The sequence below is a fragment of the Macaca nemestrina genome, chromosome 9 (genome assembly GCF_043159975.1).
Source record: "Macaca nemestrina isolate mMacNem1 chromosome 9, mMacNem.hap1, whole genome shotgun sequence".
NCBI classification, from domain to species: Eukaryota; Metazoa; Chordata; class Mammalia; order Primates; family Cercopithecidae; genus Macaca; species Macaca nemestrina.
Window position 1 is genome coordinate 93,636,315 of NC_092133.1, and position 72,089 is coordinate 93,708,403.

The 72,089-nt window shown below is 42.5% G+C and overlaps 1 long non-coding RNA gene across 1 annotated transcript; it reads right to left on the minus strand.

Moving 5' to 3' along the window:
- Positions 1–22,188: 22,188 nt before the first annotated feature.
- On the minus strand, positions 22,189–38,196 carry LOC139356340 (uncharacterized). The gene is made up of 4 exons (XR_011608041.1): positions 37,994–38,196; positions 36,211–36,395; positions 34,201–34,342; positions 22,189–22,323 (listed from the first exon to the last, which is right to left on the minus strand). It is a non-coding gene; the product is annotated as an uncharacterized lncRNA (long non-coding RNA).
- Between the last annotated feature and the right edge of the window lie 33,893 nt (positions 38,197–72,089).

The following is a 72,089-nucleotide window of genomic DNA, read 5'->3' on the forward strand; positions in this document are numbered from 1 at the left end:
AGAAAAGACATTATAGGATCAAATGTTATAGAAAGATTATAGTTTATTATTATACTCCTATAAAATTTTCATTATGGCCATGATAAAGTCCCAGTAGTTACAATAAAAGAATAAAATACAACTTACGGAATTAATGTTCTTGATATATGGAATTAATATTCTTGGAACTATTTAGAGTTTAACACCACTGGGAATAAAAATTGCTAGAGATGGGGCTAGGGTTATCCCATAGTATGTAATTATCATATGCTATCTAGAATCTTAAGCAAGGTTAATAGGTTAATATTTTTGTAGGATACCATGTCATTCAATACACAACAGTGTTAAAAAAAGTTTAGTTTTAATTGTTAAAACAAATTAAGTATACACATAGATTAAATAAGACATTTCAAAACCTGCTGTATCCTCAAAGGCTAAAATGTAGATTACAAACCCTCACAAAGCATTCTTGTCTTTCTGATACCATGCTCTATGTAAAAAATGGGCATCCTTTTTAAAAAAATCTGAGGTTAAGTATTTAGAAAATTGAGTTCACAATAAATCTACATCCTAACTGATAGGAGTTACATCTGAACATTTCTCTAACGTGTGAAAATTTCTTTACTGCTACTACACCAACTAACGTTCAGGACTTCTAACTATTGCTACTATAAAGGTGTATCCAAAAAGCTCAGCCTTTTCTCCCGAATAACTTGTTGGTAAAACTATTTATTTCTAAATCTCAGAGTGCCCCTGTCTCATAATTTAATGCAGAAGAATTGTATCCTGAATACCTGACTCATGCATGACTTACAACACTGTTATATGTCAAATCTAAGAGCACCCACATTCATTTAGATTTTTGTACCCTTAATCTTCCATGTGAATGATCTTCACATAATATATAAGATCCTGTAGTAGCTAACGGGTAGCACAAATCCACTTCACACTTTTACTTAAATGTTACAAATGAAGAAAAAGCGTCAGATAACTCAAGAGTTTAATTATATTAATAAGATTTGCTCAAATAATTTCAAATACTGTCATTACCAAAAAAGTATACACTGAATATATCTATCGCTCCATCAATCTCTGGTTTTTGAAACATACAATTAAATTATTTTATGGTTTGGACTTTGGATTATTCTTCATAATAAACACTCTGATTTAGAGTAATGTATGCCACTGTGAGTTTCCTAGTTGTTTCTAGGGTGATTAATCCAATTTTTATTTTTATTTATCAAATTTTCAGAGTTGATTTTTTTTAAATTAATTTCCCACATTTATTGTACCTGTAGTGTTTCTTTCCAGTAGAAGCTCTCTGGTGTTTTTTAAGGTATACATTTTGAACAAAGGCTATTCTACAATTATTTCATTTGTAGAGGTTCTCACTCATAGGAATTATCTGTTGAGTAAGATTAAAGTATCAGTTAAAGGTTTTGCTAACTGCTTTATGTTTATAATTTTTTCCAGTGTAATTACTCTGGTGTCCTCTGTGGTGTACAGCATGTACAAAGGTCTTTTCAAAATAATTATGTGTATAAGATTTTTATCCAGTATTTATTTTCTAATGTTGAGGGAGGTGTGAGCATGAGTTGAGGGTTTTGCCACATTTTTTCAATTTGCGGTTTTTTCTCTGCTGTGAATTCTTTTGTGTTGAGTAAGGTTTTAGCACCTTTTAAAGGGTTTGCCATATTCTTTATAGTTTTAGTTTTTCTCTGCTATGGATTCTGCAATGTTGTGTAAGGGTTGAGTACTGGTTGAAGGCTTTGCCACATTCATTAAATTTGAGTGGTTTCTCTCCAGTATGAATTATCTGACGTTTAGTAAGGAATGAGCCCTAGTTAAAAGCTTTGCTACATTCTTTACATTTGTAGGGTTCCTCACCAGTATGGTCCAGGTGAAAGCTGATGGTGGCCTGACTTGGGGAGGCAGAAGGTGGGATTGGCTGACTTGCTGACAGATTGGATGGGATGGGAATGAGGATGAAAATGGGGATGGGGATGGGGATGGGGATGGGGATGGGGATTGGGTGGGGGCAAAAGACTCCTAGGTTCTGGAAGGATCATGAAATGTTTATTGAATGAAGGATAAATGGATGCTGTTGCTGTTGCCCGGGTACTGATATGTGTCTGAGGCTTTACACACTCTATTTCAGTTACTCCTCACCAGAAGTCTAAGGACTAAGCATGATCTCCACATTGGAGATGAGGATGCTGAGGCTCAGAGAGGTTCCGTGACTTGCCCAGGATAAAAGGAAAAAGGTAAAAGGAAGAGCAGGATTGAAACTCAGGCCTGTTTGACCCCAGGTGCAGGCTCTTCGGAACTCTATCCCACCCAGCCCAGCAGGCATGCACCTAGTGGGGGAGACAAAGCCACTGTAGGGTCACGGCCCAGGAGTATAAAAGGCATATATTTGTTTTTGGTTGAAACCCCACTGGTCTATAGCCCTGGTTTGGGCAAGATGGGAAAGTGGGAACCAGGAGGCAGACACTAGCTCTTAAGGCCTAGTTAAGCTATCAACTGGCCACGTGTGCGCGGAAACATCTCATCACGTTTTAGGGCTTCCATTTCTTTCTTTGGACTGGTTAATTGGCAATGGCATCTCTGAGAAGCTGAAACTCACCTAAAAAATATAAAAATATTTTAATCTCACCTTAAAATCTATTAAATATTTTAAATCCTACCTAACATTGTTTTGTAACCAAGCGAGTTAGAGAGAAATGCCACACTTTGAGACAAATTAAGGAGTCCTTTATTAGCCGACGACTGAGAGACGGCTAACGCTCAAAATTCTCTCGGCCCCTAAGAAGGGGATAGATTTTCTTTTATACTTTGTTTTAGCGAGGGGAGGGGGATTCTAGCTGTAGCAATCTTACAGAAGTAAAACAGGCAAAAAAGTTAAAAAGGCAAATGGTTACAGGAAAACAAACAGTTCCAGGTGCAGGGGCTTAAAATCATCACAAGGTGATAGGTGTGGGGCTCTGCGTGTTATCTGCCGGACACAAACGCAGGGGCTTTGTGGTACTATCTCCCGAGCCAATTCCTGGGAACTGCGGACATTGCTTGCCTCAGTACCTTATCAGTTAATTGGGCTCTTTGATATGCTGAGAGTCAGCTTACACGAGTGAAGTCCTTGAGGAAGGGGATGGGTAAGGAGCCCTTGATGTCTTGCAAATGAAGGAGCCAAAAGGAGTCCCTCTAGTTTCCTCAGCTAAGGGAGAGTGTATTTATGTTAAAACAAGGTGAGGTATTATAACATGGCATTTTAATTCAGACACTTCAAGATCCCTCTTGGAAAAACCATCCATAATTTCAGCATGTTTTTGGAGCTGGGGCCTTTGGTCAGAAAGGATGGGAGAATGGAAATTGAGTTGTGATTCAGGATAGGGGTGCCAGGGTGCACCTCAGTGAGCTGAATGAGGCTGGGTCTCAGAACTCCTGAGCCCAGGCCAGGTCTCCAAGGTTGGTGAGGGGAACTTCTTCCAGAACCCCTCCATCCAGCCCTGACTCCTGAGAAGGAGATAGTGTGCTTCAGGTGGCAGAACCCAAGTGCCCAGGTCATAGGCAGGTTTTCTCATGCCTCACTCACCAGAGATTACCCTTATCCTATATCCTGCTAAATCACAGAGGTTTGGGGAGTTTCTTTATGCCCCCAATATAACTTGTTTGTGGAGGTCGGGGGAGTTTCTTCAGACCCCCAATAAAACTTGTTCAATTCTAACCAGGTACTGTTAAGAATTTCTTTGTTATCTTATTATGCTTCAAGGCCAAGGAAAGCTCTAGGCACAACTCTTGGTGGGCTTTTGTTACATTCCAGGCTTTGTGTAAGGACACTGGCTCTATCAGCTTTTAGTATTTAACTTAACCACTCAGTCAGTGCTGGAACAGTTGTCATGGAACCCTGTCTGTTCAGTTGTTAGTGAGACCTGGGCTGCCACAATGAGGTTGTACAACTCCCCAAGAGGAACCAATATAGTGGCGGGTGTGGTGGGTCAGCTGGGGAGACAGACAGCAGGATGTAGGAGTGACAGGTGGTGCAGCTATGCTGAGCCTCCTGTAAAGGCAGCAAAGAAGGCCCTGGCAGGGCAGCATGGCCCAAAGCCTCCCAACTCCTCCCATAGGCCTCGACCCTTCCAGACTCACCAGCCCCCAGTTGAGACTGGGCAAGGCAGAGAAACCAGGGCTAGTCGGGAGAAGTGGATTTCCTGGGTTCTGGGTCTGAGGATGGGGCATCCAGGAGAAAGCCTTCTGCTCCCTAGAGAGCTTCCTCTTTGGTATCCCTGCTCCTTCTAGGAAAAATGTCCTCTCTTATTCCAACCCCAGGAGACCATAGATTTGGGGTCTGGAGAGATCTTAAAGAGCCCTCCTTCAACAGAAAGGGCAGCAGAGGGGCTGAGAGGGAAATGGCTTGCCAAAGATCATAGGGCAAATCTGAAGCAGAACCAAGAGGGGAGTCCCAGGGGGCTCTTTCCAGGATCCCATGGATGACAGGTCAAGTGGTGAGGGAAGGAGGGAGCCTCTGCAAATGGGAATGGATGCTAGGGCTCACAAAGGTCTAACAGTTGGGAGCGGGGTTGGAACTATGGCTGCAGCAGTACCTTTGGAGAGCCCAAATCGGCCAGGATTCGGCGGGGCCCAGCCCTGTTCCATGTTTAGAGAGGGATCTTTGAGCATCCCATCTTCATAAATTTGAGAACAGGGTCACTGAGAGGCAGCCTCTGAGGTGGCAGAGTGTATTAGTTTTCACACTGCTCTGAAGAAATACCTAAGTCTGGGTAATTTGTAAAGAAAAGAGGTTTAATTGATTGACAGTTCTGCATGGCTGAAGAGGCCTCAGGAAACTTATACTCATGGTGGAAGGGGAAGCAAACACGTCCTTCTTCACATAGCAACAGGAGAGATAAGTGCAGAACAAAGAGGAAAAGGCCCCTTATAAAACCATCAGATATTGTGAGAACTCACTCACTATCATGAGAACGGCATGGGGGAACCACTCCTATGATCTAATCACCTCCCAGGAGGTCCCTCCCCCAACACATGTGGATTAAAACCAAGATGAGATCTGGGTGGGGACACAGAGCCAGATCATATCACAGAGCCAGAAGAGCTGAGCAGTGGGATCTTAGTAAATGTTCATTAAATCAAACCCTTGCACAAGGCTGGCTTCAGAGGTGCCACCTGTACAGTGGCAGAGGTGCCACCTGTGCAGTGGCAAAGGTCCCACACTCAGAAGGGACCTGAACGTGGTTTAATGTTCTGCTATCACTGTCTTGAAATTCTTAACAATTTTTGAACAACGTACTCCACATTTTCAGTTCACACTGGGTCCCATAAATTATGTACCCAGTTTTGCCCCTGAAGCAAAGACATGGTTTGTTCATGAAGGGCCCTCCCTACTCCTCCCTGTCCATCCCACTCCAAGGTACCCTAAGTGAAGGGGAACACACAGCTAGGAGAAGGTGGTGTTTGATGATGATCTTGGAAGTCTCACCTGAGCATGGCTGGTGATGCACGTGTGTGGGTGGGAGAATTTGGCTGCTCTCTATTCTGGCAGCCTCCATCCCATGCACAAGGCCTGCACTTTGCCTCTCTGTCCCCCTGTGTCCCCCTACCTGACTCAGACCAGAAGTGTAGATGGGGGTTGGACACTGAGCCCCAGTGCTCCTGGGCCCAGCTGGAGTTCCCTGTTGATTGGGGAGATTTGGCCCCTCTGACTACTCCTACCCCATCCCCATTATGACAGGAGTTGGTGAAGGGACAGGGTGGGAGGCTTAATTAACAGCCAGGCCAGACAGCAGGCAGTGAGGCAAAGCTCGGGCTAACTTTTCCTGCTACAGATCTGCTCTTCAGAGGAGGTATTCATGGACTGGCTTAGGCTGTGGCTTGTCTACTTTAGGAATATTCTTAACCCTTCCTGGGTCACTTGCCATCATCAGACTTCTCTCTTAGAGCACAGAGCACCAGACTGTTGCCCCTCCCTGTCCTCTCCTCCCCAGTCCCTGCTTTCCTCCCTGCAGCTGAGAAGGTTAGAGTTTTCTCAGGGATGGGGCAAGTTGACTTCTGCCAAGGAAAACTCCCAGGCCCGTGGGCCCCATTCTTTGTCCTGCCCTGTGCTTTCTCCCTCTTCACTTCATCACAGCTCTGGACTCAGCAAAGTGGCAGAAGGGGCCTCACCTCAGCCCTTCATCTTAAAAAACTGGAACATTAGACTCCCTCATCTGAGAGAAAACAACTAACCTGCATCCTGAGAATAAGATGGGAAGCTGTGGTCCTGGCTTCCAAACTCTGGTAGAGAAGGAGCCCCTGCTTGCCTGGCTTTGAGGCCCCATTAGGGGCAAGTTTCCAGCAGGGTGTCCCATACAGCACCCAGAGCCCCTCAGTATCATAGGGTTCAGTCTGCCTGGTTTTTCCTCCACTCCACGTCCTTCCCAGAGGCTGGATTCTTGCAAAAGCCTAGGCCAGGATATAGGCATTACCTGTGTAAGGCCAAGGGGAGTCCCACTGTGGGCCAGGAGGGCTCAACATTAATAAATCTGAAATTCAAGCCAGACAAGGGGATAGATCTTGGCTCGGTGTCAGGGGTTTTCTGTGTCATGTTGGGCTTGCCTAAGGTGGGAGGCCCAGGACATCTGGGCCTTGTGGTGCCTTCTGACACAAGGAATTCGAGTTTGCCACCAAGAACTAATAGGAAAGTTTGACTTGGTGATCCAGGCATAAGGCTGATGATGCCACACAAATGCCCAAGGGCCTGTGGTGCACCTGACACTGTCCTGGGCAATGAACGGGTAAAGAGGACCAATAATCAATAATCATTCTCTTCCTGAGAAAGGAAGCTCTATTGGGCTGGTTAACCAGGCATCTGGCCACAAGCCTGGGCCAGTGTTGATGGGCTCCAGCAAGTGAGTCATCCCAACTAATTCCCCCTCCTCCAGGTTATCACAATCAGCCCAGCTCCAGAAGTGAAAGAGCTGGCTGCAGATGGGGGTGAGGCCAGATGAAAATGCTTTCGCTCCCCTCAAGAGCTGCAGAGCAGACCCTTGCAAAGGGGTTCGCCGAGCTGCAGTGTCTTCAGCCTCCAATCTAGTAAGAGCCTGATGGATTGATCAAGGTGTCCTGGGAAAGATTCTGAGTTCAAAGAGACAATCCCCTCCAGAAACTCCAGGAGAATTGTGTGTGTCATTTAAAGAGTAAGAAGCTGCTGGGTGTCTTGGCTCACACCTGTAATTGCTATGCTTTGGGAGCTCGAGACAGGAGGAGCACGTGAAGCCAGGAATTAGAGACCAGTCTGGGCAACATAGTGAGATGGCCCCTCTACAAAAAAAGGCAAGAAGACCTCTCTCTTTACCCGTTTACTTGAAAGATGTGACTAGAAGACGGGAAGCTGGCTGTTGAGGGGGAGTCTCTCTCTTCATCATGCAGAGGTAGGGGAGCTTCCTGAGGCAGAGGCGTGGACGGTATTTCTGGCTCTGCAGTTCCTGAAGAAATACTGGGGCACCCAGGCTAACCTTTGGCAAAACTACAAGCTGAACTCAGGAGTCCCTGATGCCAGCCTCTCCGATGGGGTCCCCTGCTTCCCTCCCCCATGTGTCTTGCTCTCTAGCTCCCTCCCCACCAACTTCCAGGCCAGGGGCCCCAGCTGGCTGGTGGAGGATGTCTTGCTCCTCAGCAGCTGGGATTTGTAAGTATTTACAGTAACATGTAACAGATTAGGAGCTAACAGGCCCAGTGAGTGGGCAGGCCGCTTCCCAGAGGTCAGCAGCTTCATTCCCCTTTCCCGCTACCATCCTGATTTGAGGGTGTACAGGATGACAAAGAGGGAGTAGTTCAACAAGGTATGGGGTGGCAGCCTCCACAGAACTCAAAGGATGCATTTGTCCATCTGTCCCCGGCTCAGTTTCCACACTCAGAGTCACTCACATTGCTCCACCCTTGCCACAGCTCACCTGTATGTCCACATGATCAAGGTCACATTGACCCCAAACACACACTCTCTCAACTCTCAACACTTCACCATCACACTCACATGTGTACACACATGCTTTTGAAATTCCACAGCCACGTGGATGCACACAGGCTCACATCTTTGCACACACAGAGGCTCACACTCACAGACCCATTGGGGACCCAGATCCTGGTCATTCCACAGGTCTTAATAAAGGTTCTGGGAGAGAAACTTGTTTCCTGTCGAAGGCAGAGTGGGAGTGTGTTTGTGGGTGGGGCGGGGTGGGGAGGGAGTGTCAGAGTGCATGTATGTTAGAGTGTGTGTGTGTGTGTGTGTGTGTGTAAGAGAGTATGTGTGTAAGGAGCAGGAGTGACTATGTCCTGAGTTTAGGGAGGGGGGAAGAGAAGGGAGAGATGGAGACAGGTGTGGACCAAGAGCCACTTAGAGCTGAAATCCTGGAAGGAAGCGAAGCTGAGATAATGGCAAGGCAAAGAAATAGACGCCAACAAGGATCAAGCTAGAGGAGGGCATGGACTGGGGACAGAGCCCACCCTCATGAGAAGCTGTCACATTGCTGCTCTGAAGGCCTCTGACACCAGCGCCACCTCCAGCTGGAGCTTCCTCTCTCTGGATCTTGTCACTGTGACTTTGCTTTGCTACTTGGGCAGCTAGGAGCGGTGACAGGCAGGGAAGACGGTGCCCACAGCAGCTGGCCATGCCACTCCAGCCCGGCTACCAACCCACCTGTCATTGCCAATCTTATCACCTGCGGAGTCCCAGATGAAACCAGCAATTGGTCTGGCTGCCTTTGCCTCCTAGTGTCACAGTGAAGGCCAGGGGAGCAACCGGCCTTCCTCCACAAAAGATGGGCAGGTTTAACCAGACCTTGCCCAGGTCCCTGAAGACTACAGCTGAGTCTGGGGAGAACGGGCCGAGTCTCTGCTCCCAGGCACACAGGACCTATTTATCATAAGAAAGAAATAGGAACCAGCATGAGACAGGGGCTTGAGGAGGAGGTTGGAGAAGACACGTTTTTGGCATAAACTTTGGGTCCCTGTCTATGCTCACTGCGCCGGGCTGAGCCTGCCCCTGGCCGCTTCCACCGGCAGCATCTGGTGCTGCGCCTGGGACAGCCCCTGAATGGTGGCCGATCCTGCCTGGACGTCCCGGGCCGGTTCCTAACCCACGTCCGCCGTCCCCCGCCCCGGTGGGGAGAGGCTTGCGCTGCTCCTCGCCATGCTTGGCAGCGACTGCTGCGGATCTCTGGGTCCAGGGTCGCACACGCCCCGCCAACCCTGGCCACTGCTTAGGAGGGGACGCCCGGGGCTGCAGTTCTAGGCCCCGCAGGCTGTGGCTAGGGAGACGGCTGAGGGCCTGGAGCCAAGAGAAGCAGCAGGTCCCAGGGCCGACTCCGAAGTCGTTATCTCCAGCTTTGTTCCCGGGTCCGGGAACCAGCCGCCGCCGTCGGCCACTGTCGTGGGCGAGAACGCGGGCGCGGGGCGGTCGGGGATTCTGCTGGGCACCTCATGTGCGCGCAGGGCCCAGCTTCACCACCGCAGCTGCAGCCGGGCCGCCTGGGGCCTGCGAGTTTCCCGGGCTGCGGCGCGGTACCGCTGCGAGGAATGAGGGCGCGGCCCCGGTGGGGAAGGGGCAGGTCTGCGGCTCCGGCCACTGGGGGCAGAGAAAAGACCCCGGCGCAGTCTGGGCGCCCAGCTCCGTTCCCGCCGCGGCTAGGAGACTCCCGGGAGCGCCAGCGGCTCGGGGCCCACAGAGTCCTGGAACTCAAGGGCGGCCTTGCGGCGCAGAAGCAGGGGCAGCCTGAGACCGCACTCGGCTAGGCAGCCACGCTCCACCCACCACGCGGCCGCAGGACTCGGATTTCGCCGCTAGTTTTAAAATTGTACCCGCGTAGCCCGGAACGCTGGGAGGGGGAGTATTCTGCGCCCCTCCGGTTGCGGTCTCCGCCTTAAACTGACTTCCAGAGCTGCCTCTGCTCCCAGTAGGGGCGGGCACCGGCGTCCCACGAGGTCGCCGGTCCTCAGCCTCCGGCCCGCCTGCCTCGCTCCGGATGCGCGGGGGACCCCCGCTTCGCTGCGCTCCCCACTGGCGGCTGAGGCGCGCTGCAGGCGGGAGCTGCGGCTCCGAGATTCCGGGCGTCCCCGCCGTGCCAGCGATGGAGAAGCGCCCAGAGCTTCCAGGTCGCGGCTTCCGAAAATTCGGTTATTGAGCGGAGTTGGGGGTCAGGTTGCAAAAGGAGAGCCCCCCTCCCCCAAGTTGTAATCACCACCCGGCCCGCCGCTTCCGCAGCCGCGAGTCTAGGGCGGAGCTGATCGGTTGACAGAGCACAGAGCGGGTGGGGCACGGGCGAGCAGTTGCACAGCCTGGGAATCCGCCTCCAACCGGAGCCCAGGGGCCGGCCCCACCTTTCCCTGGGTCAACCCTCAGCCCCATTCCCTCGACCCTCAGCATCCTTCCAGGCCCAGTTCGCTTCAGAGGCGCGAGACCTGTAAGAAGGAAGAAGCGAGCTCAGCCTCAATCACCGTCCCCACCCCACTTTTGGGGCCGCTGAGCTGGAGAATTGAAGGGGGCCGGCGCCGAATTACAGCCGCTCCCTTCCCAGCCTCGCCCCGCTTTCCTTCTGTCCATGATGATTTTCTTATTGTCAGGCGACAGCCAGGCTTCCCGCGCTCCTGGGACGGGGCGGTTGGGAGGGGGCTCTGGAGCCCACGCCTACGGTCGGGCCTGGCAGGGATGACCCCAGCCCCCTGGCTGGTGCAGCGGGAACAGCTGGTTCCTGCCGGGGCGGGGAAGCGTGGACAGCTTGGGCCCGGGCGCCTGAGAGGCACTCGGGGCCTCTAAGACTTGGCCACTGTCATGGGTCGTGTGGTTGTCGCTTCCGCCCCCGCCACGCCCTCCTCCTTGGACGCGGATTCACTGGCAGATGTCAGGGACCTGGCGCCCTTGCAGGGGAGGCCCCCAGGAGCCTGAGGCGGGGACTTGAGACGCTTGGGGGCCAGGATAGGAATAACTAGCGGAAAATGTAACTGAACTCTCAATGCCAATCTGTTGTAGAAGCTCCTGGGACAAGCAGTGGAAAGTCCCCGCAGGAGGCTTCCCACGATGTCCTAGGCGGTTGCGGCGCCTCTTCGTGGGGAGCGTAGCCCGGAGCTGCGGGCAGGGCAGCGCTGGGGGTGGCCCGTCAGAGGCTGGGTCTGGGGACCCGAGACCAGGCCGGGACAGGAGGCGGGCTCAGGATTCTCGGGAGCATCCCCCTGAGCTGTCCTGGCGGGAGCAGCCACTGCAAACGCCGCGCTGGCCTCAAACACCGCGTCCTTTGAATGTTTTAATTAAGAATAATGAATAGAGAAGGGCTTGGAGGCTCACGACTGGATCCCAGTACTTGGCGAGGAGGGAGGATTGCTTGAGGCCAGAGGTTGGAGACCAGCCTGGGCAACACAGTCAGACTCCATGCCTACAAAACAAACGAAGGAAAACAAACAGAAAAGAACCAAATTAGCCAGGCATGGTGGTGCAGGCCTGTGGTCCCAGCTCTTCAGGAGACTGAGGCAGGAAGACTGCTTGTGACCGAACCACTGCACTCCAGCCTGGGCGACAGAGCAAGACCATGTCCCAAAAAATGTGTATGTCTGGGTGAATGTATAGATTTTACAACTATTTTGAAAGTGGCCTTTTTAACTTTAAACAGAGCATTCTGGAGGAGACGCCTGACCCAGAGCGCTTTCCCTGAAGTTCGGTGCCCGAAGTGCACCCTTTTAGCCTTAAGAAAATTACTTAAATAAACACCTGAAATTCACAGCTATAAAAATAGTTGACAGGGAATTTACCTTAAATAATGACTATCACAGTTTTCATAAATAATCTAGGTAAAATATTAAATAATTTTGTAAATGTAATGGAATAAATACTTGTAAACAGACATGTCATATGATTGGGAATCTAAGGTTATTAATAGATATTAAGTAGCTGAGTAATTTCCAACTTAAAAAATATAGGAAAACATTTTTAAATGTTATTAAAAGGTAAATATTTTTGTCTAATTCAAAGCTTCTATAAAAATTATGTATAAAATGAGGTAAAAGGAACCAAGAAATAAGAGATGTAAAGAAAGTTTAAGATATAAACAGGTATTTTTGATAAGGTAAAAAAAGCAATTTTATGTAAGAAGGAATTTTGTGTGGTAAATTTTTTGCCCTAAAATAAAATGACTAGGTTGTCCAAGAAAGAGAAATATTTAGGTGAAACACAAAGTCTAAGCATAGTTTGAATCAACTATGCAAACTGTAATCAGATTAGTTAATAGGAACTTTTTTTTTTTTCTTTTTTTAGAAAACAGAGTTGTATAATTTAGTTGGGTATGATTAAGAAGAAAATTACAAAACTTTCTAGAGTTGGGTCTTTGATATTAACAAAATTACAAATAATTGATTAAAATAAGATTTTAAAATATGTAAAATGTTTTATTTAATATATTTATTTCTTTTTGAGACAGAGTCTCACTCTGTCACCCTGGAGTGCAATGGCGCGATCTTGGCTCACTGCAACCTTTGCTTCCTGGGTTCCAGCGATTCCATCTATATTTCTGAGCTACTGTCCATAAATCATAGGCTTCCATAACCCCCTTGGCTCAAAGTTAATAATCTGATAAAACTACTCACAGAACTTAGCAGAGAAATTTTACCTGTGTTTACCAGGTTATTATATAGGATACAACTCAGAAAAACCAAATGGAAAAAAACTGTACAGGAAAAAAAAATGATAGGACATCACTTTACTTTGTGAAAAGGAAAGATGTGGTGGGTAGTAAATATTGGTAAATGGCCACGATTAAGAACTCTCCATCCTTTGTGTTTTGCAGGAACAGCTTACTGCAAATAAATACCCTTTTTATTATGACTTTAGATGATGCTTCCTCTTTTAGATATCACAGATGCACAAACTCTAAATTCTCATTTTTCTCTCATAAACAAATAATTTTATCTTTGCTGTTCAGAACAAAATACTTGTTAAACAAACAAAAAAGAATGCTTGTGGTTTTTGCACATTAATTTTGTATCCTGAGACTTTGCTGAAGTTGCTTATCAGCTTAAGGAGATTTTGGGCTGAGATGATGGGGTTTTCTAAATATACCATCATGTCATCTGCAAACAGGGACAATTTGACTTCTTCTTTTCCTAAGTGAATACCCTTGATTTCTTTCTCTTGCCTGATTGCCCTAGCCAGAACTTCCAACACTATGTTGAATAGGAGTGGTGAGAGAGGGCATCCCTGTCTTGTGCCAGTTTTCAAAGGGAATTTTTCCAGTTTTTGCCCATTCAGTATGATATTGGCTGTGGGTTTGTCATAAATAGCTCTTATTATTTTGAGGTACGTTCCATCAATACCGAGTTTATTGAGCGTTTTTAGCATGAAGGGCTGTTGAATTTTGTCAAAAGCCTTTTCTGCATCTATTGAGATAATCATGTGGTTCTTGTCTTTGGTTCTGTTTATATGCTGGATTATGTTTATTGATTTGCGAATGTTGAACCAGCCTTGCATCCCAGGGATGAAGCCCACTTGATCATGGTGGATAAGCTTTTCGATGTGCTGCTGAATCCGGTTTGCCAGTATTTTATTGAGGATTTTTGCATCGATGTTCATCAGGGATATTGGTCTAAAATTCTCTTTTTTGTGTGTGTCTCTGCCAGGCTTTGGTATCAGGATGATGTTGGCCTCATAAAATGAGTTAGGAAGGATTCCCTCTTTTTCTATTGATTGGAATAGTTTCAGAAGGAATGGTACCAGCTCCTCCTTGTACCTCTGGTAGAATTCAGCTGTGAATCCATCTGGTCCTGGACTTTTTTGGTTGGTAGGCTATTAATTATTGCCTCAATTTCAGAGCCTGCTATTGGTCTATTCAGGGATTCAACTTCTTCCTGGTTTAGTCTTGGAAGAGTGTAAGTGTCCAGGAAATTATCCATTTCTTCTAGATTTTCTAGTTTATTTGCGTAGAGGTGTTTATAGTATTCTCTGATGGTAGTTTGTATTTCTGTGGGGTCGGTGGTGATATCCCCTTTATCATTTTTTATTGTGTCAATTTGATTCTTCTCTCTTTTCTTCTTTATTAGTCTTGCTAGCGGTCTGTCAATTTTGTTGATCTTTTCAAAAAACCAACTCCTGGATTCATTGATTATTTGGAGGGTTTTTTGTGTCTCTATCTCCTTCAGTTCTGCTCTGATCTTAGTTATTTCTTGCCTTCTGCTAGCTTTCGAATGTGTTTGCTCTTGCTTCTCTAGTTCTTTTAATTGTGATGTTAGGGTGTCAATTTTAGATCTTTCCAGCTTTCTCTTGTGGGCATTTAGTGCTCTAAATTTCCCCCTACACACTGCTTTAAATGTGTCCCAGAGATTCTGGTATGTTGTATCTTTGTTCTCATTGGTTTCAAAGAACATCTTTATTTCTGCCTTCGTTTCGTTATGTACCCAGTAGTCATTCAGGAGCAGGTTTTTCAGTTTCCATGTAGTTGAGCGGTTTTGATTGAGTTTCTTAGTCCTGAGTTCTAGTTTGATTGCACTGTGGTCTGAGAGACAGTTTGTTATAATTTCTGTTCTTGTACATTTGCTGAGGAGTGCTTTACTTCCAATTATGTGGTCAATTTTGGAATAAGTGCGATGTGGTGCTGAGAAGAATGTATATTCTGTTGATTTGGGGTGGAGAGTTCTATAGATGTCTATTAGGTCTGCTTGCTGCAGAGATGAGTTCAATTCCTGGATATCCTTGTTAACTTTCTGTTTCGTTGATCTGTCTAATGTTGACAGTGCAGTGTTGAAGTCTCCCATTATTATTGTATGGGAGTCCAAGTCTCTTTGTAAGTCTCTAAGGACTTGCTTTATGAATCTGGGTGCTCCTCTATTGGGTGCATATATATTTAGGATAGTTAGCTCTTCCTGTTGAATTGATCCCTTTACCATTATGTAATGGCCTTCTTTGTCTCTTTTGATCTTTGATGGTTTAAAGTCTATTTTATCAGAGATTAGTATTGCAACCCCTGCTTTTTTTTGTTCTCCATTTGCTTGGTAAATCTTCCTCCATCCCTTTATTTTGAGCCTATATATGTCTCTGCATGTGAGATGGATCTCCTGAATACAGCAGACTGAGGGGTCTTGACTCTTTATCCAGTTTGCCAGTCTGTGTCTTTTAATTGGAGCATTTAGTCCAATTATATTTAAGGTTAATATTGTTATGTGTGAACTTGATCCTGCCATTATGATATTAACTGGTTATTTTGCTCGTTAGTTGATGCAGTTTCTTCCTAGCCTCGATGGTCTTTACATTTTGGCATGTTTTTGCAATGGCTGGTACCAATTGTTCCTTTCCATGTTTAGTGCTTCCTTCAGGGTCTCTTGTAAGGCAGGCCTGGTGGTGACAAAATCTCTAAGCATTTGCTTATCTGTAAAGGATTTTATTTCTCCTTCACTTATGAAACTTAGTTTGGCCAGATATGAAATTCTGGGTTGAAAATTCTTTTCTTTAAGAATGTTGAATATTGGCCCCCCACTCTCTTCTGGCTTGTAGAGTTTCTGCCGAGAGATCTGCTGTTAGTCTGATGGGCTTCCCTTTGTGTGTAACCTGACCTTTCTCTCTGGCTGCCCTTAAGATTTTTTTCCTTCATTTCAACTTTGGTGAATCTGGCAATTATGTGTCTTGGAGTTGCTCTTCTTGAGGAGTATCTTTGTGGCGTTCTCTGTATTTCCTGGATTTGAATGTTGGCCTGCCCTACTAGGTTGGGGAAGTTCTCCTGGATGATATCCTGCAGAGTGTTTTCCAACTTGGTTCCATTTTCCCCCGCACTTTCAGGCACCCCAATCAGATGTGGATTTGGTCTTTTTACATAATCCCATACTTCTTGCAGGCTTTGTTCATTTCTTTTTCTTCATTTTTCTTTTGGTTTCTCTTCTCGCTTCATTTCGTTCATTTGATCCACAATCGCTGATACTCTTTCTTCCAGTTGATCGAGTCAGTTACTGAAGCTTGTGCATTTGTCACGTATTTCTCGTGTCATGGTTTTCATCCCTTTCATTTCGTTTATGACCTTCTCTGCATTAATTACTCTAGCCATCAATTCTTCCACTTTTTTTTCAAGATTTTTAGTTTCTTTGCGCTGGGTACATAATTCCTCCTTTAGCTCTGAGAAGTTTGATGGACTGAAGCCTTCTTCTCTCATCTCGTCAAAGTCATTCTCTGTCAAGCTTTGATCCATTGCTGGCGATGAGCTGCGCTCCTTTGCCAGGGGAGATGCGCTCTTATTTTTCGAATTTCCAGCTTTTCTGCCCTACTTTTTCCCCATCTTTGTGGTTTTATCTGCCTCTGGTCTTTGATGATTATGGTGACGTACTGATGGGGTTTTGGTGTAGGTGTCCTTCCTGTTTGATAGTTTTCCTTCTAACAGTCAGGACCCTCAGCTGTAGGTCTGTTGGAGATTGCTTGAGGTCCACTCCAGACCCTGTTTGCCTGGGTGTCAGCAGCCGAGGCTGCAGAAGACAGAATATTGCTGAACAGGGAGTGTACCTGTCTGATTCTTGCTTTGGAGGCTTTCTCTCAGGGGTGTACTCCACCCTGTGAGGTGTGGGGTGTCAGACTGCCCCTAGTGGGGGATGTCACCCAGTTAGGCTACTCAGGGGTCAGGGACCCACTTGAGCAGGCAGTCTGTCCCTTCTCAGATCTCAACCTCCGTGTTGGGAGATCCACTGCTCTCTTCAAAGCTGTCAGATAGAGTCGTTTGCGTCTGCAGAGGTTTCTGCTGTTTTTGTTGTTGTTTACTGTGCCCTATCCCCAGAGGTGGAGTCTACAGAGACAGGCAGGTTTCCTTGAGCTTCTGTGAGCTCCACCCAGTTCGAGCTTCCCAGTGGCTTAATGTACCTACTTAAGCCTCAGCAATGGCGGGCGCCCCTCCCCCAGCCTCGCTGCTGCCTTGCTGCGAGATCGCAGACTGCTGTGCTAGCAATGAGGGAGGCTCCTTGAGCGTGGGACCCTCCCGGCCAGGTGTGGGATATAATCTCCTGGTGTGCCTGTTTGCTTAAACCACAGTATTGGGGTGGGAGTTACCCGATTTTCCAGGTGTTGTGTGTCTCAGTTCCCCTGGCTAGGAAAAGGGATTCCCTTTCCCCTTGCGCTTCCCAAGTGAGGCGATGCCTCGCCCTGCTTCAGCTCTCGCTGGTCGGGCTGCAGCAGCTGACCAGCACCTATTGTCCGGCACTCCCTAGTGAGATGAACCCAGTACCTCAGTTGAAAATGCAGAAATCACTGGTCTTCTGTGTCACTCGCGCTGGAGGTTGGAGACTGGAGCTGTTCCTATTCGGCCATCTTGCTCTGCCCCCCCGCAAAAATACTTTTTAAACTCTCAAGTTGTTTCTCTGTGTTTTACTGATATTCTTGGTGTTTTCTTAAAACACATGTTTCAAGGTCTTTGACTATGAGACCACACATCTTCATCACTTTAGTGTCAATCTCTGGTGCTTTAGCTTTCAAGTCATGGTTTTATGAATGTATTTGATGCTTGTGGGCATCAAATGAGCACATTACATGATTAGGTATTTATTACAGCCTCAGCGGTCTGGCTTTGTGCTTATTCTTTCACAGATTCTAAGCAGGTTGGTTATTGTGTTCTCCTATGGTCACTGCTTCTTTTCAGCATTAGAGGGTGCTCTAAGCCTAGGTTTGCACATGTTCAAAGTTGCTGTGTTGTTCTGGCCGGAAAGGACTAGAAGAGGGCTTGAAGTGGCTACTCCAATCCACTGGCTTTGCAAGTTTCCTGATGGGACTGGGACAGGTCCAGAGATTCTGTTTATGGTCCTCTGGTTGGGGTCAGGCACTTTAGTGCTCTGCCCAGTGTGAGGCCCAGCACTGGGCTTCATGGCAACATGTGCCTGCTTCCCTCTCCTTCCTTTAAGCAGACACTGCCTCTGTCTGTGCTGTGCTTCCTGGGGTAGGGGAATGATGAGACTGGCAGTCTCATGGCTACCACAGCTGCTGTAATGCTGAGTCACACCCAAAGCCCACAGCCAGAGACCAGCACAGCACAGAGTGATGCCCAAGGCCCACACTGCTACAACTGCCTGCCACTGAGGTTTATGTGTGTCTCAAGGCTGCTGCAGAGCGTCAGTGGTGATGTGGGCTGGGAAACAAGACTGTCTCACCAAGGCTGTGGGTCTCTATCTGGCACTGTGGCGGGCCCAGCAGCTCTGTCCACAGGCACCAGCTTGGAGTCAAGGCCACTGGGTTTTGCCTAGTGTTGGATTTCACCATGGCCAGCCTGGCACTGGGTTGCCAGGCAAAGCCTTGAGCTCATGTTCCTCTCCTTTTCCCTAGTAGATAGTCACTTCCAGTATTGTGCTGCTGAGGAATGGTGGGGGCAGTCCCTTGGTCACCAAGGCTTAGCTGGGCAATGCCCAAAGCTCATGGAAATTGGAACCAGAAAAAAACCTGGAGCATGTCCCAGACCAGTGCTGATATGCTCCGCCTGCTGCTCAAGTTTACTCATCGCCCAATGCCACTGGAGAAGGCCAGCAGTGATACAAACCAGAACCTGCGACTGTCCTGTTGGGGCTGCAGTTTTCCACCAGGTGCTGGGGGGAGTCTAGGGACTTTGTCCATGGGTCCTGGTCTGGGGTCAGGACTGTAGGGTTCTCCCTGGCATTGCATTTTACTGTGATGGGCCCAGCACTGGCCTTCAAGTCAAAACCCTTCACCCTCATCACTTTCCTTCCTCAAGTGAGCCATGTCCCTGAGCTGCACTGCTTGGAGTTGGGGAAAGGGGGAGATTAGCAATGGAATATTGTCTTTCCTCCATATTCAAAGCCTCTTTTCTTATTGCTGTGCTAAAATCAGGTACTCTGATCTCTCACCTGGTTGCCTTAGCGCTTGTGAAGGTATTTCTGTGCTTAGTTGTTCAATTTTATTTTTCTGTGGAGGAGATGCTTTCTGGAGGGTCCTATTTCACCATCTTGCTTCACTCTTCCCTCAATTAAAGATTATTTCCCAAAGCCTCCTTCTGATTTTCCTGGAGCTGACTCTCCTGTCTCCATCTTTAAGGGTTTTTCATATGAAATATTTAGCCTTAAATGGCTTTAAGTTTTGGAAGATAAATTTCTCTTGGGGAAGGGAGCAGAAACAACCCTTGTATTCATACACAAAAGAGAGGGAGAGGAAAGCCCTGTCCACTTCTCTCCAGGTCTCCAGGGCTGAATTCTCTTGCCATGAGCTTTGCTCACTCCACTTAGACCTGCTGGGAAGTGGGCACAGATGACGGAGCCGGGACTGTTTACCATTTAGGCCTCAAGGTTTGCTGATATCTCATCTCCATAGTTTTCCTTCTGCCCGTTCTCTCCTTTCATAGGATTTGAGTGATGTAGCTCTGCCTGTGGAAACTATCTACCTCCTACCACCTTCTCCATCAAATCTTCCGCGCTCATATTTATTTGTAGTGTGTGCTCCTGGAGTCTCCAAATTGACTGAGGTGGTTCCTCTTGTGCCTATCTGGGATACAGACTGGCTGGAAGTTTCCAAACGCCCTGTGAGAAGCTGCGTCTGTAAGATAGATGTCTTGGTACACCATGGTCTTTCCACAGTCTCTCTTGGTCTCTGTTTTCTTGGCTGGGCACTAAATTCGATAACTAATGATGAGTGAAAAAAGAGTGACAAGGAATTGAAGAATACTTTCTTCACTTTATGTTTTCATGGATCCAAGGCATGCCCCAGCCAACACAGCAGATAAAGCAGGACATTGAGAATTTCAGTGCTCCAGTGGGGGTTCCAGCAGGAGGCACCCAATAATCACTACAGAGTGAGCTCTAACCATCCTGCTCTGGCGGGCAGGAGACTAGGAATCTGCCTTTTCTGCTCTGAATGGCACAGATGCATCTCTGGTGCATCTAGGGGGACAGTTCGAGGAAGGTAAATTTTAGAAAACTGTGGCCATGTTTGAAAGACTGGAGAGAGCTGAACTCACTGAAAGGCTTCTATTACTCTATGAGCAGAGAGACAGGAGGCTATAGAAGAGATAATCATAGTGAAAGTTGTGAGGATCCAGAGTAAACAGGAGGGAAAGGGAGACTTCATCCTATAGGAAGGGCCAGGCCAGGACCATCCTTCAGCACAGCAGTCCCAGGTACCACAGGCTTGTGAAGCTAAACCTGTCTGACCTCACATTTGGTAATGACACCTGATCTCTGGTCAGATGAGAGAGGCAGCAAGTGCTGACTCCAGGTTCTGTATAAAGTCTGATCAGTCATGCAGAACGACGGACATTGCACCAAAGGTCAATAATATTTTAATGAATAATATACCTGTAGCATTTATGTATTGCATTTTGTTATATAAGAATCAATTTCAGGCCAGGTGCAGTGGCTCACGCCTGTAATCCCAATACTTTGGGAGGCCGAGGTGGGTGGATCACGAGGTCACGAGTTCAAGACCAGCCTGGCCAAGATACTGAAACCCCATCTCTACTAAAAATACAAAAAATTAGCTGGGTGTCGTGGCAGGAACCTGTAATCCCAGCTACTCAGGAAACTGAGGCAGGAGGATTGCTTGAACCCAGGAAGTGGAGGTTGCAGTGAGCTGAGATCATGCCACTGCACTTTAGCCTGGGCAACAGAATGAGACTCCGTCTCAAAAACAAAACAAAACAAACAAAACAAAACAAAAGCACTTTCTCTATTGGTTCATTTAAAACATTTAATCACACTAAAATGATTCTTAAATAATTTCGCAGATGAGAATTGTGAGTTTCAGATTGGGGAATCATTTGTCCATAGTCACAATTAATAAGATTCATGACATAATTGCTTGCATGTGGTTAGTTCACAGATTTAATTAAAATACCTGGGATCAGAGTTTACTTATAGATTTTCAAGTATTTTAGAATCAGCAGTCAGTAGTCACCTTTAGCATCTCATTGTAGAATGGTCAGGATAGTTACACCACACCTTATGTCATGTCCTCATGGTAAAATTTATCATGTATTTAGAGTGTATTCATCTCTGTGAATGTATCTGAAAGGCATATGCCAAGTCAGCCTGGAGAATATTTGACTGGGCCCCAAGCAGATTTTGACCTTTTAATATACACAGCTACCTTTTCCCAGTGGAAAGGGAGATAGTCCTTGACCATTTCCTGTGGACATTGCCAGAGATGGTGCAGCCTGAATAAGAATGCCCACCATCTGTCCAGGAACCAGTGTCCTTCAAGGATGTTGCTGTGGACTTCACCAGGGAGAGTGTGTCCTGCAGAGAAAGCAGCACAGAGGTGCTTTGCTAGAGAGGCATAGCCATCTGTGCATGGGATGTCTGTGGCTGACACTTCCAAACTCGTGTATTTAATACAAAGTCATCCAGAACACTTTCTCCGTATTCCACCCTGCCTGTATCCTGATTCCTAGACTTCCTTACATGTGCACGAAGGAAATTTGTTTATTCACATATTTACTTACTCATTCACTGACTGTGCAATGATGAGGGGGCACTGGCTCTGGGAAGGGAGGTTGGAGAAGGAGGCAGAATGCAGTTTGGGGTTAAGGCTCGGTAATGGAAGAGAGACTGGGAAGCTGAGGACCAGGAGCAAGGAAAAGCTCTACTCAGCCTCCCCTGGTGATGCTATGCTCACCAGGGGCTGGCAGGACCTGCAGGTTTGTGACCTGAAGTGGAGGGTCAGTGCAGCCACATACCCAAGGCAGGCACCTAATGTATGGGCTTCACTAGGAAGGAGGGTGTCCTGAGGACAGCAATAGAAACAGTGCTCCTGTTGTCTCACATTGGAGTTTCTTGTTCCCACATTCTCCTGTCCCAGTGAACAGCATAGGACCATCCTTCCCACATGCTGAGTTCCTTCCCTTTTGGCACAGGAAGGGGTGTGTTGATTTGAAGCCCTAAAATAAATATTCTCAGCACTCAGGACCGATTTGTCAATACTGATTGTACCTAAGAAAGTACCCTGGAGGAAGAGAAAAGGAGGAAGAGTCAGAAATGGCACCTTTCCTTATAGAATCACGGGTCTGTCTCCATCCTGCAGTGCTGTGTTTAGGACTTGCTCATCTTCTCCGACTCTGCAGTGTCCTGCCTCACACATTTGCTCACATTTACCGAGGGCCTGGCTTCAGCCCTCTCCCATCTCCTTGTCACAGCCTCCCAGTGAAATGAAAGCTGTGAAGAGCTTCTGTTTGGGGCATCATCCTTGGCAGGGCTCCACCCCAGACCTACGGTGGCAACGAAGAGCAGATCCTGTGTGGTCAGTGGGGTTGGGCTGCAGCAATTGTTCAGAGTCCACATCTGGATACACTGTCTGCTCTTTGTGGTCCAGGATTAAAGAAACAGCACACCTCAGTGCTGTATTAATGGCAGGAAGAGCTGGAAAATTCAGGACAAGGAAGATTTTTGAAAAGGAAACTGCTCTGCCTAATGCTGCAATGAACTTGAAGCTAAACCGAGTGAATCAGTATACTTTTGACTTTAAACTAGTAATTACAATTTTAGAAATACAATGGAAAAGAATATTCAAAACCTGATACTAGTGAAAAATAAAGGTTCCACTACATTTAGGTAATAAAGGGTGTTTTTTTCTATCATTGCTTTAAAAAAGTTGAATCAACCTAAATATCTAATGCTAGCAAGTTGTTTAAATCATTGACAGCACATCCATCTCCAATGAAATCTTGTTCATGGAGGTACTCTCATTCATCTTTTGTTATAGGTTAAAGAAATTTAAAATTCTGCTGAGACATTGAAGCAGACAACTTTCTTAACCATCCAGAGGTTGAAGCAAAATTCTGGTTATTAAATATTATTTTTCTTGTAAATAATATATATATTTATTTTGTGGTAAAATTATTAACAATGACACAGCTTTGATACTAAGGAGTAAAACACCCTTCCTTGTCACATCCTCCACTACCAATCATTGTGTCAACCGGGAGCCACTGTCATCATGGTACTACATATTAAAATATTTGCTTTTAAGCTCTGTCTTGGAGTATTTTCTTAGTTAGGACATATGGGTACTATACAATTTTTACTATTATAAATAATGTGACTGTGGATTCTGTGGGCCGTGATGATGTCATGGCAAACGTCAGGTTTTTTCTGGGTTGGGCAACTTGAAGTGTGAGTGTGGGGCCAAATTTTTGATACATTCTGGAAAGATCCCTTTCACAAAGCTGCAAAGATAGTCTCTCCCACCAAAGATGTGTGCTTTACCTCCTGCTTTAACCGATACCTAGTAAGACACTCTTTTATTTTTATTTTCTTTGTTTTTTGATCTAAGGTCTCACTCTGTTACCCAGGCTGGAGTACAGTGGTATCAACATAGTTCACTGTAGCCTCAACCTCTTGGGCTCAAGTGATTCTCCCACCTCAGCATCCTGAGTAGCTGGAACCACAGGCATGTGCCACCATACCAGGATAATTACACACTCTTTTACATACAGGATAATTACATTTAAGTTGTGAAAATAACATGTTTTCTTTTGGATTCCTACTTATTTGACTATATGTAAGCCTGGCATTCTATGTGTGAAGTTTATTTTCATTTTTGGGTCATTTTTTGAGTCATTGTTTATTTTGTTTTAAGTAGTATTAAGGTCATTTTATTTCAGTATTGTTTGGTATGTGTTTTGTATTTGATTCATTTAGAAGTTTAAGATAATACATCGTATTAGTCTGTTCTCACACTGCTAATAAAGACATATCCGAGAGTGGGTAATTTATCAGGGAAAGAGGTTTAATTGACTCACAGTTTCCCATGACTGGGTGGCCCTGGCAATCATGGCTGAAGGCAAATGAGGAGCAAAGTCATGTCTTATATGATGACAAGCAAGAGAGCTTTTGCAAAGGGAATCCCATTTATAAAAGTGTCAGATCTCATGAGACTTATTCACTCCCAGGAGAACAGTATAGGGGAACCACTCCCATGATTTAATTATCTCTACCTAGCCTCGCCCATGACACATGGGGATTATTACAATGCAAGGTGAGATTTGCGTGGGGGCATAGCGAAACTATATTATACATATAAGTTTCTATCAAACTTGACAAGCCCTCCATTTTTGTTTCCTTTTACTATAATTTTGTCTCTTGATTAATACATAAGAGACTTTTTTTGAAATATGTTGACTTCAGGTTTAAAGTACACTAAATTTGTTTCGTAAAGATCTTTATTTTACTACCTTTTCCGATCCAAGGATTTGATTTGTCTTAAAACATGTTTTTGTGTGTGTGTGTCATTTAGTAAAGTTTTATGAGTTTTTGCAGGCCTAGACATGTCTTGTAAATGTGTACTTTGGTACATTTGATAATCAAGATAGACGTTGATTGTCTGTGTTATGCTGTTGTTATTCCTGTTGTTCATCCATTATTACTACTGAAGAGTAGTATGTTGACCATGCATTTACCCAATTTTCTGGATGTTGTGTTTCTAACAGTTCATGTTCTGAATGTTAAAATAGATTTTCTTCCTTTTCTAGTTTACATCCATGTCATCTGTGAACAGCTACAATTCAGATTCTTTGAATCAGCTTCTTTCCTGTTTTTCTTCTCTTCCTTGTTTTGGTTCCTACTCAGCCATCTCACACAGTGGTGAATTGTGAGAGCTCAGTCCCCTCCATCTTTTAACTTTACCTTTATTGAAATACTTCTAATGTTTTTTCTTGATTAGTATATTTGCAGAATTTTCCTTTTTTACTAAGAACTTTTAAATTATGCTATTTTGCATGTGTAATCATCAAATACTTTATTCTAGGATCTAATGTTGTAATTTTTCCTTCTTTAATTTTTTGACTTAATGCATAAAGTTTGAATTGTAAATTATTGTTTTATTAGCAGGATAAAATTCAATTTATATTAATGGCTAAATTTAAATGGATTACATTGTTTATGTTTTTGTTTGTCTCTGATGGGGATTAAAGCTAAAATATTCTATATGTTTTATTTTCATTTAATATGGTTTTAAAATGATCAAATTAACAAAATGAACAATCTTACAATATTCACATTGCACAGAAACTCTATCTGATGTTAAATTTATGCACACTCATGCTGAAAAAGATCTTATCAGGTTCCCAATAAAGGCCAGGGTAATCTTTAAATTTAAATATAAATATTGGTTAATTATATTTCCTTCTTTTTCTTAATATACTCTGTATTAGAAAACTTTAACATTGACAGCAAAATTAAACAAAAGGTATGTTGCTCTCGTGTACACCTTACCCCTCTGGAAGTTATCAGAATCAAAATGGTCTCACTAAGACTGAGAAAACCTGGGCAGGCCGGGCGCGGTGGCTCAAGCCTGTAATCCCAGCACTTTGAGCGGCCGAGACGGGTGGATCAGGAGGTCAGAAGATTGAGACCATCCTGGCTAACACAGCGAAACCCCGTCTCTACTAAAAAAATACAAGAAACTAGCTAGGCGAGGTGGCGGGCGCCTGCAGTCCCAGCTACTCCAGAGGCTGAGGCAGGAGAATGGCGTAAACCCGGGAGGCGGAGCTTGCAGTGAGCGGAGATCCGGCCACTGCACTCCAGCCTGGGCGACAGAGCGAGACTCCATCTCAAAAAAAAAAAAAAAAGAAAACCTGGGCAAATAGACCCAAGAAGGCCATCACTAGAGGACTGTCATGTTTCTATGTCTGATAACAAAAACTATCAGAAAAGACTTAAAAAACCGCAACCTTGAACAAAGGCCATTGCAGCCTTACACAGAAAAGACACCTGCAGTGACACAGGCCCAGAAACTGCTGGTCTAACCTCAGACTCATCACCCTTGTTACTGATCTTTGCAGCCAAGAATAAGTAATTCAAAAACAACTATGCAATCCTCCACATTAAAAATTTTGTTCTTCTTTACCTCTATTAATATGCACATGGTTTACTATGACATTTACATTCTCATTACAATAATTTATTCCAAGTAAATATTTTTTACTTTAGAGACTCTTTGTTTGCTGTTTAGGTTTACACATATGGTGTCATAAATGGGACCTGCAAAGTTTACAATTGGAAGGAAATGGTGATTCTTGGAGCATGCATGCAGTCTTCACTTTATACCCTTTAGCGCTCTGCTTCTATAAGTCACCCTTTCTGCCCTGGTGAGTCTTCTTTCAGTTTAAACCTCAGTTATTTGATACATGATTTTTGGTATGTTGAGGTCTGGTTTGAATAAGGCTCCTTTAATAAAAGACCATATATCCCTCCTAGAACAATGAAAGCTTTTTTGTCATTTCTGGTAAGTCCTTTCTGCTATAAAGACAAACATCTTTCTGGATTGTGTACTCTTGGTTTCTACAGAACTTACCTTCTGTTTGTGAAGCATTTATTTTCTAGTTTGCACACATAGTTTTATATTTTGTTTGATTTACACAGCAAGGTTATATTTTATATGAACGTTTTTATCTTGGGCTCCTTTGAATTTGTTTGACGTTTCCCCCTTACTTGTTTCTAAAAAGTGACACTAGCTTAGTTGCCACTATCTAAAACACTGGGCTAACCTCCTGGCATTTTCTTACAAGATTTATAGAATTTCCTTTGCTCTCTAGATATTAATAAGAAACAGAATAGGATTCTGAAACATTCAGATATGCTAGGTTTCTTGGACTCCTCATGGCTACATAGTATGATGCTTCTTTTGGACATTTTAAAATAAAAAGGCAAAATTACATCAGGAAAATTTAGGGCTTAAATGGTTATTATTTTAAAAACTCACAACTATAGAGTTAACATATGGAGTCCTCTAAGTTCTCTATTTTTTTCCTGCTTACTCTGTATCTGCTTGCTTTTCTACTGTTGTTGAGATAAATCTCACTGCTTATGGTATTCCAGCCAAGATGTGTGTGTGTTTTTTTTAATTATACTTTATGTTCTAGGATACATGTGCACAACATGTAGGTTTGTTACATATGTATACATGTGCCATGTTGGGGTGCTGCACCCATTAAATAATCATTTACATTAGGTATGTTTCCTAATGCTATCCCTCTCCCCTCCCCCTACCCCACAATAGGCCCTGGTGTGTGATATTTTCCTTTCTGTGTCCAAGTGATCTCATTGTTCAAGTCCCACCTATGAGTGAGAACATGCAGTGTTTGGTTTTCTGTTCTCGCTATAGTTTGCTGAGAATGATGCTTTCCAGCTGCATCCATGTCCCTACAAAGGACACAAACTCATCCTTTTTTATGGCTGCATAGTATTCCATGGTGTATATGTGCCACATTTTCTTAATCCAGTCTGTCGTTGATGGACATTTGGGTTGGTTCCAAGTCTTTGCTATTGTGAATAGTGCCGTAATAAACATACATGTGCATGTGTCTTTATGGCAGCATGATTTATAATCCTTTGAGTATATACCCAGTAATGGGATGGCTGGGTCAAATGGTATTTCTAGTTCTAGATCCTTGAGGAATCGCCACACTGTCTTCTACAATGGTTGAACCAGTTTACAGTCCCACCAACAGTGTAAAAGTGTTCCTATTTCTACACACTCTCTCCAACACCTGTTGTTTCCTGACTTTTTAATGATTGCCATTCTAACTGGTGTGAGATGATATCTCATTGTGGTTTTGATTTGCATTTCTCTGATTCAAGTGATGATGAGCATTTTTTCATGTGTCTGTTGGCTGCATAAATGTCTTCCTTTGAGAAGTGTCTGTTCATATCCTTTCTCCACTTTTTGATGGAGTTATTTGGTTTTTCCTGTGCCTCACTCTTCTCAGTATTCTGAGAGTAGGAGCGCCATCCCAACTTGAGCTCGGGCCACAGTTATGAGCTCAATACCCCTTAACTGTGCTCAAACTCTGGGAAGCTGGGACAGGTCTTGTAGCTGTATCCTCTTGTACCTCAGGGATAAGCTGTGCTGGAGCAGGAAAACTGCTTTTGGTCTGCCAGAAAAACACTCAGGTGGTACAGTGGAGGCTGTGCTATGTGTACACCCTTGAGGGAGCAACCAGGCATCAACTGGGGAAGGACCCGGCAGAAAAGGGGCTGTACAGATCAGATGCACTTCAGACCCTCAGGAAAGGCAGCCCTGCTCTCTCCTGGTCCAGCTGTCAGCAGGGACTAGAGTCATGCAGAGAAAGGTGGAGAGCCTTGAGGAATGGGTGCCTATTCCTGTATTTTGCTACAGCTGCCTCATGCATGAAACCTTTTGGGCTCCATGCATGTTTGAGCTCCGCCTCTCCCTACTCTCCTGGCAGTGCCCTCTGCCAGTTCAAATGTCTGTGTGGATCATGGGATCTCTTGTAGCTAGGATCTTAGAGGTCCATGGCAAGCGTGTGTGACCCATAGTTCCTTCACTCTCTCCTTCCTTAGGTCCCGTTCTGGACCAAGAGCTGGTCCTGGTGTCTGGTGACTCCGTCTGGCTTCCTAGCTTCCTCCCTCTTCAAACTCAGTGTCTGTATTGCCGCTCTATTGACTTCATGTGTTTCTTTTTTTCCCAAAGATCTGTTCAAAGTGTGACGATTTACTTAATATTTTGTTTTCTCTCTGTGGAAGAGGTGTTTCCTGACTGCATCTGGTTGACCATCTTGTCCCCCAGCTAAAAGTGTAATTTACATTTTGATATGGTTTGGCTCTGTGTCTGAACTTTATTACAACTAAAAATTACTACTTTTATGTTAGACTATTCTCAGTCTTCCTTCTTCATTACCAAACCTTATTGTTTGATCCTATAGAGGCAGTGGAAATTGCATCTTCAGAAGATCGACATGTGGATGGAGAGATTGAAGTTCTTCAACAGGCATTATATATGAAAATGATGCAAAATAAATGTGAAACACTACAGATGGATCAGGAGCGGTTGGAAGAAGAACTAGTGAACCTCAAAAGTCACATGGAAATGAATATGTTAGAACGTGGTCTATTGGAACACCATAAACAGGAGGTTGAAGAAGAGCAAGGCAGGAGATAATAGAAAATTAGAAAAAGTCAATCTATTTTTACAGGTTAGTTTATTATCCATAATGTGCCTTCATTCATTTCACTGCAAATTATAGTTTGGATATAAACATTGTATGTGTTTCCTCTACTTCTCTTATAGCAATTTGTTTGGTAGATTTCTAGAAGGAAGGTGATATCTGTTTCTCTCTCTAAATATTTCACTTGCCACCATTACTGTAACTAAATTGATCTTCCATAATAATGATTCTCATTAGTGAATCATTTGATTACTAAAATCAGTTGGCATAAAACAAGACTAATAGAGAAAGAAAAATGTGATTTAAAAATTATACTACACTCTTAAAATATTCTTAAGTTATATTGTTCAACTTTTTAGAATTTAAACTGATTCTGTTATTCTTTGGAGTGTTACATTTCATGAGTACTACCATAAGTATGATTTCATTTGTTTATAATTCAGATTAAATTATTAACTTAGCTGATACTGACAATAAATATATTAAACTTGAGATTCTTTTTTCATATAGTTAAAAATGCTCTCTAGATCACTGACCCAAAACAAAAAGAAACAAATATACAATAGTTATTCAGGCTATAATTTTTTATGTACCCTTTTAATTTGTTTTAGACACAAGAAACATCTCAAGAAGAGCTACAGTGGTTAACAGAAGAAAACATTGCTTCCATGTAAAGTCAGATGGAACTTATAATTGAAAATCTGGAATTCCAACTCTACAAAGCAAACACTTCAGAAGCAAACTATAATACAGCAGAATTGGAACCATATAAGGAACTGCTTCTAGAAGAATTAAAAGCTAGAGAATCTCTGTCAGATAAATTAAGCAAGTACGTCAAAGACAGAATCACAGAAAATAAATGAAGATCATTAATTTGTCTCAAAAGCATAATTTTTAGTGAGACAGATTCATAAGATTGGGGGAAGCAAAAGCTAACTAGATTAGACAATTTTGGAAAATGATGTTAGTAAATGAACTTACTTTTAAAATGTTAGTCTAGGACAATTCATACCACTCCCCTGTTTTTTTTGGTAGTGGTTTTTGTTTGTTTGTTTTTCTTTTGTTTTCTGTTTCTTTGAGATGGATTCTCACTCTGTTGCCCAAACTAGAGTGCAGTTAGTGGCATGATCTGGACTCACTGCAACTGTGCCTCCGGAGTTCTAGCAATTCTCCGGCCTCAGACTCCCAACTATGACCTTTCATGATCTCGCCATGCCCAGCTAAGTTTTGTATTTGTAGTAGAGACGGGGTATCATCATGTTGGCCAGGCTGGTCTCAAACTCTTGACCTCAGGTGATCTCCCCACCTTCGCCTCCCACAGTGCTGGGACTACAAGCATGAGCCATCATGCCTGGCCTGATTTTTGGTTTTATATGGTTCCTTTTCCCCTTAATATTCTTATGTAGTTAACCTGATCTATTAATTTTTCTGCCAAGTATCTTGAAGCTTCATAATTTAGACAGTCATACTGTTATACAATTGTTTGTCAGCATTCCTCTATATAGAAATATTAATTAGTTTATTTATTTTTGATAAGATTGCAACTTAAACTGAAAAAAGGGTCAGGTACTTCTCCTCCTTTGCACATTCTGGCACTCAGTAAATTAACTTTCCTTGATTGCAATCTTTGGTATTATCCTTAGAGGTCACCTTGGAACAAAGTATATTGTACAGTTTTTCCACTCCACATAAAGGCATAGTTGTGAAATAGGGAATGGTAAACACAGGCTTGAAAGGAAATATAATTCATAAAGTGGTGAAAAATAACACCTTGGTCAGCCTGAAGCGGTGGGTGGAAGACCAAAAGGGCAGGCCCTACTTCTGATGCCTTGGCCACGATTTTAGGAGCAAAATGCCTTCGGAGATGATTAAGTTCTCTTTGATCTCAGCCGTCTCCTTCTCCCCTGAGAGTTGTTGTTCTGAATGATTCCTTGGTGCCAAATGCTTAATTTTTCTCAGATAATGGGTGAAATGTACAAGAGTGTTCAATAGAAATGTTTGAAAATGTCTTTGAGGGCCGGGCGCGGTGGCTCAAGCCTGTAATCCCAGCACTTTGGGAGGCCGAGACGGGCGGATCACGAGGACAGGAGATCGAGACCATCCTGGCTAACCCCGTGAAACCCTGTCTCTACTAAAAACTACAAAAAACTAGCCGGGCGAGGTGGCGGGCGCCTGTAGTCCCAGCTACTCGGGAGGCTGAGGCAGGAGAATGGCGTGAACCCGGGAGGCGGGGCTTGCAGTGAGCCGAGATCTGGCCACTACACTCCAGCCTGGGCAACAGAGCAAGACTCCGTCTCAAAAAAAAAAAAAAAAAAAAAAAAAAAAAAAAAGAAAGAAAATGTCTTTGAGAGACAGTGTGTTTTTTTGTTTGCTGTAACTGGTTTACTAAATACAAGCTTCATTTTATTTATTTTACTGTCCATATTTAAGGAGTAAGACATGATGTTTTAATATATTTATACACAGTCCAATGGTTACTCTGGTCCAGCGAATTAGCATCTTTAACATTTCATGTAGTTACTCTTGAAACACAAGTATTTTTTTCTTTTCTTTTCTTTCTTTCTTTGTTTTTTGAGATGGAATCTCCCTATGTCTCCCAGGCTGGAGTGCAATGGTGGGATCTCGGCTCACTCCAAACTTCTCCTCCCAGATTCAAGCAATTCTCTTGCCTCAGCCTCCCAAGTAGTTGGGATTACAAGCGTCCACCACCACGCCCAGCTAAGTTTTGTATTTTTAGTGGAGATGGGGTTTCTTGCCATGTGGTTCAGGCTGCTCTCCAATTCCTGAACTCAGCTGATCCGCCGTCCTCAGCCTCCCAAAGTGCTGGGTACAGGGGTGAGCAACCACCACACCACCACTGCTGGCCTTTTTTTTTTTTTTTTTTGGAGATGGAGTCTTGCTCTGCTCTGTCACCCAGCCTCAAGTGCAGTGGCACAATCTCGGGTCACTGCAACCTCCGCTTCCCAGGTTCAAGCGATTCTCCTGCCTCAACCTCCTGAGTGCTGGAATTACAGGCGCCCAGCACCGCGCCCAGCTAATTTTTGTATTTTTAGTAGAGATGGGGTTTCACCATGTTGGGCAGGCTGGTCTCAAACTCCTGATCTCAAATGATCCGCCCGCCTCGGCTTCCCAAAGTGCTAGGATTACAGGTGTGAGCCACCGACCCCAGCCTAAACACAAATATTTCTTTTTGTTTGTTTGTTTGTTTTTGTTTCTGAGGCAGAATGTCGCTCTTGTTCCCCAGGCTGTAGTGCAATAGCGCGATTTTGGCGCACCGCATCCTCGGCCTCCAGGGTTCAAGTGTTTCTCCTGCCTCACCCTCCCGAGTAGCTGGCATTAGAGGCATGCACCACCAAGTCCAGCAAATTTTTGTATTTTTAGTAGAGACAAGGTTTCTCCGTGTTGATCAAGCTGGTCTCAATCTCCCCACCTCTGGTGATCCTCTGACTCTGCCTCCCAAAGTGCTGGGATTACAGCCATGAGACACTGTGCCTGGGCTAAACACAAATATTTCTAATGGTATCTTTAAGAATCTTATAAGTAGAGCCATTTCAGAAGGCAACAAGTGTGACTTGTTAATCCATACATCATTAATAGCTTTTGCTCTTCCCTCCCTACTTTGTTTGAATTACTTACTTGTTGGAAATCCTCGAGAAATATATATACTTCTTTACAACAACTTTAAAATTATAACTGTATACAGCATATAGGCTCTAATACACTTTCAGAGGTAAAACATGGTTTGTTGTATCTTTCATTGACTCATGGTCACTATTTAAACAACGTAAGTCATTTAGACACATTTGTTAAAAAACAAAATACTCAGTATCTGTCTTTTGCAATCTTCACAGACCTAAAGAAATTCTAGCAGATGTCAGTACCAAACTTCTTCAAGAAAATGAGTGGAGCAGACCTTTATTTACTTCTCATACTACAAGGCCAGTCCTAGAGTCACCATGCAATGGAAATCTTAATGATAATTTACATCTCAACAGAATACATATCCCAAGAGAAACCTTAATGATTCCTACTTCAAGCTCATTGTCTTCAAATATCAGAATGGAGAACGACTTGTCAAAAGTTAGGTATAGTATTGTTTTTTCTTTGGTTGTCAGACTTCTGATATAGTTCTCTCTATATTTTTGGCAAGATATTGAGTTGTCTAACTGACTCATGCATTTTAAATAAAGGTCCTGATTATCTGTGTTTCTAAGGAAAGGAAACAAATCTTACAGCTTTTTTTTTTTTTTTAAGTCCCTGGGGTTTTAAATGTCAAAAGATATTCATTTTTTAACTTTACTCAACAAGTGTAACTATACCAGCACATTTTAAATTTCTGTAAAAATTGCATTTAAGTTAGATTGTGGAAATGTACTGATATTGCCTAACAACCAAAGTTATACTTGGAGATGCTTTGGCTTACTTTCTTTTTTTTTTTTTAAGTTCTAGGGTACATGTGCACAACGTGCAGGTTTGTTACATATGCATACATGTGCCTTGTTGGTGTACTACACCCATTAGCTCATCATTTACATTGAGTATATCTCCTAATGCTATCCCTCCCCCCACCCCCTACCCCGCAACAGTCCCGGTGTGTGATGTTCCCCTTCCTGTGTCCAAGTGTTCTCATTGTTCAATTCTCACCTATAAGTGAGAACATGCGGTGTTTGATTTTTTTGTCCTTGTCATAGTTTGCTGAGAATGACGGTTTCCAGCTGCATCCAAGTCCCTAACAAAGGACATGAACTCATTCTTTTTTCTTACATGGTTACATCCTTAATTGCTGTTGTACTTACAGCATTTCAGTTCAATTGTTGCAAAATGTGCCTGTTGCTGTGCAATTGTACAGTGGTTTTTAAATACTTAAAGCAATATTTGAATTCTTAAAGTGAAGTTCACTTATGTCTATCTTACCATCACTCAAATGATTTATGGCTGAGATGGCAATGATATCAGGAGTAGTTAAATAGCAAATGTGACCAAACAGAATACATTCTGTTCTTTCTACTCAGAATTCCATGTAAAACTGCACAGGGTTCCCAGCTCCCTAGGACATGACACTTTCAAACTTTCAAGGTTCAACTGAACAAGAACTTTTCAATCCAACTGTTAGGGTAGCCAGTTAGTCAGACATTAACAGGCAGGAGGAAAGGTAGCTATGTAGGAAGAAACACTGCAGAACGACTCTTAAGATGCTCAGTAATTACTCATTCTATGGTTGAACTGTCAGAATGTGTTAACTACAATCTGATAAAGAAGGGGAAAGGCAAAAGGGGAATTCTTAAGAGCTGTGTGGGCACAATGAGTACAAATTTGAGTGCTATACTACCTTCCTGGGGTGGAGGTAATGAGCAATGCCATCATTGGGTAGAATTTGTCTTGATCACTGGGTTCTGCATATGCACATTAACCAAGAGTAAGGGAGGGTCTGCCAGCCTGGGTGTGAACTGGACAAGAACAAAGGCAGGAACCTAAAGAAGAAAGTGAGAGAAAAGATCAAATGCAGAATGTATTGAGGCTGTTCCCAGCCAAGTCAGCCCACTCTTCTCTTAAAGCATACTGTTACTTGCACAATAAATGTTTTGCTGGATTTACTAACTGGTTTTTTGGTTGAATTCTTTCATGCAAAAAGACAATAACTGAGGACACTTTCTGGAACTCCAGGCTTGGCCATACCTTTTGGTGCTGTGACTTGCATCTTGTCGTGAGGTAGGGACTGTGCTCGCCACTGTCTCCTCTCACATGTCTGCTCCTATGCAGCATAGACTGTGAGAATGCTGAGCATGCTGAGCAATCTCCCTAGCATCTCCACTTTGTGTGTTCAACTAGAGCACTTTCACCTAATGCCCAACAGAGCTCCCCAAGCACAGAATGCTTTTTTCTTGACAGAGAACCTAAGGCTTCTGATTACTTCCATATTCTCACAACTGACCTCTGGGGACTCACCACCCTGTCTTCACAGTTGCTCCTGCTGCCCGTGCCATCATGGCATCTCTCTTGCTAGCCAATGCCACCTCCTTTGCCCTGTCTCTTCCCAGGTAGGCCCCAATAGAATGGCTTTTTGCATGCCCTGTCACCACCTCCTCTGCACTAATTCCACCTCCAGATGGAATGTAGGTAAATTTTAGGTGCTATGGTCTAGGTTTAGGGGTCTCCTTGGATGTATCTAGTACCCAATTTTCTCTCCATGTTCTTACCACTGAATTCTCAGGGATTTAACAATCAACTTCCCTCTTGCTTCTAGCCCTCCCCACTGTCTTTGACATGCTTTGCCTGTATGCAGAGGATTATCACTGAAGGCTACAAAATTATAATTGGGCAGAGTCATCTATAATTAGATGCAAGACCTATGGACCTAGGGGGTCCACAGACCAAATGAGGGGAAGAGGTCACTGCTTGGTTGGGAGCATATAGTAAGGGTGCACAATATCTGAAGCTCTTCACAGACTAGGGATACCTGGTCTAGTGTGGGAAAGGGATGGAAAGGGTGCTCTCTCCCTTTTACAATGGATGAGAATGGACAGAGAGCGAGGATGCTCACATTCCCCTAGTTTTTTCTTCTCTCTGTTTTTCAGATTGCCCATCTCCACACAGTGTGGAGTCCTTCAACACTCCACACTGTAGGATTTTCCCCTTGGATGCATTCTCAAAAGTTAGGACAAGTCTGATCCCCAGACATTGAAGGAAACTATATTAGTTTTCCTTTGCAATGCTTCATAGCCTCAATGCAAACTATATGACTAGGAAGACTGGCCAGAAAATGGTAGCCCTAATTTTAACACCATTTTGCAGTTGGACCTACTTTGCAGGTGACAGGGAAAATGGTCAGAGGTGCCCTGTATCCAGGTCATTATGGCTCTAAAAGAAGACCAGGATCTCTGCCAAAAATGCAGATGGGACTCTGCCATCTTGGCTCTCATGAACCCCTCAGCAGATAATTCTCCCATAAATGTCTTAGGAAATTTCCCAGCAGAGCATCCTCAGCTTCCTTTAATCCTCCCACTGAGGATCCAAAGCCACCAGCTCCTTGTTCTCACCAGAGGAATAGGAATGGGCACTGGGACATGAGGCTCTGGAAGCTGGTATCAATTGGGAGAAGTTCTTCATCTGCCTTAAAATGTTCAATGGACAGTTAACTATGCTTTGCATGACTCTTGCCACTTTTGCAAGAAACAACTTTCAATAATGTGCAAATGGTTCTTTTGGGAAAAAAAATATTTCCAAGACTATAGAACAAGTTTGTAGGGCCTGTGCCCTGTGCACATTAAACATTTTGCACATTAAACAAGGAAGCAAACCTCCTTTTCTTTTCCAGCCAGTCCAATGGAGGGTCACTTACCCTGGGGAGGACTGGCCGCTTGACTTCACCCAACTTCTTGCCTGTCAGGGATATAAATATCTTCTGGTCTTTGTAGACATATTTACAGGTTGGATATAAGCTTACTCCTTGTGAATGGAAAAAGCAATGGGGGTAGTATAGGCCCTTCTCAAGGAGGTCATCCCTGGTTTGGCATCCCCAGGTTGCTGCAAAGTAATTATAGTTCATCCTTCACTTCACAGGTTACTCAACTTGTTTCCCAGGCCTTGGGAATCAGTTACTTTCTAAATTCCTCCTGGCACCCACAATACTGCAGAATGGTTGACAGAATTAACAAATCTCTCAAGCAAATCTTGGAAAAATTATGCCAGGAAACTTCAAAGCCATAACCAAAACAACTACCTATTGCTCTACTAAGGGTGAGAAACATACCCATCTCTAGCTTACAACTCAGTTATTTTGAGTTATTATGTGGAAGACCCTTTCTTCAATTTCCTATTGGATACTGACCTTACCAATTCTAATTATGTTAATTCCTTCTCGCAGTTTCAGCTGGTGGCTCAAAAACTAGGCCAAAATATATTTCACACCCTGAAAACTCTGACCAAATTTTAAATCCACCTGTACTCAAGTTCTCATCAAGATTTGGAAGGATGGAACTCCAGACTCTCAACTGAGTCTTATTTGGAGAGGTCTTTACACTGTTTTACTCTCCACTCCTATCACAGTTATGGTGCCAGGGATGACCAAGTGGATCCACTATTCCAAGGTAAAGCTATATGATGTATCTCTGGCAGAGGAAGTCCTAGAGGTGCCATTGGACACCTGGACCACTTGTCCCCTCCAGGGTCTCAAACTCCTCTTCAAGCAAAGCCAAAAGAATAAACATAAGTAAATTAGTAATGCTTTGGCCTGTTATACAATGAGTCATAATACTCCTTGTAGGTTTACTAATATGTCTTTGCTACTGTGAACCAACACACTCTCCAAGAAAAGGTCTGTTCTGTACTACCTGGATTTAAATCTCAAAGCCATAATCTGGGTGGCATTCTCTAATACTCACTGAGTTAACAGCTTCTGTTTCCATAATCAAGAGACATCCTGATTTGACTTTAATCTGTTCTCTTTGGGAACATGCAACCCAGTGCTCTATGCTCACTAATGCTTCTAGCTAAAATCACCCTCATAGGCCCCAGCAGCCCACAACCACAACAAAAGACTCTACGAGTAGCTCAACAACTACTAAAGTTCACCAAATCTTCCTGTGCCTCATCCTGAGGTTATAAATGAATTCTTTCCACCCAGGGCAGGAACAGGCTCCCCAGCCATGATACGAGCATAGGCAACTATTCAAGCCCAATTTAAATTCACCTATCATTGGGACCCCTGTATACAAAGCCTTCCAAGAGATGTTATATGGTACCTAATACAAGTTAAAGTGGACATTCAAGCCTGGATTAAGTCCACTTGCACTGTTTTAGGCCCCCTTATTCTCCCCCATTACCCTCATCAGCCAGGCACCCCTAGGCATCACTACTACGAGAGATTCTGGAACTTTTGTGGGTTCTCTTAACCCTGAACACTTCAACACAGCCATCATCATTATTAATATCTCTCATACTTTTTTTCTCTACAAACTAAAATCTCCAAATACTAAGTAAGGTTCTCTACCCAACCAAACCAGCATTGGGTCATGCAAAAAGTTTCAAATCTTTAACTCCCTTTGGGAGGTTCTTCTCCTTGACATTACTGGACACATGATCCTTTGGGAAAGAAGAACCATTCTTCTATTCAAATTAGTCACCTATGTCTGGCTCCTTTGGCAGCTGAATCTTTAGTGACAGAATATCACGTCTCAGGTAGCCAACAAGGATATTGGTCAATGTTTGGAATTGACCTGCCTCCTTCAGTATCCATCCTTGTCTACCTATGACATAACTTTATTTTCTATGTGGGACACAGGCCCACCTCTGTCTCCCTGCAAACTGGACTGGAGCATGCTCTCTGGCTTACCTCACTCCTAACACCCCCATTGTGACCAGTGATGCTTCTCGGCCCTTGCCCTTATTTATGACCTCACACTGGGCCCCCCACCAAACAATTCAATTAATTCCCTTTCTCATCAGGCTTGGCATCACCACAGATGCCACGATGGGAAGAGCTAGCATTGGCACAGATTCCTCAACCTACCACAGCCTGTCTCTAGAATTGGCTCAAGAGATAGAAACCACTGCTTGACATGTAACAGAGCTGCAGTGGCAAGTCAAGTGTCTCACAGCTTTAGTTCTCAAAAGTGGCTGAGTTCTTGACATGTTGGCTGAAGTTCAGGGAGGAATTTGTCTGTGCTTGAAGAAAAGTGTCAATCTGGGTTAAGAAACCAGGGCAGACTCAGGAGCACATTCGAGGTCTCATAAACCAGGCCTCTCACCTTTGGGAAAGGACTACTGAGGGTTGGCTCTCCTGGTTCTGACTCTCACAGTTCCTGCCCTTCCTGGGACCCCTGGCCTCTACCTTCCTTCTTCTCCTTTCTCGGCCTTGCTTCTTGAACCTGCTAACTAGGTTTATCAACCTCTTTCCTACCCTCGAGGACAATCAAATCCCTGCATGTCTCCACTGGACACTGTGGTTCAAACTTTTAGAGACACAACAACAATCTCTGAAACCTTGTCACCATGATAGCAAGGAAGGCGGGGACCCTGAAGACCCTCAACACCCCTTTTTAGCAGAAAGTAGCTACAGAATGACCCCCGTCTCATTTCCCAAAAGATGTCTGGGTCCCAACTCCTTGAGGAATAAATGTAAGAGGAGGCAGTTGGTCAGATATGAGCAGGCAGGAGGGGAGGTATCCATGTGGGAAGGAACAGCCCAGAACACCTCTTCAGATGACCAGTACTCACTCTATGGTCAAACTCAAAATGTGGTTAACTAGATCCTGATAAGGAAGGAAAAAGGCAAAAGTAGAATTCCTGAGAGCTGCGCTGGTGCAATGAGTACAAATTTGACTGCTATATGAGCTTTCTGGGTGGCAGTAATGAGCAATGTCACTATTGGGTAGGATTTGTATTGATCCCTAGGTCCTGTACATGTGCATTATGCACAGATAAGGAGAAGCAAGACCAGCCAGGCACGGTGGCTCACACTTGTAATCCCAGCACTTTTGGGGCCGACATAGGTGGATCACCAGAGGTCAGGAGTTCAAAACCAGCCTGGCCAACATGGTGAAACCTAGTCTCTACTAAAATAGAAAAAAATTAGCCAGGCGTAGTGGCACATGCCTGTAATACTAGCTACTTGGGAGGCTGAAGCAGGAGACTTGCTTGAACCTAGGAGGCAGAGGTTGCAATGAGCTAAGATTGTGCCACTGCACACCAGCCTGGGCAACAAGAGTGAAACCCCATCTCAAAAAAACTGATTAATTAAGGAGAAGAAGACCACAGAAGATCACAATGCAGAATGTCCTGGGGCTGTTTCCAGCAGGGTCAGTGCACTCTTGTCTTGGAGTTCACTTTTACTTCTCCCAATAAAACTTTTGCCTGCTTTACTAATTGGTCTTTTTGGTGAATTCTTTCTTCTAAGAAGACAATCAAGAACACTCTGGATCACCGAGATCCCTAGTATCAACATGTGATTTCCCTCATGGTAGGAGTCCATTTCTGGGGATCTCAAAATGAATCCAATAATGACAAGGTGTATCAATTACAGAGTTGGTAAAGAAGAAAATAGTACAGCTATGCTTGATTAATTTTAAGAATTTTTTCTAAGGTTTGACCATTTTTCAACTAAGGGAAAATTACAAAAGCCAGGTGCAGTGGGACACAAATGAAGTCCCAGCTACTCCAGATGCTGATGCAGGAAGATCACTTGAGCCCAGGAGTTCAAGGTTGTAGCATAAAATGCTGGTGCCTGTGAATAGCCACTGCACTCTAGTACTACAGCCTGATCAACACAGTGTGACCCTGTCTCTTGAAAAGATTACAAAAATTATACGGTATTTGTTTCAACAAAAATAAATAAGCAAATTGTAACTAGTTTCCTGTGTCTTATTTTTATTAGAAAATTCAGTCAATGCACTTTGGCTTATCGTTTGGATGCTGTTTTTGTGAGCTCCTTAATGCACAGAAAAGTAATAATAAACCCATGATAAATGAAGCCTCAATCTTTTTTCTTTACCTGGGTTCATGTCTTAACCCATAGAAGAGCAAATCTAAAGTTTTCAAGAAATGACTGCAGCCAAATAGCTTAAAAGAGAACAAATTCAATGATTGTTTTAATACATAAATTACAAAATCCTAGATACCTGATTTTAAAAATCATATTGTTAGTTTTGTTTTATTTCTCTACAAAAAAAGATGATGACAGTCTAAGTGCTTCATAGTCATAAAATTGTGCCACTGAGCACAAAAAAATGAAAAATACTTCTGTAAACTGTATAATATGATGAAAATAAAAATGTTCTCATTAGTTTTTACCAGAAAAATCAGGTAATATATCATTTTACAAGAAAATGCAGATGTGATGCCAGGGAAGATTTTTGAGGGAAGGAGTATTGATTTTTATATTTCTACATAACTTGAAAAATAGTTTATTTTAAATTTAATGTAGTAGTTCCAAGGTAGACTTAGTTCCCTTGTGAGACATTGGTTTGCCAAATCATGTTAGACTTAATAAAAGGGATTAAAAATGATTCTATTAAGATACAAATAATCACTACAAGATGCCTTGAAAGAGTTTTAATAGAGTTGTCATCTACAAAAATCTTAAGAAAGTAGATGCGTTCTAGAGTTGCCAGAAAGTATAAGTTGATATCAAACAGTGATGAACTTTCTGAATGCCTCTTCCATATTGGATTTTAATATGATATCATTTTCTTTTTTTTTTTTTTTTTTTTTTTTTTGAGACGGAGTCTTGCTCTGCCGCCCAGGCTGGGGTGCAGTGGCCGGATCTCAGCTCACTGCAAGCTCCGCCTCCCAGGTTTACACCATTCTCCTGCCTCAGCCTCCCGAGTAGCTGGGACTACAGGGGCCCGCCACCTCACCTGGCTAGTTTTTTTTGTATTTTTTAGTAGAGACGGGGTTTCACCATGTTAGCCAGGATGGTCTCGATCTCCTGACCTCGTGATCCGCCCGTCTCGGCCTCCCAAAGTGCTGGGATTACAGGCTTGAGCCACCGCGCCCGGCCGATATCATTTTCAAACAGTTAAAAGCCATTTTCTCATTTCACATTGAGCTAAAGGATGGCATAACAACAAGCAAGCTCAATGAAAATATCCAGAGAGTAATGTATAAATATCATACCCATCCAGTGTTGTTAGACTGTTTTTTGCAAATGGCATTTGTCATGGCCAGAAGACTCAGAAAGATAGAAGGAAAAGGTGTTTTTCCACCAAAGATGGGCAAATTGATAGTTTTCAAAAATCTGGAAAGGGAAATGAATATGTCCATAAAGGTAATCAAATCTATTTACAGAAAACCACTTTGAAGTTTATGAGTTCTTTACAAACAAATATGGTTCCATTTTATCAAGACCTGAGCAGTTCATATATAGTAAGCAACCACAATCTAACGATAACTGGCTTCAATAAAACATTTGGAAGCAAATGTTACCATTCAGGTATTTGGAAACCCTAGTGAAGTGCTTCCATGAAAAGTTCTAGGCAACACATCTGAAATAGCTAAATATTTGCCTTTTGATTCCAAGTATATTGGGTTTCAGGGATGAGAAACAAGTCCACATTCTCAGATGAGAGTAGGTGATATGATGAAAATGTAAATCAAGGACTTTCCTTATATTCTATTCATGTGGAGAATTCAAAAACTAAATGAAGAGATCCCAGGAACACTTCTTCATGAGACATTTTTCAACTTAGTTTGACCTTAAAAGACCAAAATGTTGAATATTCTGTGACAGTGCTCACTTACAGAGCAATAAGAAATGTGGATTACCGAGATTCCACCTCTGGGGACTGCTAACTAGGTTTATCAACCTCTTTCCTACCCTCGAGGACAATCAAATCCCTGCATGTCTCCACTGGACACTGTGGTTCAAACTTTTAGAGACACAACAACAATCACAGCTAAACAACAACAACGACAACAACAAAGCAGCAGAAACCTCTGCAGACGCAAACGACTCTGTCTGACAGTTTTGAAGAGAGCATTGGATCTCCCAACACGGAGGCTGAGATCTGAGAACGGACAGACCATCTGATCAAGTGGGTCCCTGACCCCTGAGTAGCCTAACTGGGAGACATCCCCCACTAGGGGCAGAATAACACCCCACACCTCACAGGGTGGAGTACACCCCTGAGAGGAAGCTTCCAAAGCAAGAATCAGACAGGTACACTCACTGTTCAGCAATATTCTGTCTTCTGCAGCCTCTGCTGCTGATACCCAGGCAAACAGGGTCTGGAGTGGACCTCAAGCAATCTCCAACAGACCTACAGCTGAGGGTCCTGACTGTTAGAAGGAAAACTAACAAACAGGAAGGACACCCACACCAAAACCCCATCAGTACGTCACCATCATCAAAGACCAGAGGCAGATAAAACCACAAAGATGGGGAAAAAGCAAGGCAGAAAAGCTTTAAATTCAAAAAATAAGAGCGCATCTCCACCTGCAAAGGAACGCAGCTCATCACCAGCAATGGATCAAAGTTGGATGGAGAATGACTTTGATGAGATGAGAGAAGAAGGCTCCAGTCCATCAAACTTCTCAGAGCTAAAGGAGGAATTATGTACCCAGCGCAAAGAAACTAAAAATCTTGAAAAAAGAGTGGAAGAATTGATTACTAGAAAAATTATTGCAGAGAAGGCCATAAACGAACTGACAGAGATGAAAACCATGACATGAGAAATACGTGACAAATGCACAAGCTTCAGTAACCGACTCTATCAACTGGAAGAAAGAGTATCAGCGATTGAGGATCAAATGAATGAAATGAAGTGAGAAGAAAAATCAAAAGAAAAAAGAAGAAAAAGAAATGAACAAAGCCTGCAAGAAGCATGGGATTATGTAAAAAGACCAAATCTACATCTGATTGGGGTGCCTGAAAGTGCGGGGGGAAATGGAACCAAGTTGGAAAACACTCTTCAGGATATCATCCAGGAGAACTTCCCCAACCTAGTAGGGCAGGCCAACATTCAAATTCAGGAAATACAGAGAACGCCACAAAGATACTCCTCGAGAAGAGCAACTCCAAGACACATAATTGCCAGACTGACCAAAATTGAAATGAAGGAAAAAATCTTAAGGGCAGCCAGAGAGAAAGGTCAGGTTACCCACAAAGGCAAGCCCATGAGACTAATAGCAGATATCTCGGCAGAAACTCTACAAGCCAGAAGAGAGTGGGGGCCAATATTCAACATTCTTAAAGAAAAGAATTTTAAACCTATAATTTCATATCCAGCCAAACTAAGTTTCATAAGTGAAGGAGAAATAAAATCCTTTACAGATAAGCAAATGCTTAGAGATTTTGTCACCACCAGGCCTGCCTTACAAGGGACCCTGAAGGAAGCACTAAACATGGAAAGGAACAATTGGTACTAGCCATTGCAAAAACATGCCAAAATGTAAAGACCATCAAGGCTAGGAAGAAACTGCATCAACTAATGAGCAAAATAACCAGTTAATATCATAATGGCAGGATCAAATTCACACATAACAATATTAACCTTAAATATAAATGGACTAAATGCTCCAATTAAAAGACACAGACTGGCAAACTGGATAAAGAGTCAAGACCCATCAGTTTGTTGTATTCAGGAGCCCCATCTCACATGCAGAGACATACATAGGCTCAAAATAAAGGGATGGAGGAAGATCTACCAAGAAAATGGAGAACAAAAAAAAAAGCAGGAGTTGCAATACCACTCTCTGATAAAACAGACTTTAAACCATCAAAGATTAAAAGAAACAAAGAAGGCCATTACATAATGGTAAAGGGATCATTTCAACAGGAAGAGCTAACTATCCTAAATATATATGCACCCAATACAGGAGCACCCAGATTCATAAAGCAAGTCCTTAGAGACTTACAAAGAGACTTAGTTTCCCGTACAATAACAATGGGAGACTTCAACACCTCACTGTCAACATTAGACAGATCAACGAAACAGAAAGTTAACAAGGATATCCAGGAATTGAACTCATCTCTGCAGCAAGCAGACCTAGTAGACATCTACAGAACTCTCCACCCAAATCAACAGAATATACATTCTTCTCAGCACCACATCACACTTATTCCAAAATAGACCACATAATTGGAAGTAAAGCACTCCTCAGCAAATGTACAAGAACAGAAATTACAGCAAACTGTCTCTCAGACCGCAGTGTAATCAAACTACAACTCAGGACTAAGAAACTCAATCAAAACCGCTAAACTACATGGAAACTGAACAACCTGCTCCTGAGTGACTACTGGGTACATAACAAAATGAAGGCAGAAATAAAGATGTTCTTTGAAACCAATGAGAACAAAGATACAACATACCAGAATCTCTGGGACATATTTAAAGCAGTGTGTACAGGGAAATTTATAGCACTAAATGCCCACAAGAGAAAGCTGGAAAGATCTAAAATTGACACCCTAACATCACAATTAAAAGAACTAGAGAAGCAAGAGCAAACACATTCAAAAGCTAGCAGAAGGCAAGAAATAACTAAGATCAGAGCAGAACTGAAGGAGATAGAGACACAAAAAAACCCTCCAAAAAAATCAATGAATCCAGGAGTCAGTTTTTCGAAAAGATCAAAAAAGTTGATAGACCTCTAGCAAGACTAATAAAGAGGAAAAGAGAGAAGAATCAAATAGACTAAAAAAAAAAAAATGATAAAGGGTATATCACCACCGACCCCACAGAAATACAAACTACCATCAGAGAATACTATAAACACCTCTATGCAAATAAACTAGAAAACCTAGAAGAAATGGATAATTTCCTGGACACTTATACTCTCCCAAGACTAAACCAGGAAGAAGCTGAATCCCTGAATAGACCAATAGCAGGCTGTGAAATTGAGGCAATAATTAATCGCCTACCAATCAAAAAAGTCCAGGACCAGATGAATTCACAGCTGAATTCTACCAGAGGTACAAGGAGGAGCTGGTACCATTCCTTCTGAAACTATTCCAATCAATAGAAAAAGAGGGAATCCTCCCTAATTCATTTTATGAGGCCAACATCATCCTGAAACCAAAGTCTGGCAGAGACACAACAAAAAAGGGAATTTTAGACCAATATCCCTGATGAACATCGATGCAAAAATCCTCAATAGAATACTGGCAAACTGGATTCAGCAGCACATCAAAAAGCTTGTCCACCATGATCAAGTGAGCTTCATCCCTGGGATGCAAGGCTGGTTCAACATACGCAAATCAATAAATGTAATCCAGCATATAAACAGAACCAAAGACAAAAACCACATGATTATCTCAATAGATGCAGAAAAGGCCTTTGACAAAATTCAACAGCCCTTCATGCTAAAAACACTCAATAAATTCGGTATTGATGGAACGTATCTCAACATAATGAGAGCTATTTATGACAAACCCACAGCCAATATCATACTGAATGGGCAAAAACTGGAAAAATTCCCTTTGAAAACTGGCACAAGACAGGGATGCCCTCTCTCACCACTCCTATTCAACATCGTGTTGGAAGTTCTGGCTAAGGCAATCAGGCAAGAGAAAGAAATAAAGGGTATTCAATTAGGAAAAGAAGAAGTCAAATTGTCCCTGTTTGCAGATGACATGATTGTATATTTAGGAAACCCCATCATCTCAGCCCAAAATCTCCTTAAGCTGATAAGAAACTTCAGCAAAGTCTCAGGATACAAAATCAATGTGCAAAAATCACAAGCATTCTTATACACCAGTAGTAGACAAACAGAGAGCCAAATCATGAATGAACTTCCTTTCACAATTGGTTCAAAGAGAATAAAATACCTAGGAATCTAACTTTCAAGGGATGTAAAGGACCTCTTCAAGGGGAACTACAAACCACTGCTCAGTGAAATAAAAGAGGACACAAACAAATGGAAGAACATACCATGCTTATGGATAGGAAGAATCAATATCGTGAAAATGACCATACTGCCCAAGGTAATTTATAGATTTAATGCCATCCCCATCAAGCTACCAATGAGTTTCTTCACAGAATTGGAAAAAACTGCTTTACAGTTCATATGGAACCAAAAAAGAGCCTGCATTGCCAAGACAATCCTAAATCAAAAGAACAAAGCTGGAGGCATCACACTACCTGACTTCAAACTATACTATAAGGCTACAGTAACCAAAACAGCATGGTATTGGTACCAAAACAGAGATATAGACCAATGGAACAGAACCTAGTCCTCAGAAATAATACCACACATCTACAGGCATCTGATCTTTGACAAACCTGACAAAAACAAGAAATGGGGAAAGGATTCCCTATTTAATAAATGGTGCTGGGAAAATTGGCTAGCCATAAGTAGAAAGCTGAAACTGGATCCTTTCCTTACTCCTTATACAAAAATTAATTCAAGATGGATTAGAGACTTAAATGTTAGACCTAATACCATAAAAACCCTAGAAGAAAACCTAGGTAATACCATTCAGGACATAGGCATGGGCAAGGACTTCATGTCTGAAACACCAAAAGCAATGGCAACAAAAGCCAAAATTGACAAATGGGATCTCATTAAACTAAAGAGCTTCTGCACAGCAAAAGAAACTACCATCAGAGTGAACAGGCAACCTACAGAATGGGAGAAAATTTTTGCAATCTACTCATCTGATAAAGGGCTAATATCTAGAACCTACAAAGAACTCAAACAAATTTACAAGAAAAAAACAAACAACCCCATCAAAAAGGGGCAAAGGATATGAACAGACATTTCTCAAAAGAAGACATTCATACAGCCAACAGACACATGAAAAAATGCTCATCATCACTGGCCATCAGAGAAATACAAATCAAAACCACAATGAGATAGCATCTCTCACCCGTTAGAATGGCGATCATTAAAAAGTCAGGAAACAACAGGTGCTGGAGAGGATGTGGAGAAATAGGAACAGTTTTACACTGTTGGTGGGACTGTAAACTAGTTCAACCATTATGGAAAAAGGTATGGCGATCCCTCAATGATCTAGAACTAGAAGTACCATATGACCCAGCCATCCCATTACTGGGTATATACCCAAAGGATTACAAGTCATGCTGCTATTAAGACACATGCACACATATGTTTATTGTGGCACTATTCACAATAGCAAAGACTCGGAATCAACCCAAATGTCCATCAGTGACAGACTGAATTAAGAAAATGTGGCACATATACACCATGGAATACTATGCAGTCATAAAAAAGGATGAGTTTGTGTCCTTTGTAGGGACATGGATGCAGCTGGAAACCATTATTCTCAGCAAACTATCACAAGAACAGAAAACCAAACACTGCATGTTCTCACTCATAGGTGGGAACTGAACAATGAAATCCCTTGGACTCAGGAAGGGAAACATCACACACCGGGGCCTATCATGGGGAGGGGGAGGGGGGAGGGATTGCATTGGAAGTTATACCTGATATAAATGATGAGTTGTTGGGTGCTGATGAGTTGATGGGTGTAGGACACTAACATGGCACAGGTATACATATGTAACAAACCTGCACTTATGCACATGTACCCTAGAACTTAAAGTATAGTAATAATAATAAAAAAAAAAGAAAAAAGAAAAAAGAAAAGAAATGTGGATTACCTCAATCTAGGATTTGTTCTCTCTGGCATGACAAGAGCCATTTTGACGGAAGTACCTTGCATCATATTTCAGATGGTAGATACATGTGATACAATCCCACAGAATGCCGCAAGCTTGGCAGAGCTATTTTGAAATGTAAAGGGAAGAATGACCCAGAATTCTTTATCGTCAGGGGACAATATTCACTTCTGCAATCAGGCATATCTCCTTTGAAAGGATTTATGAAAGCAAACCTCACAAAGGCAACTGGCACTCTGAGGTGTTCACTCTACACACCTCAGACACCTACAGCGTAGTAAAGGTGACAGCCAACATAGAAAGACACAAACTCACACTTCTTAGTGACCAATGTTTGGAAATTAAGACTGATAAAATATGCATTTACCCAAAAGATTATTTTCCTGTTACCACCGCTAGGTGTAATTTAGACAATACTTTGTATTGATCTATGACACAATGGGGAAACATAAGTTACTGGCATTAGACTTCAGCAGTACAGGAGCAGCTATGTGCACTGCCATTCAAGAGGTAAAGATGGGCCGGGTGCGGTGGCTGACGCCTGTAATCCCAGCACTTTGGAAGGCCGAGGCCGGCTGATCATGAGGTCAGGAGACCGAGACCATCCTGGCTAATACAGTGAAATCCCATCTCTACTAAAAATACAAAAAATGATCTGGACATGGTGGCGGGCGCCTGTAGTCCCAACTACCCGGGAGACTGAGGCAGGAGAATGGCGGGAACCCGGGAGGCGGAGCTTGCAGGGAGCCGAGATTGCGCCACTGCTCCCCAGCCTGGGTGACAGAGCGAGACTCCGTCTCAAAAAAAAAAAAAAAAAAAAAGGGAGGTGAAGACTGGTGATCAGATTATCACATATTTTTCTGCATAGCATCATCAAAGATCTTCACTCTTGAGGTCATGTGCTTTCACAGCAAGATGTCTGTAGCATTTAGAAATGGCCCTTGTGCATCATATACTTCATAACAGCTTGGAAAACTCTCACCCAGGTATTACCAAATGCCAAACATCTCTCCATATTTGCCATGTTCTACCCACAGCGAAAATCTGTCCTAGGTGAGATGCTAGCCTTGGCTGCTAAGGAAGTGATCTGAGAATGCCAGGTGCCTTTTGCTCTCTGTCGGTCTATGACAAAAAGGTGGCACTGAAAGGCAATAAGTTTACTGCCACTTTTAGAAGAACTTGTCAAAGAAATGCTCCTTGACTCTCCTGAGTGTTATATGTGGCCAATACCAACTTGAGTTTTTATAGCAGTTATTATATAATGATCACAATCATATTCAAGTCCACATTCTAAATCTTATCCAGATTTTACAGGAACTCTGTTTGATAATGTCCTATAGGCCCTTCAGTGGCTACAATCAATGAATTTGAAAAATAATTTGAATTTGGTTTACTCACTTTTTCAACAGAATGCAATGGTGAATCCTGTTCTGTCATTATATCTCACGTGTGGCTATCCCTCTTGCTGTGTTGGAAGTCAATATTCCACAATGTCAGCTTCTACAAATACCTAAGTATAGAGTAAAGGGGAAACTCTTCAAAGCAAATAGAGGATATGCCATGTCGGGGGGCTCTCTAGCCTTGAATTTGAAACTATGATGTTTATTGTACAGAAAGAAGATGGTTCTTTTTTATATTTTATTTTTAATTTTTGTGGTTACATATTATTTATGGGGTACATGAGATGTTTTGATACAGGCACGCAATGTGAAATAAGCACATCACAGAGAATGAGATATCCATCCCCTCAATCCTTTTTTCTTTGAGTTACAAACAATCCAATTACACTATGTTATTTTCAAATGTACGATTAAGTTATTATTGACACTAGTCACCCAGTTGTGCTATCAAATAGTAGGTTTTATTCATTTTTGCTATGTTCTGGTAGCCATTTTTCATTCCCACCTCACTCCACCCTCTCAACAGACTTCCTAGACTCATAACCATCCTTCTACTCTCTCTGTCCATGAGTTCAATTGTTTTGATTTTTAGATTCCAGAAATAAGTGAGAACATGTGATGTTTGACTCTCTGTGCCCAGCTTATTTCACTTACCATAATGATGTTCCTGTCCATCCATGTTGTTGCAAATTACAGGCTCTCATTTTTTAAGGCTGAAGAGTACTTCATTGTAAATATGTACATTTTCTTAATCCATTCACCTGTTTATGGACTCTTAGGTTGCTTCCAAATTTTAGCTGTTGTAAACAGTGCTGCAACACACATAAGAGTACAGATATCGCTTGGATAAACTGATTTCCTTTCTTTTGGATCCATGTTGGATCACATGGTTGATCAATGTTTAGTTTTTTGAAGAATCTTCAAACCTTTCAAGGAGAAGCATCTGTTGTGATTATTTCGTTGAGCTATCCGACCTATGAGCAATTGAAAGGAATACAAGTTGCTGGAAAATCATAATGAAGAATGCAAAATTATCAGTCTACATTGGAATGTCGTTTTTCATTCTAAGGTGAAAAAGGCAGTGCATTTAATAGAAAATACCTTTCCAGAGTAAAATCTTAGGTATATTTCTTTAGTGCCAGTGTCTTGGATGATGGGCCCCTGGAAGTTGTCAACATCTCTTCTTGATTGGAGAAAGTGTTAAGCCCCAAAGTAGCTGGAGCAGTATATTTTCACCTTTTGTCAAGAAGGCAGGAACTTGATTACTTTGAGTGCTATTCAACAGTTTCTGATTCAATTAAAAATGCAACACAAGCCAACTATATTGCTGCTAACTCCTCGCTAGATATCTTCTGCTACTGTCAAAGGAATTGTGGTCTCACTGGACAATCAATTAACTGGGGAGTCTTGAATCTTGGATGACAGCTGAAAAAACATTATCCACCAGAGGAACACCAATTCTTCAAATACCCCATATCCATCAGTATCTTGAATCATGCTTGATTCTGAAGAATTCTCAACAAGTCATGTCAATGGGGCTCTCTGGCCTTGGATTTGAAATGTTGATGTTCATTTTATAGAAAGGAGACTGTTCTGTTGTAATTATTTTATTGAGAAACACAACTTTTGAGCCGTTGGAAAAAAAATACAAGTTGCTGGAAAATCAGAATGAAGAATACAGAATTATCAGACTACAATGTACTGTCAAATTTGATTTCAAGAAATTACAGAAAACCTTTCCTCAAGTTTAATCTCACAGAATTTATTTCTACAAAGAATTCCAAGATAAATTCAGTTTTCTGGAAAATTTTTACATGGCTTTTACTCATTTTTCATATCGACTATCAACAGATGAGTACATCAGTTATTTGGCTAGTGAATTCATGAGTGCAAAACTCAGAGACATTCCAATATTACACTGCTTACATCGTTAGGCATACGCTCAATGCCAGCTCTGGCAATTGAAAATAAGCTCTTTTGTGATCTAAAGGCTTAAATTCCTCCAACCAAACTGCTTGATTCAGATGCAGCTCTGCAAATTTTAAAATTGTTTCTGGAAGAACATGTAAATGAGACTTAAGAGAGAAAAGGGCTTGAAACTGGGAGGCGGAGGTTGCGGTGAGCCCAGATTGCACCATTGCACTATAGCCTGGGGGACAAAAGCGAAACTCTGTCTTAAAAAAAAAAAAAAAAAGAGAGAGAGAGAGACAGAGATAGAGGAAAGGAATGGTCACAAACCACCTGAAATTAAAAAAAAAAAAATCAATTACGCAGCATGCCAAATTAGAATGAAAACAGAGGTACAAGATTATAAACAGAATGCAATCAAACTTGTCTTGAGCTCACCTAAAGTTTTCTTTCCTGATAATTTTAGGCAACTTTGATTAACATTAAATTAACATTCTAAACTACCAAGTCATTTGAGTTTATATATGTTAGTAAACACTCCCTATATTAATTTTATTGTCCAAGGCTAAATCTAAAGAGTTTAAGTATAATTTAAAAATTAGTTTTCATTGATCGCAAAATAAAGTTTGTTAATTTTAGTACTTTCCCGATTAAATTGATCATTGTTAGTTCTTTATTTGAGAAATCTGCAAAATTCCACTGAAAATAAATTAGTAGTAGAAATTATTCCTAAATATCAAAAAATGAATAGGTTAGTCAATTGGTTTCAAAAAGAAATAAAGGAAATTTGCTGAATTAGCAGAATATCATTCCTACTATTTTTATTGTACTTGGATTAGTGTTCTGAGACAGATACAGTGGCAAGTAATTACGTAATTAAAGTAAATATGTACATTTTTTAATTAAATGACAATAAAAATAGGTTATGCAATGCCCTTAAAAACATTGTGGCCTAATTCTAATGTTATTTACTACTATGCTACACCACACCCAACATCACTTAAATGCTCAGTCTGGGATAGGTGCTACATTAAATTTTAGCAAACTTCACAAGACCCTTATGGGATGATATGCTTCAGTGTTGTAAGTTTGTGTGCCTGTACTAGCCTTGAATTTTCTGGGGGTATACTGACCCAGTATTACTCCAGACACCCAAGAATCTGTTTAGACTTCACAGTAGAACTGATATTAATCTTGACCATAGGTGACAGTGTCGTGGCATTTATTTGGAAATTATTTTTCTTTGATTTTTCTTTGCCTTTTAATTGTTTCATGCATTTTTTAATGTACAGAACATTTTAAAATTCTTATCTAGATAAACTGTTTAGTCTTCATTTTAAACTCCTGCCTCTGAGATGTTACTTAGGTTTCTCCTACCCATAATATCATACACATATTTGCAATATTTTTCTTGTACTGTTTTTTGACTCACTTTGTTTTTCAACTTTTTTAGAATAACAAAAGTGATATCAATTAATTGTGAAAATACTGAAGTGGCATATAAGCTTCTGAAGTGCATATACGTTTTTATTTATTTATTTTTTAACCGATAGATGGGGGAATGCTGTGTCCTATTTTAATGTACATTTTGGCCATTAACATCTCCTTTGTTAATACATGATGCATACTATTTTTACTGTGCATTTCCTCTTTACATTCTTTGCCTATTTTCCCACTGGGGTGTGCAAGTTCCTAGTTATTTGAATGACCTCTACATATTCTGAATATTCCCTTTTCATTATAAACACCTTGTAAATATTTTCTTCTAGTGTATTATTTGTCTTTTAACATTATGTATCAATAGTTTGCAAAAATGCATCTTTTTAGATAGTAAAATTTGGCTTTTACTTCATGATATTTGTACTTCATGTCATAAGTAAAATATATGACTATTTTAAAATTTTCATTTCTTGTAGTACTGATTTTTTTGTTGTTGTTGAGATGGAGTCTTGCTCTGTCGCCCAGGCTGGAGTGCAGTGGCGCCATCTCTGCTCACTGCAAGCTCCACATCCCAGGTTCAGGCCATTCTCTGGTCTCCGCCTCCTGAGTAGCTAGGACTACAGTCAACCGCCACCACACCCGGCTAATTTTTTTTTGTATTTTTAGTAGAGATGAGGTTTCACCATATTAGCCAGGAGGATCTCGATCTCCTGACCTCGTGATCCACCGACCTCGGCCTCCCAAAGTGCTGGGATTATAGGCGTGAGCCACCACCCCCGGCCCTGATTTTTTTTATATCAGTCTTTATGTTATTTGAAATTCACTATTTTTTTTTTCAAATTCCAAATATTACCCAACTTTCTCAAAGAAATTCTTTTCTTTACTGATTACAAATGCTACATTTGTCATCTCAGGAATTCTCGTATATTTCCTGCCTGGCTGTCACTCTCCTGCTGTGGATGTGTTTTGTACCAGCACAGTACTGTGGAGTTGCCATATGCTCTGACATCCGGTAAAAGCAGACCTCCGCTCACTGGTGCGTGCTCGCTCGCCTTTCTTTCTTTCTTTCTTTCTTTCTTTCTTTCTTTCTTTCTTTCTTTCTTTCTTTCTTTCTTTCTTTCTTTCTTTCTTTTCTTTCTTTCTTTCTTTTCTTTCTTTCTTTCCTTCTTTCCTTCTTTCTTTCTTTCTTTCTTTTCTTTCTTTCTCTCTCTTTCCTTCCTTCCTTCCTTCCTTCCTTCCTTCCTTCCTTCCTTCCTTCCTTCCTTCCTTCCTTCCTTCTTTCCTTCTTTCCCTCCTTCTTTCTTTCTCTCTCTCTCTCTTTCTTTCTTTCCTTCCTTCCTTCCTTCTTCCTTCTTTCTTTCTTGTTTCTCATTCCTTTCTTTTTATATAGGTTCTCATTTTTGTACAAACTTTGGAGTAGTTCATCAAATCGCATACCAATTACCATCTGATTGAAATTTCAATGTTTTTAGATATAAACTTTGGGACTAAAGCCATCTCACTTTTTTGGCACTGCTGATTTTATTGACTTTCAGTTCAAAATGTATTCTACTTTGTATTTTGATTGTTGTTTGTTTATGAATTATTTAGAAGATTATTGTTTGATTTCCAAACCCTTTTGAGTTTACTAAATATCTTCTTGATATTGCCTTCCTTTTTCTTTTTCAATTTATATTTTAGGTTCAGGGGTACATGTGCAGCTTTGTTATGTAGGTAAATTACATGTTGCTAGGGTTTGGTGACAAAATGATTTAGTTACTGAATTAGTGAGCATAGTGCCTGATGTACTAGGTATAGGTAGTTTTCCAATCTTCACCCCCTTTCCAGCCTCCCTCCTCAAATAGGACCCCCTGTGTGGCATCTATTGGTCCCCTTTTTTTGCTCATGTGTCATCAAAGTTTACTTCCCACTTATACATGACAATGAGGGGTTTTTTTGTTTGTTTCTGTTCCCATGTTAATTTCCTTTGTTGATTTGTTGGATGTAGCCTCCAGCTACATACATTTTGCTGCAAAAGACATAATTTCATTCTTTTTCTGTTGTTGTTGCTGCATAGTATTTCATGGAGTATGTACTACATTGTCTTTATCAGCCTCTAGGCTGAGTCCCTGTCTTTACTCTTGAGAAGAGTACTGTGATAAACATGTAAGTACATATATAAATTTAGTAGACTGATTCATATTCCTTTGTGTATCTACCCTGTAATGAGATTGCTGGGTCGAATGGTAGTTTTTTTTTTTTTTTTAAGTTATTTTAGAAATCTTCAAACTTCTTTCTACATAGCAGAATTAATTTACATTCCCACCAGCCATGTATAAATTTTCCCTTTTCTCTGCAACGTTGCCAACGTCTGTTATTTTCTGACTTTTTATTTATAGCCATTCTGATTGGTGTGAAATGGTGTCTCATTGAGGTTTTAATTTGCATTTCTGTAATAATTAGTGATTAAAGAGGTTGAGCATTTATTCATATGCCTGTTGACTGTATGTATGTCTTTGAGAAGTGCCTGTTCTGTCCTCTGCCCATTTTTGAATGGGGTTCTTTGGTTTTTGCTTAAAAATTTGTTTAAGTTCTTTGTAGATTCTGGATATGAGACCTTTGTCAGATGTACAATTTGAAAATATTTTTTCTCATTTTGTAGGTTGTCTGTTTCTTCTGTTGATAGTTTCTTTTGCTGAGGATAGTCTCTTAGGTCCCATGTGTCTATATATGTTTTTGTTGCAATTGCCTTTAGAGACTTGGTCTTGAAATTTTTGCTATGGCCTAGGTCTAGAATAGTATGTCTTATGTTTTTGTCTAGGGTTTGTGTAGTTTTAGGTCTTATATATAGGCCTTTAATCCATCTGAAATTGATTTTTGTATATGGTAAAAGGAGTGGTGCAGTTTTAATCTTCTGCATATAGCTAGCCAGTTATCCTAGTACCGTTTAATGAATAGAAAGTCTGCTCCTCATTGCTTGTTGTTGTAGACTTTGTCAAAGATCAGAGGGTTATAGGGATGCCTTTATTTCTGGATTCTCTAACCTGTTCCATTTGTCTATGTTTTTCTACCAGACCCATGAAGGTTTGGTTAATGAAGTCTTGGAATATAATTTGAAAAGTTAGGTTAATGTGATGCCTCCAACTGTGTTCTTTTAGCTTAGGATTTCTTTGGCTATTCCAACTCTTTCTTGATTTCATATAAATGTTAGGATAGTTATTTTTTTCTAATTTCTGTGCAAAATAACTTTAGTTGTTTGATCAGAATAGCATTGAACTATCAATTGCTTTGGGCAGTAATGACATTGTAACAATATTGATTCTTCCTATTCATGAGCATAGAATGTTTTTCCACTGGTTTGTATCATGTCTAATTTCCTTTCAACAGTGTTTTATAATCTAATTGTAGAGCTCTTGCACATCCTTAGTTAGCTGTATTTCTAGGTACTTTATTTTTCTTACGGCTATTGTGAATGGGATTGCAGTCTTCATATGGCCCTCAGATTGGATGTTGTTGGTGTATAGAAATGTTATGCATTTTTTTGTCCATTGCTTTTGTATCCTAAGACTTGGTAAATAACTGAAGTTCTTTATCATTTCTAGGAGCCTTTGAGCAGGAACTAAATGGATTTCTGGGTATAGAATCATACTATTATAATGTTTGTGAAGAGAGTTATTTCAAATCCTCTCTCCTTCTCGGATGCCTTTTCTTTCTCTTGCTTGCTTGCTCTGGCCAGGACTTACAGCACTATGTTGAATAGGATGATGAGAGTGGACATTCTTATCTTGTTCTGGTTCTCAGGGGGAATGGTTTAAGTTTTGTCTATTCAGTACAATGGTAGTTATGGGTTTGTTACAGATGGATCTTATTTTGTGATATGTTCTTTCAATGCCTAGTATGTTGAGGATTTTTAACATGATAGATGTTGAATTAAATGAAAAGCATTTTGTGCATCTTTTGAGATAGCATGTGGTTTTTGTTTTTAGTTCTGTTTATGTGCTTAATCACATTTATTGATTTGCATATGCTAAACCAACCTTGAAGGAATAAAGCCTACTTGATCATGGTAGATGAACTTTTCCATGTGCTGCTGGATTTGGTTTGTTGGTATTTTGTTGAGATTTTTGCATCTATGTTCATCAGGATATTGGCCTGAAGTTTTCTTTCTTTGTTGAAACTATCAACAGAGTAAATAAACAACCTACAAAATGGGAGAAACATTTTGCAAAATATTTACCTGGCAAAAGTTTAATATCCTGTATCTATAAGGAACTTACACAAATTTATAAGAAAAAACAAACAAACAAACAATCCCATTAAGAAGTGGACAGAGAATATGAACAGACACTTTTTATTATTATTATACTTTAAGTTCTGGGATATATGTGCACAATGTGCAGGTTTGTTGCATAGGTATACATAGGTGGTTTGCTGCATCCATCAACCCGTCATCTACATTAGGTATTTCTCCTAATGCTATCCCTCCCCGTATCTGCGGCTACATGCTGGGAATACAGGTATGTGACAGCATTCCCATCCTGATCTACTGCAGATTCTCTTGATTTCTAGGTAAAGGGACTGACTGCACCATCCTATTCTGTGAAACCTCTCACACAAATACTTCTACTTTAAGAGTTCTTCCACTTGATCCAGAACCATAATCCATCAATTCCATTATTTTGTCTCTTAAGAGAATACACAAATGACAAGCTGACCCATCAAAACACACACCTCTTTGCCCCAGATTACAAACACTAAAAACCCCAGCTGGTCTTCTTTCACTTCATCCACTTGAGATAGTCACTTTCTCATGAGTGCCTTAAACTCCTTGATTTACTGCTCTCCCTTTCTCTGGCACAATCCTCCACCTGGATGAATCCTGTATTATCTTTGTTCAATGACATCACTCAGCTGAGCCAGAGAGAATGTAGAAAAGTGGCCAGGTGGTGTCAGCACAAATTCAAAACTACCCACACACCAAATTGGCCATAAACATTGTCCAGAAATCATTAAGTTTATGTTTCTCTGAGAAAATCCTTTCTTCAGAATCCCAACATCTCTAATAATCTTCTCCATGTCCTTGTAACATTCACTCACCTGGCATCTTGCCCAGTAATTCATACAAAAATTAGATCCCATGAGGCAAGAACCATCTAATCTTCCCACCACTTCCCAAAGTAATATGCCCAAGTCTGTACCTTTCTTTTCCTTCTTTATTTCATCATGTCAGTAAAAAGGCATACCATAGATAAGAGACTGAGATGACATCCAGTCTCATTTGTAAGGTAATCTTGTAAGGATACTGGTAGGCTGAAGTGGAGAATCCCTTGAGGCCAGGAGTTTAAGGCTTTAGTGTGCAGAGATTGTGCCTGTGAATAGCAGCTGCACTCCAACCTGGTCAACATGGTGAAAACCTGACTCTAGAAATATGCATACCTAGTAGCTCAGACTCAGGCCCCTAAAAACAGATGGAAAAAGGAAGTCCTCACAGCAATTGGTACCTTAATGGTAACAGAATTTTCTTAGAATAGTGAGTCATCTGTCTTTAGCCCCAGTCAGTGACTATTGTTAGTGGCTATTGCCTGTCCTGGCATGGTCCCTGCCCCAGCCCAACCCTATACTCCCACCCAAATCTTTTCTGCCCTCAGCCAGAGTCACAGTGGAAAGGCCCATGAGGAGAGGTATATATTAGTGCAGTCCCAGAATAAGTCTTATCTCATCCTAAAATATATTGCTACTGTGTCCACTTTCCCCAAGACATCACTTCAGTGTTACTTATGCATGATTTCCTGGGGACAAGGGACCTAGCTCAGTTCTTAAGATGAAACCCCTTGCCTTTCTCCCCAAATCCACTGGCCAGTTTGATGCATTCAAATAGACTTGATTCAACTGCTTATTCGAATGCAAAAGCTTTGGAGAAGTTGCAACTTTTGATATGGCCTTGAGGTTCTCTTCATTAGATGGTTTTCTTCAATGCCCCCACTCTTAGACTGTGGCTTCCAAACTGAAGAAGCTTGTCTTAGACACCTGCCCATCTGTAGCACAAATACTTCTCTATTTTTTTTAACCAAGAAAACCCCACTAAACCATCTGTCAGTCATCGGCTTGGAGGCTGATGTCTCATTTTATGTCTTCCGTAGGGATGACCGAGTGAAAGGCGGATGCTACACAGGTTATCTTGGTCTCTTTGAGCACATTTTTCAAAATATGGACTGGAGTACGAGGATCAAGGTCTAGCAGTAGGTGGCTCTGACCCACCTAAGCCCATCCCATCATGCAGGTTTTTATCATTAATCTTTAAGGTCCATTTTCCACCTGTTTTCCAGGGGAAATCTTCAGTCTAATTCCACACATCCATGGCTGCAGCCTGTTGGAGTTGAAACCACCTTTGCAGAATTATAAAGAATGAGATCAATTTAACATAACAGACTCCATCTTACTTTTAATTTCACAAGTTACATTGGTTTTTGCTTAATCTGTCATGGAGGTCAAGGTAACTATGAAAGGAATTTGGTTTATTGTTAAACTTTGAGGCAGAGAAACCTGACCCCCCTCCTTGTTTGGAGATTGAAGCTGCATTCATAAGACAAGATGTGAATTATAGTAGTGGTGTAAACTTTGTTAAGGACAGGGATAGTTACACCATGCCTGCTATTGCTTGGCTTGAGTTCTGTTTTTTATATATATACTTTATGTTCTAGGGTACATGTGAACAACATGCAGGTTTGTTACATATGTATACATGTGCCATGTTGGTGTGCTGCACCCATTAACTCATCATTTACATTAGGCATATCCCCTAATGCTATCCCTCCCCACTCCCCCAACCCCACCACAGGCCCCAGTGTGTGATGTTCCCCTTCCTGTGCCCAAGTGTTCTCATTGTTCAATTCCCACCTGTGAGTGAGAACATGCAGTGTTTGCTTTTCTATTCTTGTGATAGTTTGCTGAGAGTGATGGTTTCCAGCTGCATCCATGTCCCAACAAAGGACATGAACTCATCCTTTCTTATGGCTGCATGGTATTCCATGGTGTATATGTGCCACATTTTCTTAATCCAATCTGTTATTGATGGACACTTGGGTTGGTTCCAAGTCTTTGCTATTGTGAATAGTGCTGCAATAAACGTACATTTGCATGTGTCTTTATAGCTGCATGATTTATAATCCTTTGGGTATATACCCAGTAATGGGATGGCTGGGTCAGATGGTATTTCTAGTTCTAGATCCTTGAGGAATCGCCATCTGTCTTCCACAATGGTTGAACTAGTTTACAGTCCCACCAACAGTGTAAAAGTGTTCCTATTTCTCCACATCCTCTCCAGCACCTGTTGTTTCCTGACTTTTTAATGATCACCATTCTAACTGGTGTGAGATGGTAACTTATTGTGGTTTTGATTTGCATTTCTTTGATGGCAAGTGATGATGAACATTTTTTCATGTGTCTGTTGGCTGCAAAAATGTCTTCTTTTGAGAAGTGTCTGTTCATATCCTTCACCCACTTTTTGATGGGGTTGTTTGTTTTTTTCTTGTAAATTGTTTGAGTTCTTTGTAGGTTCTGGATGTTAGCCCTTTGTCAGATGAGTAGATTGCAAAAATTTTCTCCCATTCTGTAGGTTGCCTGTTCACTCTGATGGTAGTTTCCTTTGCTGTTCAGAAGCTTTTTAGTTTAATTAGATCCCATTTATCAATTTTGGCATTTGTTGCCGTTGCTTTTGGTGTTTTAGACATGAAGTCCTTGCCCATGCCTATGTCCTGAATGGTATTGCCTCGGTTTTCTTCTAGGGTTTTTATGGTTTTAGGTCTAATTAAGTCTCTAATCCATCTTGAATTAATTTTTGTATAAGTTGCAAGGAAAGGATCCAGTTTCAACTTTCTACTCATGGCAAGCTAGTTTTCCCAGCACCATTTATTAAATAGGGAATCATTTCCCCATTTCTTGTTTGTATCAGGTTTGTCAAAGATCAGATGGTTGTAGTTGTATGGTATTATTTCTAAGGGCTCTGTTCTGTTCCATTGGTCTATATCTCTGTTTTGGTACCAGGCATCACCACAATGCAATCGATGCAGGTGTGAAATCTGCATGTACCCTCCCTAAATATGTAACCATTTATTTTAAAAATTGAGAGAAGAAAATAAAAATCACAGGACCCCCAACTTTGTTATGTCAAGGGGAAAGGTAAGCCTAGGAACAGAGTCATGGAACCCTGCCATTTATTTTCCCTAAATAGGTAGTTAGCTGTAATTTCACAATCTCTTGTCATAGCATTATGTGTAAGCCAGGATCCCACAAGAGCCCAAAGCCATATACTTCCCCACATGGCCTGCATTACAAATCGCTCGCAAGGAAATTCCTTGCTAGCCCCTGAATCCTACATATCCTCCTATAAAACGAGCCTATGCCCATGGTTGCCTTAGGTCTGCAACCTAAGTTTAACTGCTAAAACTGAGTTCTCTTAAATTTCACATTGACAGTATCAATCACCAACTTATCTTCGCAGGTACAGAACACAGACAAGATGAGATCAATTGTTTTTCCACCTAGCCTAAGACAGCTGCATACATGACTCTTTCCTACACTCTTTCTTTTCAAACGTCTGCCTTATCTTATGCTTATGTAAAGCATCGATTTACTGAGCACTAAATAGACTCTCCCAAGATGTAGCCATTAGCTTCACTGCCTACCCCATCCTTTCTCTTTCCTTCTGCATGTTCTCTTGCCCTACGTACTGAGTTCCCAAAACCCACTGAAAATGCACAAATGCTCCTGTGACTTGTGTTGTTTCTGGGTACAGCCTCAAACCTTAGCTCAATAAACCTCTGCTAATCAAGACACTTGCCTAAGCCACTTTCACTGGTTAACACGCCCTACTCCACCCTCCTTATTTTTCTCCATAAAGCTTATCATCTCCTGACATGCTCCATTCTATAGTTAATTGTATTGTCGAATTTCATTCTTTTCTCCCTAAAATGTCAGCCACATGAAGACAGGGACTTCCCTTCTATTATTCATGGCTCTGTCTGCAATACAGAAGCCCTTCTCCTGATGCTGTCTCTGTCGTTGATCTCATGTGACCCTCCATCTCTCCCAGTTACTCACAGTGTCACTTGCTGCTCCCCTTCCATTGTGACAGTGACCAGTTTGTGCTCATTGCCTAATGGGGAGACATCACTGATGACCAAATGTATGAATGATGGGAACCCTGGCTTAATTTTCTGAGAAAGAGAAACCCTTATAACTTTCTTTAGCTTTCCAGTAAAAAGTGTTTCTGATGAATTTGATATAGGTTGAGGAGTAGCAACATGGAGTTCTCCAGTGTTGTCCAAGGGGATCTATTATTCACCAAACATTTCTCCCTACATTACTCATGTAGTAAAAGAAAGCAATTTCTGTGTCACTTATCAATGTTATTTTTTAGAAAATGTCCATGATTATGTAAAAATATAAATATTAAATTGTATAAATTTCTATCTAAGCATACCAGTTAACTCTATCCCCCTCAAAAAAGCTATTATTTTCTTTTATTCTGGAATATATACGTACTTAAGCAAAAAATGTTGCTTTAAATTATGATGTAACTATTGGAAATGTAACTGTAGAAAAAATATTGCTATAGAGTACTAAAAGTCTCTACTGATAAAGTGCATATATTTTCAAAGTGTAATATAATAAGTATATAGAGAATAAAATATGTTATTCACTTATAAAATTAGTATATAAATAATATTTACAGAGAATTGCTTTGAGAAATGTGTTTTGATATTGTTTCAGTTAGAGGAAAAGATTAATCTCTCAAGTATATCAGTTCTTCTATTGTGAAAAAGAATACAAACTTTCTGTGAAGAGAAAGGAATGTAGCCAAGTCCAACCTCATCCTGCTCCCCACACACCAGTCAATATGTCAGGAGACAAGGATTTGGAGCAAGGAAAGGTGACTTTAGTTTGGAGAGCCAGGAAGCCAAGAAGATGGTGGACTAATGTCCCAAAGAAGTATGTGAATCAGTATAAATTTCATGCTCTTTTTATGGAAAGGGCAGAGGAAGGGGAGGTGGGTGGGTAGGATCCAGAGGTGACTGAGGAAGGCAGACACCTGGGAGCCAGTGAGAGTCTGAGGAGGATGGGAACTACTTTGTCATTGGTCAGGTCACAAAGCTCCTACAAATCTCTAACAAAGCATAGTTGTTTACATACTTTCCCTTTAATCTCAGAGTTAGTTTCAAAAACTATATGATTGCTGTTTTTCATTTTATCTCAGTGTTGTAAAATTATCCTAGCCTATGTGCAGGAATGGATGAAGGCCCCTTAAACAGAAGTGGAGTTACTTATGTTCGTTCTTTTGCTGTTTCACTATTACATTCATTCCAATATTTCTTGGTGTGTTTCAGGATCTCCAATATTTTTTATATTTATAAGAATCAGCCATGAAGGAGATGACTGCTGTGTTCAGCATGTGAAGGTGAAGGAATTCCAACCCAGAAAGTGACTCCCCTAGATCCACTGACCTCAGTTACTCTCAGATGCAGTTGAGGTTGGTGAACACAGCCTGGCAGATTAGGAGGCCTTCGTGGAGAGGAGGGAACAGTGCTGCTTTAAGGCCCAGGCCCAACTGCTGGTGAAGGAACCAACAGGGCTCAGCTCATGCTATTTCTCCACTGTGGTGTAAACACAGTGGCCAAAAACAGAGTAGTGCTTTGCCTTGCCTTTGTCAGTGACTTTTCTCATGGGCAGCCTCAGGCATACTCTTTACCTGCACAGTACGTTAAAAACGTCTCCCTTGGAACATCTTTCTATTTTGAAAACTGATCTATCAAAATTAAATTTGTTTTCCTGTTGATTTTATCATAAAGTTGGAATCTCAGAAAATATGCAAAAAGTGCATACATGAATGAGGAGAAGCCTCTGTAAATCCCCACAAACACAGGTCACCCTGTGGAAGTACTGGTGTCCAGCCCTTAGCCCTTGTCTTTTCACCTATACTTGTGGTCCTGGGGGAGAGTCTCAGGCCTGGCATTGCTATGTGCTGCTTTTCTGTATTTTAAATGTTAATATATACTGTCTGGTTGCCAACCCCTAAATGTGAAACACTTTATAATCCTGATATGCAATGTAGGAGAATTCTGTCCTTCATTCATCATCATGTGAAACATTTATTCACTTAAATTTTTATCAGTCTAAATAGTTTAAATGAGGTGTGTTTTCCCAACTGTTTAAACACTTCTCCAAGATTAATGTAATTGTGCTATACCTGTTTTGAAAGGTTTTATTAAGATTTTAAAATAAATTTTTCAAAAGAATTTCCTTTATAAAATATTTGACCCATATAACATACTAAGAAGTGAAAATTATGGGTCAATTTTTTTTTCTTATGAATCACCAGATATTGCTGCATTCTTTTCTTTTTTCTTTCTTTCTTTCTTTTTTTTTTTTTTTTTTTTTAAGACAGGGTCTTGTTCTGCAGTGGCAAGATCAAAGCTCACTGCAGCCTTGACCTGCTAGGCTCAAGTGATCCTCCCACCTCAGCCTCTTGAGTAGCTGTGACCAAGCCTCTCTGAGCTTTTAGTTGATTTACCAATCAAGACCACAGGCAATGATGATCCCAAATACCTGCTTTTTCTGTGGCTCCATCTGACACAGCACATACTAGGACACTGACCCTTGAATAAAGTCACAGATATCCCAATGACTTTCAAACACCTCTGGCAATTCTAGAATATCTATTTAAAGAATAGTTATCCAAATGCATATGAGGACCGCTTCCTTATACAAAGATGAATTAGATAAATTGATGAATAGGTGTGTTTGTGTATATCTATTTGCATTTTTCTGATGTGTGTTTTAGTGTTTGGAGAGATGTTGGGTTTTATATACACTTAGATATATGAGGATACCGTGTCTGTCTTCTCTGTGAGTGGAGGATTTGGAGTCACAAACTTTTGTACTTGTAGAGAGTACAGAAAAATTTATTTGAAGAATGGAGGTTTGGGATCCTCTGTAATTGATGGAGTATTTTATAAAGACTTGTACACTCTTCCAGAAGAAATTTATTCTTTTGTTTTTGGCTGCAGAATATTTATAACTTAAAGTTTCCCTGGATTGTAGCATCTATTAATGACAAGTAGTCACTATTTCTTTAAAAAAAAAAAAAAAAAGTAGAGGTCTCTGCACAAAACAAACAGAAACTCATATAATTTCAAATGATATTACAAAAAGCAGAGTATAACCAATAAAAGGGAAACTAAATATGTGCAACAATTAACAATATGTTAAATACTGTGTTTTCTGGCCTTCATCCAATGGAATAAGAAGTTTCATGAATAATTGTTTTAAAAGTCAATTAACTACCTCATTTACACACCCATGTTTATAGCAGCATTTTTCACAATAGCTAAAATATGGAAACAATCCAAGCATCCATGAAGAGGGTAATGGATAATCCAAATGTGATCTATCCATGCGATGAAATAGTATTCAGCCTTCAAAGGAAGGAACACCGGCACATATTGCAGACCGGATGAGCCTTGAGGGCCGGATGCTCAGTGAAATCAGCCAGACACGAAAAGGTCATCACTGTATAATTCCACTTCTCTAATGTAGTTAGAGTAGTGACCCTTATAGAGAGAGCAAGCCTCTGTGATGGTTGTCAGGGACCGTGGGAGTTATTGTTTAGTGGGTTCAGAGATTCCGTTTTACAAGATGAAAAGAGTTATGGAGATGCATGGTGGTGATGGTTTAACAACATTATGAATGCATTTCATACCACTGAATTGTACACTTGAAAATGTTCAAGATGGTCAATTTTATGTGTATTTTTCAACACTAAAAATAATAAGTGAGAAAAAACAATTAACAAATAACGTTTTGTATATGAAAAGGTGTTGCTGTTGGAAGCTCAGAAACATTTAGATCTGAAAAATCACAATGTCATCACATTTCAAATTTTCTGTATTCTAACAAAAGAGTTTCCCAGAGAGACACTTATACAGTATATATATATATATATATATATATGCTAGGGAAAGGGGAATATTTGAAATAATCGTCCAGCCTTCAACTCAGAATTTCAAAAATATCAAACATAAATAACAAAAAAGCAAAAACTAAAACTACAGTAAAATTCATATATGTATATAAAACAAGAAAAAAAAATAAGAAAGTGAATTTTTTAAATACTTATAACCTGAAACACATGGGCACATCCATGGAAAAGAGAAATGGAACAAATCACAGGATTAAAACGGGTCACTAAAGATGGACAAGAGACTGGATATAATATTTAGTCATATGACTAATTATAAGCTCAAAATAAAACACAACTCAGAGCCAGAGAGAGATTTCAGTGTGTGTGTGTTGGGGGCGGGAGGGGGGTGGCAGGGCGTTGCAGGGAGGATTTAATTTCAGTGAGAAGAGAATTTTTTATTTCAGAAATGAGGTTGGGGCCTGGCAGGTGCAGTGACTCACGCCTGTAATTCCAGCACTTTGGGAGGCTGAGGAGGGTGGATCACCTGAGGTCAGGAGTTCAAGACCACCCTGGCCAACATGGTGAAACCCTGTCTCTACTAAAAATACAAAAATTAGCCGGGCGTGGTGGCACGCTCCTGTAGTCCCAGCTACTTCGGAGGCTGAGGCCCGAGAATCGCTTGAACCTGGAAGGCGGAGGTTGCAGTGAGTTGAGATCGCCCAATGCACTCCAGCCTGGGCGACAAGGCGAGACTCCATCTCAAAAAAGAAAAAAAAAAAGGAAATGAGACTGGGCGCGGAGACTCACACCAGGAACCTCCGCACTTTGAAAGGCCAAGACGAGAGGATCGCTTAAGCTAAGAGTTTCAGACAAGCCTGGGTAACATTGGGAGACCCCGTCCCACAAAAAATAAAATTAAAAAAAATTAGCTGGGTGTGGTGGTGTGCACCTGTGCTCCCAGCTACTCAGGAGGCTGAGGTGGGAGGATCGCTTGAGCCTGGGAAGCTGAGGCTTCAGGAAGCCCAGATCGCCCACTGCACCCTAGCCTGGGTCACTCTAGCCTGGGTAACAGAGACAGACCCAGTCTCAAAACAAACGAATAATATAAAAAACACCCCACAGACTGGGGGAAGATAGATAGATAGATAAGAAAGAATGAAAGAAAAAGAAAGAAAGAAAGAAAGAAAGAAAGAAAGAAAGAAAGAAAGAAAGAAAGAAAGAAAGAAAGAAAGAAAGAAAGAAAGAAAGAGAAAAAAAAGCTTATAAGTTTAAAGCTGAAAGTGTGGAGTAAACAAAGTCGGGCAAGGGTGGACAGGCACAGCTGACAGGAAGGTCCCTCGCGGGCGGCATCTGGGGGCTGCCAGCCAGGTCTGGCCACGCCTGGTGACGCTGGGCCTGGGGAGGCGTGGGCGGGCAAGCTCCTCCCAAGGCCGCTCTGGGTCCGAGTCCGCGCCCTGAGTGAAGCCGGGAGCCTCCAGCGTCCCAGCGCCTCGGCACTCAGTGGCGCCACCGGCGTCTGAGAACCCAGCAGAGGCTCGGGCGGAGGCCACACCCGGACTCGCTAGAAGGACTAAGCCTGGAGCCCGCCCACAGCCAGGACGCCGAAGGAACCGAGAAGAACGCCGGAGGAGCCAGGAAGAACCTTGCGGCCCCGGAGCTAGAGCGCCGAGGTTCCCGGAACAGCGGCCGCCTCGCCATCGGCCCCGGCGTCCAGGTCTCAGTGGCTCGCCAGCTGCAAGGGGCCCGGGACTGGGGTGGCCTCCAGGCAGCACGGATCTGCCCGCACTACCGCAGCGCCGCCTCCAGGACCAGGTCTCTCAGAACCGGACGCGGCCACCCTGCAGCCACCTGCAGGACAAGAGTGAAGGCCCCCCTGTCCTCAGCGCGGTCCTCAGCGTCGCGTCCGCCCCGCAGCGTCTCTGTCCTTTAAATCCTGTCCCGGCTGGGCCCCTGCCCTGCTTCCGCTGCTTCTGTCAACGGAACCTTTCCCTGCCGCCTCCGCGCTCCTTCCCCGGCAGGTTTCCCCTTGACTACGTCTGGGTTTCCTCTCCTGATGGAAGGGCCTGGGCGTCGGGCTGGAGTGGGAGACCTGCCTCTGGCTCGCCGACTCCGTCCTCCCTTCACAGCCTCCCGCCCAGCTCCTCACACACCCGCACATCATGGGGCTGGGGGAGCCTGAGACTCCAGGACCCTCAGGCAGGGGTTCCACACAGTCCCCACAGTGGGAACCACTCCTTGTCCCTGGGTTGGGGACCTGGCTCCGCCATTGTAGGGACCGGTGCCAGAGGCTCTGTATCTCTTTCTCAGAGAGGAGGCTGCTGCCTGCCCCCGCCCTGCCCCCAGGGTTCTCCCTCCTCTAGGGCAACAACAGGAGCGTGATGTTCACGCTGCAGAGCCAACGCCTACCTCCTCTCCCCACGCGTTCCTGGCACACTGCGATTCTGCCTCCTGCCCAGCAGACCTGCAGTGGACAAAAGGAGCACCAAGAAGCACCTTTCTTAATTGTGGGACAGCCGCAGGAAGGAGGGGAACATGGAGTTCTCCCCTGCAGCCCCTTTTCCCAACGCCCACCTCCAGTCTCTAGGGACAAGTCCAGCCTAGGAGGAAGTCGTGGTCCGAGGGGAGGGCAAAGATGCCTCTCAGCCTGTGGATCTGCAGCTCCCCCAACTCCCAGGATCTGTGTCAGGTGGGCCGCCCCTCTCTGCTCCTCCTGGGAAAATAACTCGGGCCGTCCATGGCCTCCCCTGCCCAACCCAATGCCGAGTGGACTTTGAGCTCCACAAAGCTGGCAGGGACCACTGTATCTCCAACAGGGGGTGTGCAGAGCAGGAGCATGTGTGTCTGCAGGTATCTAAGAGATGGGGCAGGGACAATCTTTGGGCCTGTGTGCAGTGAGGTTATGTGAGAGTGTGCAGAGTGGTCTTCCCCCCATAGTTTCCCCAAAACCCACAGCAAGAGTGGAGGGCCCCTGGGGGAGAGAAGGGCCTTGTCTCCTTCCCCTTCACAAGGAGCTATTCCTCCTCCTGAGGAAGAAGTTCTTCCTTCCCCCATCTCTAAGTGGAGGAAGCCCAGCTATCTGCCTTTGCAGTGTGCAGGGTAGAAGGTAAAGAGTTGGTGTGGGTAGGTCGGGGAGTCTTTGGGTCTACAGCTTGCTGGGATAAGGGCTGGGGGAAGGCTCTGTCCCTCCAGACATATTTTCTTCCCCCATCTCTGTCTGGGGCTGCAGAATGGGGTGCCAGAAAGACCCTGTGTCCCCCACACTGTGGGTGTCTTACTCTGGGGGCTCTTCCCCCTCATATAAAGCACCCTTGAAACAAGAAAGAGGGTCCCAGGGCTGCAAAACGTGGAAGCACAGCTTCTGCAATGTGTTGGGGAAAGATGGCACTGTATCTCTCTGCTGGTTGGTGGCTATGACAACCCTGGCCAACTTTATTTATCTCTGAGTTTTCTTGCCACCCCTCTGGGTGTCTCCCCAACCATCTTCACCCTGAATCCAACTGTTTCGGGGAGGGGAGGGTCCTTGCTCCCAGAACTCCCAAGATGGTGGTGGGCCACTTCCAAAATAGTGATAGGCCACTTCGAAGATGGTGGCAAGCCTGGTGTTCTCTGACCTCGGGTTCATGGCCTCATGGGTTCCAAGGAATGGAATCTTGGGCCATGCATGAGTGTTATAGCTCTATTAGAAGCCATGGGTCACGGATGAGAACCATAGAACCCAGTGACTAATGTTCATCTCCCTTAGGACAAACCCAGGCACTTAGCTGTGCAGGAACAATGGCAAGCTTTTAGCCCCATGGGGAGTAGCAATGGGCACCTGGCTGGATCAGGAGCACAGGGGATGGATCCAGAGGGATGCAAGTCAGCAGTGGGTCTGCAAAGGCGCAAACAGCAGTGGTGGACTGGAGCGAAAGCTCAGCTCAAGCCATAACAAATACGGACCAGAAGAGTGCAGTTGCAAGATTTAATAGAGTGAAATAGAGTGGAAACAGAGCTCCCAAACAAAGGGAGGGGACCCAAAGAGGGTAGCCATTGTCGGCTGGAATGCCTGGGTTTATATCCCTATTGTAATGTAATAGGGAGCCGAGTAAGAAGACACAAGGCAGATGAGAACTGAGGTAGCCTTTATTGGGCTTGCGGGTGAGGTTCACCGGTCCCCTAGGAGGAGGGCTGAGGAAGTTGCACTCAGGGTGGGTATCCAGGGCCTTTTATAGGGTGAAGTAGGCGGGGTTTGTAGGTTTCAGTTTTCCTGAGTTAGGTTTCGATTTCTGAGGAATGACGTGTCCAGGAGCTTGCGCAGAGCGGAGTTTTTGTGGTGGGTGCGGGCTTTTTTTGCACACTGAGAGTCTTAGCAGGAAGTGAATGGTGGGAAGTCCTAACAAAGGGCCTGCGGGAAGACCTAACAAAGGGCCTGCCATGCCAGGTGATACTGCCATGTTGGGTCTAGATTCCTGCCTAACACCTATCATTGTCCCTTCTGCTGTGCTCTCAGGTAACAGATGATTGACTATTTCTTTACCTCCTGTATTTGCCTAATTAGCATTTTAGTGAGCTCTCCTTACTATCTGATTGGTTGGGTATGAGCTAAGTTGCAAGCCCCCTGTTTAAAGGTGGAAGCACTCACTTTCCTAGCTAGAGTTAGGGATTCTTAGTTGGCCTAGAACATCCAGCTAGTTCTGTCTCTCACAACCAAGCCCCACCATTGACCTCTTGTCCCTTTGCACACTTGTACTCCACAGGTGGGACAGGACCTGTTCAACCATCAGTTCATCATGGGTGTTTTTGTCAACTGCTTATTAATTGATTCAGGGATATTTGCCCCAAATCAGAGGTGAGGAAATGACTGTGGGTGAGGAGTCCTTACCTGACCAATCCCTTTTCCTTTTGAGCCCCAGCCTAGGTGGGGGTGGGTGGAATATCTTATATTGGACAATTTGGGGGCTAGAAAGGCAGAGAATCTCTTGGGGGCAGTGCTGGTGTATTCTGTTTCCTCTTGCACTCAAAGCCCAATGAGGATTTGAGGACCAAAAGTCATGGAATCATCCCCTTAGAGGACATGTGTTTGGGAAAGTAGTGAGTGGAGGGTGGGGAACAGCAGGAAGTGGCCTGTTATGACTCAGCTTAGTTTTCCTTCCCAGTCAAGGCAAGACAGCCATGGAATCTTGCCGCAGGCCCTTCCCCTACTCTTTCTGGCCTCAAAATTGTTGCCATTTTCTGACACACCCCCAGAGAGTATGGACCATCACTGGTGCTGGGGGGCCCAGGGCTGCTGGGCATCTGTTCTTACCAGAACTGTCCATCCCTAGAAGAGCACAGAGCCGTGAGTGCTGAGCTGAGGCCCTGGTCTTCTCTACAGTTCAGAGGTCTTTCAGCAAGTCTACTCCCAAGAAGGAAGATGTCAGAACTAGAATACAAAAGTAATTTTTGTGGACCAACAATTAAATGCAAGAAGCCCGGGGGTGAGAAAAGTGAATTCTCCCAACACTGCTTCCTGTTTTCTCCCATTCATGTCCCTCCAGGGAAAACTACTTTGTTGCTTCATTTCTGCCTTTCCCCCTGACATATGCACTTTGGGGCCTTTTCTTATAACTGGAAGAAAACAAAATCCCACCGCCACAAACCTGTATTTAAAAAGAAACAGGGCAGGGCATGGTGGCTCACGCCTATAATCTCAGCACTTTGGGAGGCTGAGTTGGATGGATAACCAGGTCAGGTGATCAAAACCTTCCTGGCCAAAACAATGAAAGCCCTTCTCTACTAAAACATAAATAAATAAATAAATAAACAATTTAGTGGGTGTGGTGGCACGCACCTGTAGTCAACTACTCCAGAGGCTGAGGCAGGATAATTGTTTGAACCCAGGAGGCAGAGGTTGCAGTGACTGCACTCCAGGCTGAGCGATAGAGTGAGACTCTTGTCTCAAAAATAAAGAGAGAAAGAAAAAAAGAAAGAGAGAGAGAGAGAAAGAAAGAAAGAGAGACAGAGAGAGAAATGACCATGTGAAATTTGCCTCTGTCTAAATATTTCATCCTTGCACACATGCACGTGCCCCTGTGTGTGTGTGTGTGTGCATGTGTGTGTGTGTTTGTAGCCACCCATTCATTTTTTAGATGGAGTATTGTCTTATTTCTGTCTGTTTTGGTCCCCACCTCATGAGCCTGTGCTCAGGATCAATCTTTTATGTCATGTTATGATTCTGAACATTTGATTTGACCCACAAGGGAATCTTTCTCCTGGTAACTCAAATAAAATTGTAATTTAAAAATAATAATAATAAATAGGCCAGGCGTGGTGGCTCATGCCCGTAACCCCAGCCCTTTGAGAGGCTGAGGTGGGCAGATCACAAAGTCAAGAGATCAAGACCATCCTGACCAACATGGTGAAACCTAGTATCTACTAAAAATACAAAAATTAACTGGGCGTGGTGGTGTGTGGCTGTGGTCCCAGGTACTCAGGAGGCTGA